Raw genomic sequence first — 72,089 nt, 5'->3', positions numbered from 1 at the left:
GCTACGGTTTCCTGCTTGGAACTTTTCCATGTCACTGCTCCTCCATTCAAGGTAAAGACCCATCCCGACTGCGAACGGTAGTTGTCCCTGTTGGTCTGAAAGCTGGCGTCACTATACCCTCGCACCTTCAAGTCATCACTCCCTCCGAGGACTAAAAACCATTCCTTCGTCCTCCGAAGGTACTTAAGGATATTCTTCACCGCAATCTAATGGGCTCTGCCAGGATTCCCTTGATATCTGCTAACCATGCTCAAAGCAAAGGCTACATCAGGGCGAGTACAAGTCATAGCGTACATGATTGAGCCAACTGCGGAAGCGTATGGTACTCGGCTCATTTATGCTATTTCAGCTTCGGTACTCGGACTTTGAGTCTTACTCAACTTGGCTTTACTTTGTATCGGTAATTCTCCTTTCTTCGAGTCTTCCATACTAAAATGTTTTAGTACCTTCTTTAAGTAAGTGTTCTGACTAAGTCCTATTAATCTCTTACTTCTTTCTCTTACTATCCTTATTCCCAAAATGTAAGAAGCCTCTCCGAGGTCCTTCATAGCGAAGCACTTCCCGAGCCAGGACTTAACTTCCTGCAAAGTCGGGATGTCGTTTCCTATGAGTAATATGTCATCGACATATAGAACGAGGAAGCTAACTATACTCCCACTGGCTTTGACATATACACATGATTCATCTTCGCTTCATACAAATCCAAACTCTTTGACTTTCTCATCGAAGAAAAGATTCCATCTGCGAGACGCTTGCTTAAGTCCATAAATGGACTTCTCTAGCTTACACACTCTATTCGGATGCTTCGGATCCACAAACCCCTCTGGCTGAGCCATGTAAACATCCTCAGCCAACTTTCCGTTAAGGAAAGCGGTCTTGACATCCATTTGCCAAATCTCATAATCATGAAATGCGGCCATCGCTAGCATCACTCTAATAGATTTTATCTTTGCAACTGGTGAGAAGGTCTCATCATAGTCAACTCCAGGAGTTTGAGTAAAGCCCTTCGCAACCAATCGCGCTTTATATGTGTGTACGTTTCCATCCACATCGGTCTTCTTCTTGAAGATCCATTTGCACCCAACGGTCTTACGTCCGGGCACATTATCAACCAAATTCCAAACTTGGTTATCATACATGGATTGGATCTTGCTATCCATTGCCTCTTTCCATTTCGCAGACTCCGGGCCTGCCATGGCTTCCTTATAGCTATTAGGTTCATCAAGGTTTATTAGTGTACCGTCACTAATATACGTGTCCCCTTCTGTAGAAATATGAAAACCATAAAACTGGGTTTGAACTCTAACTCTATCGGAACGTCTAAGAGGTAAGGACTCGTCAATCGGTTCAACCGGAGTTTCCTCCTCGGGTTGAGTGCCAACGGTAGAGGTTCCTTCATCTATCGACTCTTGAATCTCTTCAAGCTCGATTTGCCTCCCACTGTCTCCTTGGCCTATGAGTTCTCGCTCTCGGAAAACTCCTCTCCTCGCAACAAAGACAACATTGTCCTTCGGTCTATAGAAGAGATATCCAAAGGATTTCTGCAGGTAGCCGATGAAAATACATCGCTCACTTCGAGGTTCAATCTTGTCGTGAGTATCCCGTCTTACGAAAGCCTCGCAATCCCAAACCTTGATATGTGCCAACGAGGGAGCTTTCCCTGTCCACATTTTGTGAGGTGTTTTGTTAACCTTCTTAGTAGGGACTCGGTTAAGGATATGGGCGACAGTCTCTAAGGCATACCCCCAAAAAGAGATAGGTAGTGAAGCACGACTCATCATAGAGCGAACCATATCCAATAGAGTTCGATTACGCCTTTCTGCCACAACATTCAATTGTGGTGTCGTAGTGGCGTCAATTGTGAAACTATTCCACACTCCTTGAGATAATCGTGGAATTCAAGACTTAGGTACTCTCCTCCTCGATCGGATCGAAGCATCTTGATTTTCCTGCCCAATTGATTCTCCACTTCATTCTTGAACTCTTTGAATTTTTCAAAAGTTTCTGACTTTTGCTTGATTAAATAGATATACCCATATCTACTATAATCATCGGTAAAAGTCACGTAGAAGTGGTTCCCATCCTTCGTGGTTGATCTAAACGGTCCACACACATCGTTATGTATTAGGTCCAATAGACCCTCACTCCTTTCACACGTACTCGTGAAGGGTGATTTAGTCATCTTTCCAAGCAAACAAGACTCGCATGTGTCATCTTCCCTAAGGTAGAATGACTCCAACACTCCATCCTTTTGGAGTTGGGCTTTGCGTTTCTTGTTGACATGTCCAAAACGACAATGCCACAAGGATGCTCTATCCATACTATTGGAAGAATCTATGTTTAAAACATCATTTCCTAAGTTATCAACAATCATAACAGTTTCATAAATTCCATTACATGGTATAGCTTCAAAATAAAAGACACCATTTAGATAAGCCAAAATAGAACCATTCTCATTATTAAAAGAAAATCTAAAACCTTGTATAAATAAACCATGAAATGAAATGATGTTTCTAGCCATTTCTGGCGAATAGCAACAATTGTTCAAATCTAAACATAAATTATTCCTAAGCACTAAAGAATACACTCCAATCTTGGTCATAGGCGACGATCTTCTGTTCCCCATGATTAGATTGATCCTTCCTTGCTCCACATCCCTACTTCTTCTTAGTCCCTGCACATTAGAACAAATGTGATAACCACAACCGGTATCAAGAACCCAAGAAATAGCATGATTAGAATCGTTAGATTTAATTGTGTATATACCTGCGAAAGACGGCTTGATCTTTCCTTCCTTGATGGCTTGCAGGTACTCAGGGCAGCTTCTCTTCCAATGTCCTATCTTGTGGCAGTGGTGACATTCTGCCTCCTTAGGGTTAGGGAAGGGCTTAGCAGGATCAACTTTGGTCCCACTAGAAGAGGCACCATCTCGGGCTTTAACCTTGCGATAGTTCTTAGATGAAGCCTTCCTCTTCTTTCCCTTTCCTTGACCAATAGCCAAGACAGGAGCAGCGGGTGGATTGGGAGTTGGTGCAACAGACTTGTCTTTGAAGTTACTCTCAGCGACCCTTAAGAGACCTTGGAGTTTGCTTAGGGTGACCTCCTCTTTGTTCATGTGATAGGTCATCCTAAATTGATTGTAGCTCAGAGGCAAAGAGTGAAGCACCATGTCGATCACCAAGTCTTCCCCAAAGTCAACATTTAACTTGCGAAGGCGGTCGACATACCTTTGCATCTTTTGTAGGTGCACGGTAAGAGATTCTCCATGACCCATCTTAGCGGAAATCATGTTAGTGAAAATCTCATAACGCTCTTGTCTCGCATTTTGGTGGTATCTCTCCAATAAGTCTTGATGCATTTCGTACGGGTACATGTCCTCATAGGACTTTTGGAATTTGGAGTTCATGGTGGCTATCATGATGCAATGTACCTTCGTTGCATCGCGCTCATGAGTTTCAAAAGCGGTCATTTCAGCCGGAGTAGCGATTTCAGGGTTGATTTTCTCGAGCTTCTCATTTAGGACATACTCCTTATCCTCATAGCGAGCAATGGTGCGAATGTATCTTATCCATTCGCTAAAGTTCGTTCCATCGAAAGTGACCTTTTGGCAAAGGCTCATCAATGTGAAAGAACTAGCAGCAGCGTTGTTTGCGTTCGACATCTACAAATAGAAAGGACAAAGATAGATTAGAATATGAATCCCTAATTATCACCCAATAAGAAAAATTAGGGCTAGGATCCAACAACAATATTCACATATTAGAAAAGGGATGCCGTAATCCAACATGCAAATAATATGAAGGTAAGTGAATGACGATTCACTAATTCTCCACCATAAAAACATAACTTTAAGTCCTAAATGTATTGAGAATTCCTAGGTTCGGATGAGATTCATTGAAACTATTCAATGGCATGTTTAAATCTCGATATGCCCCTCTTGTTTGTGACTGGGATACCGAGGATCACAAAGCGCGTGTGAATTACCATGCAAATTCACATGGTGCCTTCATTGTAACGATCACCTATTCGATGTGCCGGTAAACCACACACGCTCCATCGAACTATGATAAACAATGAATCACCCTTTGCCACCTTTGCTTAGAACCAATTAGTGTGCCGGTAAACCACACACACTCCAACAACTTCTTAGCAAGGGTGCAAAGTGTAATTTCATGGGATTGCATCAATTCACTTTTTCCTAAAGTAACTAAGATTGGGAAATTTTAAAATATGTGTAGTTACTTTGTATTTCATATTATACTTTTAATGAGAGGATGAGGTTGCCCTATCCTACCCGTTCGGCTACCGACCCTCCACCGATCAAGCAAGCGGTGGGTGTGAGTGTACACCCATTAAGCGCCATTTTATAGGCCGCAACCTTATACCCACCTTATAGATCGGCTTCGTGAATGATGCCTACTAACGGTAAGACTAGCATTTTAGTTATACATATACATATATATATATATATATATATATATATATATATTAACCTTGTAATATTATATTAGTATAGGGTTGTATTTTTAAACTTTTAAAATCTAGGGTTTGAAATTTAAATTGTCTAAATAAAACTTTTAATTACAAAATATAAATTTCAAAACTTGAGGACAAGTTTTAAACATTTAAAACATGGAGGATCAAATAACAAATAATTTTAATTAACAATTAATTTCCTAATTATCTATATTTGATTTATTCAAGATTTCATGCAAGATAATTACCAAATTAATCAAAATAATTAATTAATTATCATATAAGGAAATTAATATTTTATTATTTGATAAATATCTTTAATTAGATCAAGATTATATTCATATATATCAAAAAATCGGATTAGGGTTGATCTAATATGATTAAGGTAAGTTTCCATAAGATAATCATGAAAAAATCCCGAATCTGGCCATTCCTGACGCTTGGACTCGCCGAGTGCACCAAGGGACTCGCTGAGTCAGGCCAACTCGCCGAGTCCACTATGGGACTCACCGAGTCCATGACTCAAAAACACAAAAATCGAATTTTGCAGTTAAGTTTCAAACAAACAAGCAACAATTTAATAGAAACCAAGCTAGGCTCTGATACCACTGATGGGTTTTAGCCATAAGAACTTTCCTATGTGCGCATGCAAAACCCTATTGCTTGGATCTAGGCTTTCTAATTAACCATGCTTTGAATCCAAGACTTCTAATGACTAATTAGGTATAAGAACAATACAAAATCAGATCTAGAAGCATACCTTTGAATCTCTTGTTTGATCTTGTTGTCTTGGAGCTCTAGAGTCACAATTGTCACTCCTCTAATGGCTTACAAACACCAAATAGCAAAGAGGATGATTTGAGAGAGAGAGGCTAGGAGGAAATCGTCCAGGGGTTCTCTATTCTTGATGAGATGTCGATTTCCCTAAGCCATGGGTTCTATTTATACTTATAGACTCCTTAAGGGTTACAACTTAAACCCTAGTTGGATAATCTTCTCTTAAAGCAATCCATATCCTTACCATAGATAGCCTTGGACGATTTTGAGTTATCCTTAGCTCTAGAATTCATCCAACCCCTATCCAATAAGGATTTACAGTCTAAAGTTTAACTATCAAACAATTGACAGTTTATACCCTCTTATTTAATTAATCTCTTTAAGTCACCAAATTAATACTAATTAATTTATGACTTATATTAATCAAATAACAATATTATTATTCCTTATATTATTCTAATAATATATTAATAATATTTATTCTCTCTTAATAAATCATCCTATCAAGTTGCTATAGTGAAGGCAACCCAAAAGGACCATGCACAATCGGGTCAAATACTTGCCTAATATAGTTGCAGCCTTAGACACTATTCCAACAAGTACAAGGACCCAGTCCTTAGTCCTTCATAGATACTTAAGAATGTTCTTAACTGCTATCCAGTGAGCTCTACCCGGGTTCCCTTGATATCGAATTACCATGCTCAACGCAAAAGCCACATCAGGGTGAGTACATGCCATAGTGTACATGATCGAGCCAACGGCAGAAGCATATGGGACTCGACTCATTTCCTCTATATTTGCATCGGTACTCGGACTCTAAGTCTTACTCAGTTTGGTATTGCTCTAGATAGGTAACTCCCATTTCTTGGAATTCTCCATGCTAAAACGTTTTATCAATTTATCCAAGTAAGTACTTCGACTAAGTCCAATTAGTCTTCTACTCCTATTTCTCAAAATCCTTATCCCCATAATATAAGCAGCTTCTCCTAGATCCTTCATAGCGAAATACTTCCCAAGCCAGGACTTAACCTCCTGCAAAGTTGGAACGTCATTTCCTATGAGTAGTATATCATCAACATACAATACTAGAAAGTTAACTGTACTCCCACTAGCTTTGACATATACACATGACTCATCCTCACTCCTAGAGAAACCAAACTCTTTGACTTTCTCATCAAAGAAAAGATTCCATCTGCGAGAAGCTTGCTTCAATCCATAAATGGATTTCTCAAGCTATCACACTCTATTGGGTTATTTAGCATCCACAAAACCTTCTGGCTGACACATGTAAGCATCTTCAGCCAGCTTCCCATTAAAGAAAGTGGTTTTGACATCCATCTGCCATATTTCATAATCATGAAACACAGCAATGGCTAACATAACCCTAATAGACTTGATTTTAGCCACTGGTGAAAAGTTCTCATCATAGTTAACCCCCAGGGTTTGAGTAAATCCCTTTGCAACCAGTCGTGCCTTGAACATGTGCACCTTTCCATCCATGTCGGTCTTCTTCTTGAAGATCCTTTTGCACCCAACTATCTTTCGACCTGGTATATTGTCAACCAAGTTCCAAACTTGATTGTCATACATGGATTGGATCTCGCTGTCCATTGCCTCTTTCCATTTGGTACACTCAGGGCCCGCCATGGCTTCCTTGTAATTATTAGGTTCATCTAAATGTATCAGTGTACTATCACTGATAAACGTATCACCTTCTGCAGTTATATGGAGACCATATAATATAGGTGGCACACTAACTCTACTAGAACGACTAATAGGTAACAACTCATCAACTGGTTCAATAGGAATCTCTTCCTCAGGTTGAGCGCTAGTGTTAGAGGTTCCTTCACCGCTTGATTCTTGAATCTCTTCAAGATCAATTGTCCTCCCACTGTCCTCTTGGCATATGAGTTCCCTCTTGCGGAAAATTCCTCTCCTAGCTACGAAGACCACATTAACACTACGTCTGTAGAATAGATATCCAAAGGAGTTTTCTGGGTAGCCGATGAAAATACATCGATCACTTCGACGTTCAAGCTTGTCGTGAGTCTCTCGTCTTACGAGAGCTTTACAACCCCAAACCTTTATGCGTGCCAACGAGGGAACCTTCCCTGTCCACATCTCGTGAGGTTTTTTGGAAACCTTCTTAGTTGGGACTAGATTAAGTATATGGGCGGCAGTCTCTAAGGCATACCCCCAGAATAATATTGGTAGCGAAACTCAACTCGTCATGGAACAAACCATGTCTAAGAAGGTCCGATTATGCCTCTCCGCCACAACCTTAAGTTGTGGTGCAATGTTAATAGTGAAACAATTTCACATTCCTTAAGATACTCACCACCTTTATCAGATCTAAGCATATCGATCTCCCTGCCCAATTGATTCTCCACTTCTTGCTTAAACTCTTTGAACTTTTTAAAGGTCTCTGACTTATGCTTAATTAAGTAGATATATCCATATTCGCTATAATCATCTGTAAAAGTCACATAGAAGCAATTTGCATCCTTTGTGGTGGATCTGAAGGGCCCACAGACATCTGTGTGTATGAGATCCAACAATCTCTCACCTCTTTCATAAGTACCAGTGAAATGTGATTTAGTCATCTTTCCAAGCAAACAAGACTCGCATGTTGTAACACTCGTGTTTCTAGCCTAGGCATTTATATTGAGTTGATAGTCTAGGTTAACCTTTGTAACTCATTTTGAAGAAATGAAAAGGAGTTATGTGAATATTATGTGAATTATGTGTTTTATGCTTAATTATTAGGGCTTAATTAATTAAGAATAAAAATAAGCGTCAAAATTAAAGTGTGAGATAAGCCCGATGTCTTTACATAAAGTTTTAGTGGTTGAAACAAGGATTTCGGGGATATAAAGAATACCAAAATCCGAGTTATAACGAAGAAGTTATGACCTGTCGAAGTTTCGCGACAAAACCGGCACGGTGCTGAATGTCGTAAAAAGTGAGTTTTTGATAAACTACTTTTTAGCCTTAGTAATCTAAACAAAAGTTGTAGTATTCATTAAACCGAGAAGTTCGATAAAAAGAACGCCCAAATCTGACTTCGTATGAGGAAGTTATGATTTTTCGAAGTTTCAACGTAGCAGTAGACAGCTAAAAACTCGAATTTTAGATCGAGCAATTTTTAGCCGACACAACCTAAACGAGAATTGAAGGTCTCGTCATTAGGAGCACAACGGTAAAAAGTCTGACGAAAACGGACGTCGGATGAAGTTATGAATTTTTAACGGATTTCCTGTCCCGGTCTGTTAAAAATAATAATATAAAATTTAAAGTCAAAATTAGCCGATGAAGTCTAAACAGAAGTTGTAGATCGTAATTTTAGCTACGCGTGCATATAAAGAACGTCAAAAACGAAGCTCGTATGCGAAAGTTATGAATTTTAGAAGATTTTGGCACAAAATTTGAGAAATTTCGCATAAATAGGCTTCACCCGGAAGTGCCACGTGTCCTCGCTTCGCATGTGCCACGTATCCGGAACCTGCTGAGTCACGAAGCCACCTGGCGAGGCGTGTCATTTCCTTCCGAGTCCGAACTGTGGTCCAATCCGCTGACTACACGTAGAAGCCTCGGTGGCGAGGCTCGCATCCGACGCGTGTGTAGTGACTCATGAGTCCGAACCCTCGCAGGCGCCACGAACCCCCTACTTCGGACCCTAGACCTCGGTCCAATCACAAGCCGCCAGAGAGCCCTTCGCACGCGCAGCCCTCATGCGAGCCTCCCCCTCTGCGAGCCTTCTCAGCCATCGGATCAGAAGACTCCTGACCGTCCGATCAGAAGCTTCCCCCTATAAATAGGAGGGTGCGAGACCTCCCGGGTATTTTTGGAATTTTGCCATATTTAGCCCCTAAACCCATATTTTCTTCATATTAACATCCCGCAAAGCCCCGGTATCGATTGTAAAGCCCGGAATACCCCACGAAGTGCCCGAGAAGCCCGGAAAAATTATCTTTTCGATTTCGAAGCCCGACTTTTACAAAGCCCGGTTTCTCAATAAAACTCCCGGTTTTATTAGAAACGATCGTTTTAGGAAACGAATTGCTGCCCGATTATCATCAAATCATGTGAATGTATAGTCACTTTCATTTTACACATAGATATGAAGTATTTACCTTATAATACGTGCTATGTGTAAATATATTAATTATTTATTTGAGGTGATTGTTGTGTTGATGTTTTATACAAGTTTTAAACTGTATAAGTATTTTTATCTACAAATATGTTGGGTAGAACATGGGTAGATTGTGATGTGTGATAAAATAAAATTGATGAGAGGCCTCGATGTGTTTTGAGATCCAGTCATCTAGCGGAGTTTGGATGACGACCACGGACTTTCTAGACAGTCCAGTGGGAAACATTAGCAGGTCCGCAACCTGTAGGTGTTAATGAACTAAGAGTGTTCATTCTCTGTACTCCATCCCCCTCATGGTTGCCTTTAGGACATGTATGGCTGAGGAAACCCCTTAGCAGTAGTGTCCATCCCGATGATATTCTTTAGGCTAGGTCCCTTGTGACAAGTGTTTAGGGACATAAAGTGAGGATAACGGGAATGGGTAATCAGGGTTATTGTTGATTGATGAACTTAGTAAGTTTATTATTATTGTGGGTTGAAAACCCTATATGCTCACCAGGCTCCCAAGCCTGACCCACTCAGCTTTTTATGTTACAGGTAGTGGACCTCGAGCATAGTCGGAGGACAACGAGAGATTTTTGGATTATAGGTCAGTAGTTGTAAATAACTGTTGAAAGGCTTATAATGTCTTGTTTATGCTTTTGGATCTGTATCGGAACATGACATCCCGAGGTTTTGATATATATATATGGAAAAAATATACCTTCTTAATGAAGGGTTTTGATAAACTTTTATCATATTTTGTTTGGGGACCAATTTCGCAACATCTTTTAAAAAGATTTCTCTGATTTTATTTTAAAAAACATAAATTAAATCGGTCTTTTATGGCCGAGAAATTAGGGGATGTCACACATGTGTCATCTGACTTAAGGTCAAATGACTCCAACACTCCATCCTTTTGGAGTTGGGCAATACGCTTCTTGTTGACATGTCCAAGATGACAATGGCACAAGCATGCCTTGTCTAAACCATTAGACGAATCAATATGCAATACATTATTTCCTAAGTTATCAACAACCATCACAGTTTCATATACCATTACAAGGCAATGCTTCAAAAATAAAAAAATACCATTATAATAAACATTTATAGAACCACTTTCATTATTAAATGAATATCTAAAGCCTTGTCTATACAACCATGAAAATAAATAATATTCCTCGTCATTCAGACGAGTAGCAACAATCATTCAAATCTAAACCTAACCCACTACTAAGCACTAAAGAGTAAACTCCGATCTTGGTAACAAGAGACGACTTCCTATTGCCCATTATCAGGTTGATCTTCCCATGCTCCACGTCCTTACTTCTTCTTAGTCCCTGCAAGTCAGAACAAATATGAAAACCACATCCTGTATCAAGGACCCAAGAACTAACATGTCATGAGTTTTTAGATAGAATTGTATAAATACCTGCAAAGGTGGGCTTTATCTTCCCATCCTCGATGTCCTGCAAGTACTTCAGGGTAGCTTCGTTTCCGATGCCCTTTTCATGGAAGTAAAAGCATGTTGCTTCTTTTCGATCAGATGAGAGACGGGCAGAACTGGTTTTACCTTTGGATCCACTAGAAGAAGATCCATCATGAGACTTTTCATTCCAGTTCTTTGAGGGATCTCTCCTCTTTTTCCCTTTCCATGTCCAATAGCCAGGACTGGGGTAGCAGCAGGATTGGATTCAACACTTTTTCCTTTTAATCCACTTTTAGTAGTTCTTAACAAACCTTAAAGTTTGCTCAAGGTGACTTCCTCCTTGCACAGATGATAAGTCATCTTAAACTGATCATAGCAGGGAGGAAAAGAGTGCAAGACTATGTCTATAGCCAGATCTTCATCAAATTTGACATTCAACTTGAGCAAACGATCCACATACCTCTGAATCCTTTGCAGGTGGGTTGTGATGCACTCTTCTCCTTCATCTTGGTTGTTATGAACGAGGTGACTATTTCATACCTCTATTGACGTTGTCTTTAATGGTACTTTTCCATCAAGTCTTGGCACATCTCGTAAGGCCAAAAGTCCTCATAGAACCGTTGCACCTCAGGAGTCATAGTGACCGCCATAATGCACGGCACTTTGGTCGCTTCCTTGCATTTGGCCTTATACTCAGCCATTTCTTCGGGAGTAGCAGTGGCTTCATCTATCTCGACCAGCTCTTTGTCTAGAATATGTTCCTTATCCTCATATCGTAAGGCCATTCTGATGTTTCAGATCCAATCACTAAAATTGGATCCATCAAAAGTGACCCTCCCACAAATGTTCGGGAGCGAGAGTGGGTTCGAGGAGTTGTTGTTGTTGGAGTTTGAGCCAGAAGCGTTGTTCGGGCCATACATCTGTAAAAGAAGAAAGACAAGTTTTTGATTAGATAGGAAATCCTTAATATAACACCCAAATGAAATATTAAGGCTAGGACCCAACACAATACTTCACAATTTAGAAAAGGAATGTCGTAATCCAATTATAAATTATTTGAAGGTAGGTAGATGACGATTTACCAATTCCACCATGAAAAATGAAATTTAAATAACTTAGGTTTTATTAAATGAAATTCCTAGATCTTTTTTAGATTCATTGAACTATTCAAAGACATGTTTAATATCGATTATGCCCTTCAAGTTTGTGACTGGGATACCGAGGATCACAAACAAGATGTGAATAACCATGCAAATTAGTTTGGTACTCTCGATGTCATTTACCACCTAATCAATGTGTCGATTAACCACACACGCTCTATTAATCACTGATAATTTACGAGCTACCCATTGCCACCCTTTGTTAGTCCAAGTTAGTGTGCCAGTTAACCACAAATGCTCCACTAACGACTTGGCAAAGTGCAATGTGCAATTTCATGGATAAGAATCAAATTCACATTTTCCTAAAGTAACTAAGATTAGGGATTTATAAAAGCATTTAGTTACTTTATATAGATCATTATACTTATTAATGAGAGTTTAATGTCCTATCTTACCCGTTCGGATAACGAACCTCCACCAATCAAGGAAGCAGTGGGTGAGAGTGGACACCCATTCAACCGCCATTTTATAGGCAGTTTCCTTATACCCCCCTTATAGATCGGCTTCGTGAATGAGACCTGCTAAGGGTATGACTGACTCATCTTATACATATATATAAATTAAACTTTCAATATTATAATAGTATAAGGGTGTATTTTAAACTTTTAAAACACTAGGGCTTTAGAAATTAATATTTCAAAATTAATCTTTTAATTAAATTTTAAATTTCAATTAATTGAATTAACCTAATAATTTTGTCATTATCTTAAAATTTGACCAAATCCATCTTATTTGATAAGGAAATCATATTACCATTCAGAAAATTCAATTTAAGGTGATAAAAACGAATTATGGTAATCATCCTAATCCAAACAAGATCTGAAAAACAAAAAATCAGCTAACTGACGAGTCAACTCGTCGAGTTCATCATAGAACTCATCGAGTTTATTATACAGAATGCGAATTTTGTTTTGCATTCGTTATGGACAGATCACTATTGCATTAAATATAACTGAAAAACATCCTAGGCTCTAATAACACTGATGGGTTTAGAGCATATCTATATTCCTATGTGATCATGCAACCCTAATTGCTTTGGATCTAAGTTTATCACTATTTATACATGCAAATATAAATTCCAAAGCAACAACCCTAATTCTAGCATACAATTTCGAAATCTATATGAAAACTAGGGTTAGAAGATTACCTTGCTTTCTATCTAGTAATAACAAGAATTCCTTGGATGATCTTGACTCTTGAAAGCTTAGTGCCTCAAGTGTTGTTGTAACGACCCAAATTTTCAAATAAAATTTTCATTTTTGATTAACCAAATTACTTTCCGAAAACCATGAAATCCCAAATACAATTGTTTTCGAAATTCATATCCAGTACAAGTTTTATTTAAAATTATCAGAGTGTCCAACAAAATGCCATAAAGAGAGTACACGCTGTGCCATGAAGCCTTGCCCTTGCAATTGGGCTCAGATGTACCTGAAACAAATCCACAAACTGTAAGCTAATGCTTAGTGAGTCCCCCAGATCATACCTCACATATAATCCACGTAACACATATCATATTAGCTATAAAGCTACACATACCACATAAGCCATGCATATAGACATATATGGATGCCATGGAAACCTTCCAAGGCCTTACACCAAGTGCCACGGGAAACCACCACGTGGTCTTTACTAGCCGCCAATGGAACCCCCACGTGGTCTTGGCTAATTGTCTTGCGAACCCCCACACGGTCTACACTAATCATGAAAATATCATACAAGCTAAACTAGTAAACATACTAAGAATCCATGGAAACCCTCCAAGGACTTATACTAAATGTCATGGGAACATCCTCATAGTCTTAATATGCTGCCATGGGAACCTCTCGGGGTCTTTCATACAAATATCCTAGTGACATATCACATAAGCAACTATTAACCCATATAACATTAAATGGGCCAGCCATGGTTCCTTAGATCCATTGGTATGGTGAGAAGACTCACCTTTCGAATATTGAACTGAAAAGCTAAGATCGGATAAATTCCCACGCACTACTCTAACTCAACCGCCTCAAGATGATGGCTAATACAAAGTAGATGTCGGATCTACTGCACCTCTCCTTGCTCCTTCTTCTTCAAGCTCTAAAATCCTTCACCAAGGCACAAGTTTCACTCTCTAAGGCTCACACACACTCAAGGAAGCTCAACTATGCGGCTAGGGTTTCTTTCTAGGTTACAAAGATGACGAGGGAGGATACAAATGAGCCATAAGTCCTTAAAATAAGGTGCAAACCCCTGAAAATTAGGGTTTCTCTCTACAGCACCTACTCGTCGAGTCGGGGCCTTCCGAATCATCGAGTAACATCCAAATCCTGCGTCCTCATAATAGTCTCTACTCGATGAGTTGGAGCACCCCAACTCATCGAGTCCATCCAAATCCCCTACTTGAACTAGACTTCGTCCTCGAAGTCGGCTGACCCAAATAAGTCTGGGTAGTGATCTCACATCTCATCCTCCGGCTCCCATGTTCATTCGAAGCTCCTTCGGTGCTGCCAATGCACCTTCACTAGCTTCACCTCCTTGTTCTAAAGAACCTTGGTCATCCTATCTAGAATTGCAAGAGACCTCTCAATGTAGTTCAGGCTCTCATCCACCTGAATGTCATCCAAAGATATGACCGTAACCTCGTCTATGACACACTTCCGAAGCTAGGACACATGGAAGGTGTTGTGAATCTAGCTAAGCTCATCTAGTATATCCAAGCTATAGGCCACCTTGACTACCCCGGCCGAAATCTTGAATGGTCCAATATATTGAGACCCTAACTTTCCCCTCTTTCGAAACCTGATGACTCCCTTCCATGGCGACATCTTTAGTAGCACAAAGTCCCCCGTGTGGAACTTGAGATCCGATCGACGCCGGTCAACATAGCTCTTCTGACGGCTCTGTGCGACCCGCAGCCGGTCGCGCACCTATTAATTAGCTCGGTAGTCTTGAGCACCACCTCATTGCTCCCCATGATCTGGTGTCCAGCGTTACCCCAACAAACCAGGGACCTACACCTCCTACCATACAACATCTGAAGTGGGGGTCGGTCGATACTGGCATGGTAATTTTTGTTGTATGAAAACTCTGCCAATGCGAGGTATGTATCTCAGCTCCCTCCAAAATCTAACATGCATTCCCGAAGCATATTCTCAAGTGTCTAGATCGTCCTCTCACTCTGGCCATCTGTCTAGGGCTGGTATGCCGTGCTAAAATGCAACCGAGTGCCCAGTTCCTCGTGGAACTTCTTCCATAACCTAGATGTAAAACATCTCTGTTAGAGACTACTAACACTGGCACCCCGTGTCTAGCCACCACCTCTCGCACATAAATATTCACCAACTTTTCAGCGGATATACTCTTAAATATCAGAATAAAGTGGGCACTCTTCGTCAATCTATCCACAATCACCCATATGACATCCACACCTCTCACCATCCTCGGTAACTTCGGGATGAAGTCCATAGTGATCTCCTCCCACTTCCACATGGGAATGGGTAGCGGCTGAACCTTTCCATGAGGCAGTTGATGCTCGACCTTGACCTTCCTGCAGTTCAAGCACCGTTCCACAAACCAGGTGATCTCCCGCTTCATGTAGGGCCACCAGTAACTCAGCCTCAAATCTCTATACATTTTCTTAGCCCTGGATGTATAAAGAACTTTGACTTCTGTGCATCCTCCAATATCTTGTGTCTCACTCCTCCAGTCACCAATACCCACACTCGACCATACTGTGTCAGAAGACCTTGGCTATCCTTAACAAACAAAGGATATTGTCCCCGAATCCGCTCTATCTTCGAATTCTCCTTCTTCACCCCCTCGACCTGAGCCTCCTTGATCATGTCCAGCAAGAGAGAGATCACCGTCATCCACAAACAAACATTCCCAATCGGGGAAACTACCGCCTTGCGGCTCAAAGCATCGGCCACCACGTTGGCCTTCCCTGGATGGTACAAGATCTCACAGCCATAATCTTTCAGCACATCCAACCACATCCTTTGCCACATGTTGAGGTTCTCATGATCCATCAAATGCTTCAAACTCTTGTGATTGGTATAAATAGTGCATCGTACCCCATACAGATAGTGCCTCCAAATCTTGAGGGCAAACACCACTCCCCCCCCCCCCCAATTCCAGGTCACGAGTGGGGTAATTCGCCTCATGAGGCTTCAACTGCCTCGAGGCGTAAGCTATCACATGCCCCCTCTACATCAGTACCACGCCCAACCCTAAGATCGATGCATCACAGTATACTACCAAATCATCTAACCCCTCCTTAAGTACTAGAATCGGAGCCTCGCATAACCTCCGTCTCAGGGTCTCAAAAGCCAACTGCTGATCCATGTCCCATCGGAATGCCATATTATTCTTGGTCAAGCGGGTCAATGGCACATCAATCTTAGAAAAATCCTGGATGAACCTCCGATAATAGCCTGCTAAACCCAAAAAGATATGGATCTCGGATGCGTTCTTTGGTACTTCCCACCGCATCATTGCCTCAACCTTGGTTGGATTAACCAAAATGCCCTCCTGGTTGATGATGTGCCCCAAAAATTGTACCTCTCGCAGCCAGAAATCACACTTGCAGAACTTGGCATAAAGCCTCTCCGCTCTTAGTGTCTCCAATACTTCCCTCAGATGTTGTTCATGTTGCTCCTTGGTCTTAGAATAGACCAGGATATCATCAATAAAAATGATAACCGAACGATCCAGCATCGGTCTGCACACTCTGTTCATGAGGCCCATGAACGTTGTTGGGGCATTGGTGAGCCCGAATGGCATCACCACAAACTCATAGTGCCCATACCGAGTCTTGAAAGCTGTCTTCGGTATATCATCATCCCGAATCCTCATCTGATGGTATCTCGACAAAAGATTAATCTTGTAAAACCAAGACGTGCCCTGTAGCTGATCGGACGAATCATCGATCCTCGGTAACGGATAACGGTTCTTCACTGTTAGTTTGTTCAGTTCCCGATAATCAATGCACATCCTGTATAATCCATCCTTCTTCTTCACGAACAGAATCGGAGCTCCCCACGGGAAACTGCTCGGGCGGATAAACCCTCGGTCTAGTAGCTCCTGGAGCTGCGTAGATAGCTCCTGCATCTCGAGCGGTGCTAGCCGGTATGGTGCCTTCGCTATCAGAGCGACATCTAGCACCAAATCAATATGAAACTCCACATGCCTCTTCGGAGGCACTCCCGGTAACTCTTCGGGAAAGACATCCCATAACTCCCGAACAACTGGCACACTGTCCACATTCGTCATGGTCTCAATCCTTGTATCCGAGATATATGCAAGAAATCCTGTACAACCCTGCTGCAGAAATCTCCTAGCTCTCATGGTTGAATAAAGGGTTGGCCCCTGCGAGGCCCTCTCTCCATGAATAACCAATTCTCCCCCACTTGGGGTTCGAACCCTCACCAACTGGCGCTCACAATAGATCGTAGCCCCATTGGCCCCAGCCAGTACATCCCAACAATCGCCTTCAGCCCTCGCAACGGTATCAGGACTAGATCAACATGAAATCTCTCCCCAAGTACATTCGGTACACAGTCCTGATACACCCTCGCACCACTTACGGTGCTGTCGTCCGTAATCTCCACCTCAAGCGGGGAATTCAAAGTTCCCGGCACATCCCGAAACTTCTTGCTAAGCGCAAGAGACACGAATGATCGGGTAGCTCCCGAATCAAACAAGACGTGAGCATACATACCATTGACCAAAAAGGTCCTTATGCATAAGCACAATATATACATAAGAAGTAAAATAAAAATCTAGAGAAGGGAGATAAAATATGTACCATCCATAATGTTCGGCTCTGCCCGAGCCTCCTCGGTAGTCAGCTGGAATGCACGGCTCTTCACCGTTGGAGTCTCCACCTTAACAGGGCAGCCATCAGTGATCCTCATGGTGGTAGGCACAAGCGCCACCACTACTCCTCCTCCTCCCTGCAACCTCGGACAATCGGCCTTTTATGGCCAACTTGGTTGCAGTGAAAACATATCAAGCCCTTCTTGGGACAATCCCTGCTCGTGTGCCCCGGCTGACCACAAGTATAGCATATCGGGCCCAGCCCCCAACAGCCTCCACTGTGTGGTTTCCTGCACTTGGCACACCGATCATGGCTCTGTTGGCCTGTGCCCAAAGAATCAAAGGTCTTAGGCTTTTTAGCTTGACCCCCAGCTGCCCAAACCTGCTCCGGCTTCCGTTTGGTGCAGAAATCCAACTCCATCTCCCGTTCACGGGCCTTCTCCACCATCTCATTTAGGGTTTTGCACCCTGTGAAGCTCACAAACTCCCAGATATCATCCCTCGGCATGGAATGATACCTCGACCTCCTCATGTCCTCATCGGTAGCATATTGTGGCATCAACAACGCTCGTTCCCGAAACTTGGCGGTGATCTTCGCCATAGTCTCAATGGTCTGCTGTAGGTCATGAAACTCCCTCACTAGCCATTGCACCTCAATAGGTGGTGCAAACTCCAAATCAAATCGTCGAACAAACTTGGCCCATGTCATCTCAGCCACACCGGCTGCTCCCACCTGACTAGCCACCTCACCCCACCAGTCTCGGGCTCTGTCTCTCAACATACATGAAGAAAAATCCACCTTTGTTGTATCAGGGCAAGAACTCATGCACTGGGTCTTCTCTATATCTGCCACCCAACGTCGGCTGACAATAGGGTCCCTGACCCCAAAAAACTATGGCGCCCTACACGCCTTGAACTCTCGGAACGAGGGAGTTTGGGCCCCGACCTGGCCCACAACGTGGGCTCAGTACCAAGTGCCACGGGAAACCCCTATGTGGTCTTTACTACCAGCAATGGAACCGCAACGTGGTCTTGGCTAGTTGTCGTGCGAACCCCCACACGGTCTACACTAATCATAAAAATATCATACATGCTAAAAAAGTAAACATACTAAGAATCTGTGGAAACCCTCCAAGGACTTATACTAAATGCCATGGGAACCTCCTCATGGTCTTAATATACTGCCAAGGGAACCTCCCGGGGTCTTCCATACAAATATCCTAGCAACATATCACATAAGCAACTATCAACCCATATAACATTAAATGGGCCGGCCTGATAGGTTTAATACAAACAATCCTATGTGTGCATGCAACCCTAGTTGGATCTATGTTTTCACTATAAGACATACAACTTTATGAACACAAAATAAACCCTGGCATGCTTCTATAATTTTCGAAAATTACATAGAAGTGTAGTAGACATACCTTTGTTGTTATATAGCAATAACAACTAGTTTCCTTGATCTCTTGAACTCTCTTGAACTCTTGAAAGCAAGCACCACAATTGTAGTGCCTCTAATGGCTCACAAACACCTTGAAGCAAGAAGGCAACTAAGAGAGAGAAGGGAATGATGCTAATTTCGGCCCTAGGGTTCCCTTGGAATCAAGTGGCCTCAAATTGAAGCATAGGGCATGTATTTATACTATAGGGTGCTAGGGTTTTAGTCTAAACCCTAATGGACAGCTTAGCCACCAAGCAGCCCAAGGAACCTTATGGAATGAGGCCTTGGACGAAAATATGATGATCCTTCATCATAATTTCGTTCCCCCTTAGTCCATTAGGTTTCCTAGCCCAAAACTCAACTATCACACATTTGACAGTTTATACCCCTTTATTTAATTAATCTCTTTTAGTCACCAAATTAATTCCTAATTAATTTATGACTAATACTAATTAAATAAATATGATTTCTCCTTTAATATATTATTCTTATAATATATTAATAAATCATAATATCTCCTCTCTCATATCAAATTACCTTGTCAAGTTGCTTTGGTGAAGGCAACCCAAAAGGACCATGCACACTCGGGTCAAGTATATACCAAATATGGTTACTGACTTAGACATTAATCCAACAGTCTCCCACTTGGATAAGTCTAGTAACTATATCTCACGTATTACTTCCGTACCCGATAGCAATCGTAGCTTTCAATAGCCGCTGTCAACCCTGACCAATAATTTGTCCTTTAGATAAGGGATCGTATAATCCTCTGTTCTAGATATCATGCTAACAATACTTATTGTCTAGCATTTTATTTCTTGATCTCTGATTTGTTCGACATAGAACTCAGTTGAACACATCAACTTTATCTTGACCGGGCCCGGCACATAAGTCAAACCAAATCATCAAGTGGCCGAGATATCGCTTTTATCCTCATAGAATAAAAGGAACAGAAAAACGTCGACTAATATGCCTTTATCATTTACTAGTTAAACCACACACAATAATATGTTTTATAACATCAAGTTACTGATGCGTTTTCGCATTATCAATGTATAATCAACCAGCAAACAATAACCATATCTCTAGGTTTAAAGATTATATGATATTATCATCTTGCGATCACTTGTGATAACATTCATGAAGTAATACCAGCAAGTGTGGGTCTATTTCAATGCTCAATACAAATTTCATAAGGACTCATAAACTTTGCAGCAAACCTTTGCTATGTCTAAAACTTTTCAGACAATCTACAAACAAATTTATGACAATCTTCCTTCATATCTACTTCCAACATATGAGCGATTGTGAATTGTTTGAATAATCTTATTATTCAGGAAGTCAAAACATGCAAAATCGACACAATAGATAAATAATCAACATAAGATAGAAACTTTCTTATAAATAACAGACCTTTATTTAATCATCATTAGTTGAATATGACATTATCTATTACAAGTTTCCTACCTATCTAATCTAAACTAATATCGTCCTTCAGCCCAACGCTCCTAGCGTGCTGCAAATGCTTGACCCTACTCAGTCCCTTCGTAAGGGGATCTGTTGGGTTATCTTCTGACGATACCCTCTTCACAACGAGGAGTCCCTCTTCTACCCGATGTCTAATAAAGTGGTATTTCCTGTCGATATGTCGAGATCTGCCATGATCCCTTGGTTCCTTGGTTAAGGCAACCGCTCCTTCATTATCACAGAAAATTTCCACGGGCTCCTTTATGGATGGCACAACTCCAAGGTCTCCAATGAAGTTCTTCAACCATATAGCCTCCTTTGACGCTTCGCTCGCCGCAATATACTCTGATTCGCACGTTGAATCAGCTACGGTCTCTTGCTTGGAACTTTTCCAAGTCACTGCTCCTCCATTTAGGGTAAAGACCCAGCCCGACTGCGATTGGAAGTTATCCCGATCCGTCTGAAAACTAGCATCACTGTACCCTCGTACCCTTAAGTCATCACTCCCACCGAGGATTAGAAACCATTCCTTGGTCCTCCGAAGGTACTTAAGAATATTCTTAACTGCAATCCAATGTGCTCTACCAGGATTCCCCTGATATCTGTTGACCATGCTTAAAGCGAAGGCCACATCAGGGCGAGTACAAGTCATAGCGTACATGATAGAGCCTACTGCGGAAGCGTAAGGTACTCGGCTCATATCAGCTATCTCTGTCTCTGTACTCGGGCTCTGAGTCTTACTCAGCTTGGTATTGCTTTGGATTGGCAACTCCCCTTTCTTGGAATTTTCCATACTAAAACGCTTTAGTACCTTTTCCAAGTATGTATCCTGACTGAGTCCTATCAGTCTCTTTTCCCTGTTTCTTACTATTCTTATTCCCAGAATATAAGCGGCTTCTCCGAGGTCCTTCATAGCGAAACATTTCCCAAGCCAGGACTTGACCTCCTGCAAGGTTGGGACATCGTTTCCTATGAGTAGTATGTCGTCGACATACAATACGAGGAAGCTTATTATACTCCCACTGGCTTTGACATACACACAAGATTCATCTTCGCTTCGCAGAAAGCCAAACTCTTTAACCTTCTCATCAAAACAAAGATTCCATCTGCGAGATGCTTGTTTCAATCCATAAATAGATTTCTCAAGCTTGCATACTCTATTCGGATGCTTCACATCGACAAAACCCTCTGGCTGATTCATGTAGACATCCTCAGCCAACTTTCCATTAAGGAAAGCGGTCTTCACGTCCATCTGCCATATTTCAAAATCATGAAACGCAGCTATGGCAAGCATCACCCTAATAGACTTTATCTTCGCAACTGGTGAGAAGGTCTCATCATAGTCAACTCCGGGAGTTTGAGTAAAGCCCTTCGCAACCAATCGCACTTTATAAGTATGCACTTTCCCATCCATGTCTGTCTTCTTCTTGAAGATCCACTTGCACCCGACTGTCTTACGACCCGGTACATTATCAACCAAATTCCAAACTTGGTTGTCGTACATGGACTGAATCTCGCTGTCCATAGCCTCTTTCCATTTTGCAGACTCTGGGCCTGCCATGGCTTCCTTATAGCTGCTAGGTTCATCCAAATTTACTAGTGTACTATCACTAATAAATGTATCCACTTCAGTAGTAATATGAAAACCATAAAAATGGGGTGGAACACTAGCCCTAGAGGAACGTCGAAGAGGTAAGGACACGTCAACAGGTTCAACAGGAGTTTCCTCCTCAAGTTGAGTGTCAGTGTCAGAGGTTCCTTCATCGCTTTGATCTTGAATTTCTTCAAGTTCAATTTGCCTCCCACTGTCTTCTTGGCCTATCAATTCCTTTTCTCGGAAAACTCCTCTTCTAGCAACGAAGACAACATTGTCACTCGGTCTATAGAAAAGGTAGCCAAAAGACTTCTGCGGATAGCCGATGAAATAACACTTCTCACTACGAGGTTCTAGTTTGTCGTGAGTCTCTCGTCTTACGAAAGCCTCACAACCCCAAACCTTGATATGTGCCAACGAGGGAGCCTTCCCTGTCCACATCTCGTGAGGAGTCTTGGAAACCTTCTTAGTGGGAACTAAGTTAAGTATACGGGCGGCAGTCTCTAAGGCATACCCCCAGAAAGCTATTGGTAACGAAGTCCGACTCATCATAGAACGAACCATGTCCAACAAGGTCCGATTACGTCTCTCAGCCACACCATTCAATTGTGGCGTTCTCGGAGGCGTCAATTGTGAAACGATTCCACATTCTTTTAGATAGTCGTGAAACTCAAGACTTAGGTACTCTCCTCCTCGGTCTGACCGAATCATCTTGATTTTCCTGCCCAGCTGATTCTCCACTTCATTCTTAAACTCTTTGAACTTTTCAAAGGTTTCCGACTTTTGCTTGATCAAGTAGATATATCCATATCTGCTATAATCATCTGTAAAAGTCACGTAGAAGCGGCAAGCATCCCTTGTGGTGGATCTAAAGGGCCCACACACATCGGTGTGTATGAGATCCAATAAACCCTCACCCCTTTCACAAGTGCCAGTAAAGGGTGACTTGGTCATCTTCCCAAGTAAACAAGACTCACACGTGTCATCGTCCCTAAGGTCGAATGACTCCAACACTCCATCCTTTTGGAGTTGGGCTATGCGTTTCTTGTTGACATGGACACGGCGACAATGCCACAAGCATGCTTTGTCTAGACTAGTAGACGAATCTATATTCAAAACATTATTTCCAAAATTATCAACAATCATCACTGATTCATAAATCCCATTACAAGGTAATGCATTGAAATAAAAGACACCATTCAAATAAACATTAATAGAACCATTACTATTATCAAAAGAGTATCTGAAACCTTGTCTAAACAACCCGTGAAAAGAAATAATGTTTCTTGCCATATCTGGTGAATAACAATAATTCTCTAAATCTATTCCTAACCCATTACTTAACACTAAAGAATAATCACCGACTTTGGTCACAGGCGACGATCTTCTGTTTCCCATAATCAGGTTCATCTTCCCATGCTCCATCTCCCTACTTCTTTTTAGGCCCTGCAAATCAGAACAAATGTGGTAACCACATCCTGTATCAAGAACCCATGAAGTAGCAAATGATGAGTTATTAGATTTAATAGAATACATACCTGCAAATGTGGGCTTGATCTTCCCATCTCTTATGTCCTGCAGATATTGTGGGCAGCTTCGCTTCCAGTGGCCCTTTTGGTGGCAATAGAAGCACTCTGCTTCTTTAGGATCGGAAGAGGGTTTAACGGGGCCTGTTTTGGTCCCACTTGATGACGAACCATCACGGGGTTTCCCCTTATGGTGGCTCTTACATGGAGTCTTCCTCTTTTTACCCTTTCCTTGACCTATCGCCATCACAGGAGCGGCCACAGCAGGTGACGGTGCAACGGATTTGTCTTTGAGGTTGCTCTCAGCAGTCCTCAAGAGTCCTTGGAGCTTGCTCAAGGAGACCTCCTCTTTGTTCATATGGTAGGTCATCCTAAACTGATTGTAGCAGGAGGGCAAGGAGTGGAGGATTATGTCGATAGCCAAATCCTCATCAAACTTAACATTAAGTTTGAGAAGACGATCAACATACCTCTGCATTTTCTGCAAATGAGAGGTTAGGGATTCTCCACTCCCCATCTTAGCGGTGATCATGCTAGTAATGATCTCATAGCGCTCTTGCCTCGCGCTCTGGTGATACCTGTCCAGCAAATCCTGATGCATTTCATATGGATACATGTCCTCATAGGACTTTTGGAGTTCGAGGTTCATGGTGGCCAGCATGATGCAGTGAACTTTCGTGGCATCACGCTCGTGGGCCTCAAAGGCGGCCAATTCCTCAGGAGTAGCAACATCTGGGATGATCTTCTCAAGCTTTTCATTGAGGACATATTCTTTGTCCTCGTAGCGTGTGATCATGCGGATATACCTCATCCACTCGTTGAAGTTTGAACCATCAAATGTCACTTTCTGACACAAGTTCATCAACGAGAATGACCCAGAAGCGTTGTTGTTGTTGTTGTTTGCAGACATCTGAAAAGGAAAGGAACAGAGTTTGATTAGAAATGAATCCCTAATTAAACACCCAAATGAGTAATTAGGGCTAGGATCCAACAACATTATTTACAACTTAGAAAGGGATGCCGTACTCTAAAAGTAAATAATTTGAAGGTAAGTGAATGACGATTCACTAATTCTCACCATGAAAAACGAAAAAGCAATTTAGGTTTTAAATGTATTGAAAACTCCTAGATCTTTGAGATTCATTGAACTTTTCAATGGCATGTTTAAATCTCGACATGCATTTCAAATTTGCGACTGGGATGCCGAGGATCGCAAACAAATTTGTGAATAACCATGCGAATCAACGTGGTGCACTCAATGTCTTTATCACCTAATCAATGTGCCGGTGAACCACACACGCTCCATTGATCTATGACAACCATCGAGTCACCCTTCGCTACCAATGTCATCCCCAAATTGATGTGCCGGTTAACCGCACGCGCTCCAGCAATGTTTGACAAGGGTACGAAGTGTAATTCCATGGATTAGCATCATTTTCACATTTTACCCTAAAGTAACTAAGAGTGGGAATTTGTAAAACAATGTAGTTACTTTAATATTTCCATTATACTTTTAATGAGGAATTAAGTGTCCTATCCTATCCGTTCGGCTAACGACCCTCCACCAGTCAAGCAAGCGGTAGATGTGAGTGTACATCCATTAAGCGCCATTTTATAGGCAGCAACCTTATACCCACCTTATAGACCGGCTTCGTGAATGAGGCCTACTAGCGATAAGACTAGCTTATTCTTATACATATATAATAATTAATCTTATAATATCATAATTGTATAAGGGTGTATTTTAAAGCATTTCAAAATACTAGTATCTTAATGTGTATTAAAATTTTCGAAAATTAAGGTTATTTAATTTAAAATTTTAAACACCAAAAAAAAACTTTGATTTAATAATTATCAAAATCAAACAATTAATTTGAACTATTAAATCTTTAAGGTTTATCATAAAATCAAACTATTAATTTATTTAATCCTTTTATCCCCTAGATTTTTTAAATATATGGAAAGGATAATACAAGATCTTCAATTATCTAGTTTAAACAATTAAATTGATAATCACAAAGATAGCAATATCCAAATCCCTAAAATCTTGGGATCTTATCTTGGGGGGCAAGGGATTTTCGAAATCCCTAGGGTTTCTTAACCCTAATTTCGAAATTTGGAGGCTAGGCAAAAAGGTTTTAAGAACCCTATCAAAAATCGCCAACTAGGGTTTTGCAACCCTAATTTGCGAAAATCACCAAGCCTTAGGGTTTACTTGCCATAAACCCTAATTTATCAAATTCATAATATGTATCAAATCCAATTGAAAACAAAAAACCAATGGCCCTGATACCACTGATAGGTTTAATACAAACAATCCTATGTGTGCATGCAACCCTAGTTGGATCTATGTTTTCACTATAAGACATACAACTTTATGAACACAAAATAAACCCTGGCATGCTTCTATAATTTTCGAAAATTACATAGAAGTGTAGTAGACATACCTTTGTTTTTATATAGCAATAACAACTAGTTTCCTTGATCTCTTGAACTCTCTTGAACTCTTGAAAGCAAGCACCACAATTGTAGTGCCTCTAATGGCTCACAAACACCTTGAAGCAAGAAGGCAACTAAGAGAGAGAAGGGAATGATGCTAATTTCGGCCCTAGGGTTCCCTTGGAATCAAGTGGCCTCAAATTGAAGCATAGGGCATGTATTTATACTATAGGGTGCTAGGGTTTTAGTCTAAACCTTAATGGACAGCTTAGCCACCAAGCAGCCCAAGGAACCTTATGGAATGAGGCCTTAGACGAAAATATGATGATCCTTCATCATAATTTCATTCCCCCTTACTCCATTAGGTTTCCTAGCCCAAAACTCAACTATCACACATTTGACAGTTTATACCCCTTTATTTAATTAATTTCTTTTAGTCACCAAATTAATTCCTAATTAATTTATGACTAATACTAATTAAATAAATATGATTTCTCCTTTAATATATTATTCTTATAATATATTAATAAATCATAATATCTCCTCTCTCATATCAAATTACCTTGTCAAGTTGCGTTGGTGAAGGCAACCCAAAAGGACCATGCACACTCGGGTCAAGTATATACCAAATATGGTTACTGACTTAGACATTAATCCAACACGGCCTTGGTGCCAGAGACCCATTAGTATGGTGAGAAGACTCACCTCTCGAATGTTGAACTGATAAGCTAAGATCGGATAAATCCCATGCACTGCTCCAACTCAATCGCCTCAAGATGATGGCCAATACAAAGTAGATGTTGGATCTACTGATCCTCTCCTTCCCCATTCCTCTTCAAGCTCTAAACTCCTTCACCAAGGCACAAGTGTCACTCTCTAAGGCTCACACACACTCAAGGAAGCTCAACTATGTGGCTAGGGTTTCTTTCTGGGTTGCAAGGACGATGAGGGAGGCTACAAATGAGCCATAAGTCCTTTAAATATGGTGAAAACCCCTGAAAATTAGGGTTTCTCTCTACAGCGCCTACTCGTCGAGTTGGGGCCTTCTAACTCGTCGAGTAGCATCCAAATCCCGTGTCCTCATAATAGTCTCTACTCAATGAGTTGGAGCACCCCAACTCGTAGAGTCCATGCATGACACCCTAAAATTAGATAAATTAAATAAAATTTGGAACAGGTGTTACAGTTGCACCTCTAATGGAGTCACAAACACCAATAGAAAAGGATGAATAAAAGAGGAGGTAAACACTATGAAAATAGGCAGGGTTTTCCAAGAAGGCATAAGGCCGAATATCATATATTAGGGGGTCTTTATATAGCTGAGGTTGTTGGGGTTTTTAGGTGGAAATCCTAATTTCCTTGCTTAGGCCTTAAGCAGTCCATAGACCTCCACAATAGAAGCCTTGGACAAAATTCTATAGGGCCTCCTATAGATTTCATCCACTCCCTTCTAAAGGAGTCTATCAGCATAACTCTGCAACTATCATTGATTTGCAAAACCAGTCCTCGTTCTTTCAATCATTTCCTTTCATCCCAAAATTAATATCAAGTTAATTTTTGATTAAATACTAATTAAATAATATGATTTCTAATTAATATATTACTCTTATAATATATTAATAAATCATTTATTAACCTCTTTCTCCAAAAGTCATCCTGTCAAGTTGTTATGGTGAAGGCAACCCAAAAGGACCATGCTACCATCAAATCAAGTATATACCAATCATAGTTATGGGCTTAGACACATATTCCAACAGTCTCCCACTTGGATAAGTCTAATAACTAAAATTGCAAGTATGACTTCATAATCTGATTAGCAATCGTAGCTTTCAAAAGTTGTTGTCGAACTCTGGCCTAGTCATTGACGCATCCTTTAGATAAGGGATCATACAATCCTCCATTCTACAAGATATCATGTGGATAAAGACATGGAATATAATCATTCTCAATGTCCAACAGTTTGTTTCCTGATTTCATATTTGTTTGACAACAAACTTAATTGAACACATCAGTTCAGTCCTGACCGGGCCCGACACATAAGTCAACATAAAATCATTGAGGGTCCCAAGATATCGCTTTTACCCGCTTTGGATAAAAGGAACAGATAAACGTTGACTTTTATGCTTGTACTATTTACTCATCAAATCATACACAAAAATACGTTTTATAACATCAAGTTACTGATGCGTTTACGCATTATCAATGCACAACAAACTCATATATATATATATATATATATATATATATATATATATCGGTTTAAAGACTATATAATATTATCGTCTCATAATTACTCATGATAAATTCCATGAAGTAATTCAAATAAGTGTGGGATTAATACAATACTCAAATCCTATTTCAGGAGTACTCATGAACCTTGCAACAAACTTTTTCTATGTCTAAGCAGTTAAACAATCTACAAGCCAATCCATGATAGTCTTAATTCACTACTTACTTCCAAAGTATGATCGATTGTGGATAATTTGAACAATCCAATTATTCAGCAAGTAAAACATGTAAAAGTTAGCATATCGATGGTTGAGTATCAACCATGCATGAGTATATGTCCTTTTGGTGAGAGTTGGATGCTGAATCTAAGGTTTGAGTCCATTTGAGTCATACAAAGGCACTAAGTTAGTGACTTTATGGATTAAGACGTTCCTTATGGTCTGGATCTGAAATATGGACGTTTGGTCTTAAGCATTAAGTGCTTAATGGGAAAAATGGCTTAACGGGGGCGTACGCAAGCGTACCATGTGTGTACCCATTTGAATCCCCAATCATGCATAGCAAGCAAGTACATCGGGCGTACTAGTGGTACGCTTAGCGTACTAAAGTTGTACTTGGGCTTTTGACTTTTGGGCCGCTTAAAAACCCGACCTGACCCAACACCTGCAGTCGCCACGGCTACGGAGGCTGCAGCAGAAGTCGTCTCACCAATGGTTGCATAGCGATCATCAAAGAACTTCATCATCACGGTCTTGATAGACCCGAACATCTCTAGAATCTGACCCCGTACAATAGCAACCACCTCCTCACGGATGATCTGTCCCCGGTCCTGACCTGGATCCAGTCTCGAATCTTCTAGTAACCACCATACTGAAAATACACCAAGAAGATATCAGATAGTCCACATACATAACAGGGAACCAACTCCCATCGAAGCCCTAGGGGTTGTGACTTCCTTGCTATGCATACGGGTCATGTGCTTTTAGTAGCATGGGCCCATCATAATAGGGAACCAACTCCCATCGAAGCCCTAGGGGTTGTGACTTCCTTGCTACACATACTGGTCATGTGCTTTTAGTAGCATGGGCCCATACTAATGGGTTTTGAGCACTATAACAATCCAATGGTGTGCATACAACCCTAATGCTTTGGATCTAAGTTTTCTCAAGTGATACATGCAATTTTCATCTTATCCAAAGCATGAACCCTAACTAGCATACAATTTTGAGATTTACAACATAAAACAAGTTAGATGAATACTTCTTCTTTGTAGCCTATAGAACTTGGCTTTCAAGAGCTTAGTACCTCAAGTGTGAGACCTCTAACAAGTCACAAACACCAAGAACAATGGAGGATTATAAGAGAGAGGCTAGGAGGCACCAACATCAGCTATGTTTTCTTCTTGGAAGTCTTGGCCAATTTTAGGAGTGTTAGGGGTTACATTTATAGTGTGGAATTCCTTGGGTTTCAACTTGTAAACCCTAATTTATTCACTTAGGCCTTTAATCAAATAACCCATTTGATAGACTTTTGGACGAACTCTTCATGTACTCTCACATAGATTTAGTCCATCACTATTCAACATGGATCATTAGCCCAAACTATATGTATCACTGATTTACGTAATCAGTCCCCGTTAATTTAAACAGTCTCTTTTGATCACTAAATTGCTTCCAAATTAAATCCTGATCAATACCAATTAAATAATATGATTTCTCAATTAATATATTATTCTTATAATATATTAATAAATCACAAATAACCTCTTTCTCAAATATCCATCCTATCAAATTGCTCCGGTGAAGGCAACCTAAAAGGACCATGCTACTATCGGGTCAAGTACGTACCAATTATAGTTATGAACCTAGACGCTTAATCCAACAGTCTCCCACTTGGATAAGTCTAATAACTATAACTACCAATGTAACTTTCAAATCCAATTAACAATTGTAGCTCTCAAAAGCCGCTTTCCAACTCTGAGTTAATCAATGACTTGTCCTTTAGATAAGGGTTCATATATTCCTCTGTTCTTCAAGATACTGTGTGGAGAAAAGCATTGAATAAATTCATACTCATTGTCGAGCAGTTTGTTTCCCGATTTCTGATTTGTTTGACATAGAACTCATTCCAACACATCAATTGAGTCATGACCGAGCCTGACACATAAGTCAAAATAAAATCATCGAGGGGCCCATGATATCGCTTTTAATCCTCTCACGATAAAAGGAACAGATAAACTTTGACTTATATGCTTTTACTAATTACTTGTTAAATTATACACAACAACACATTTTATAACATCAGGTTACTGATGTGTTTCCATACTATCAATGCACAACCAGCTCATAATCAACAACTCATATATCTTGGTTTGAAGACTATACGATATTATCGTCTCACAATCACTCGTGATGAATGAGCGTGGGTTTAATCCAACACTCAAATCTTATTTCAGGAGCACTCATGAACGTTGAAGCAAAATTTGCTATGTCTAAACACTTTATACAATCTACAAGCCAATTCATGACAGTCTAACTTCATAACCTACTTCCAAAGTATGATCGACTGTGGATAGTTCGAATAATCATATTATTCTGGAAGTCAAAACATGAAAAAGGTGAAACATAAAATAAAAAAATGACAACGATAGTAAACTTTACTTATAAATAAAACCCTTATTATTTAATCATCAAATGTCAATTACATTTATTTATTACAAGTTTCTAATTGCCTATCTAATCACTAAAACTAATATCGTCTCTTAGGCCAATGCTCTTAGCATGCTGCAAATGCTTAACCCTACTCAGTCCCTTCGTAAGGGGATTTGCTAGGTTATCCTCTAACGATACCCTAATACAAGGTGTCCCTCTTCTACTCGATGTCTTATGAAGTGATATTTTCTGTCGATGTGCCTGGATCTGCCATGATCCCTGGGTTCCTTGGTTAAGGCGACTGCACCCTCGTTGTCACAAAAAAATTTACATAGGCTCCTTTACAGCTGGTACAACTCCAAGGTCTCCGATGAAGTTCTTTAGCCATATTGCCTCCTTCGACGTTTCGCTTGCTGCTATGTACTCTGATTCGCATGTTGAATTAGCTACAATCTCCTGTTTGGAACTTTCCATATTACTGCTCCTCCATTTAGGGTAAATTCCCAGCCCGACTAAGAGCAGAAATTATTTCGGTCGGTCTGAAAGCTGGTGTCACTATACCCTGTCACTCTCAAGTCATCACTCCCACCGAGGGTAAGGACCTTGTCCTTAGTCCTCCGTAGGTAATTAATAATTTTCTTTACTGCTATCCAGTAAGTTCTACCAGGATTCCCTTGATATGGACTAGCCATGCTCAAAGAAAAAGTCGCATCATGGCAAGTACATGTCATAGGATACATGATCGAGCCAATAGCAAAAGCATATGGTACTCGACTCATTTCTGCTATTTCGGCAACGGTACTCGGACTCTGAATCATACTCAGTTTGGTATTGCTCTAGATAGGCAATTCTCCTTTCTTGGAATTCTCCATGTTGAAACGTTTCAAGATCTTGTCCAAGTAGGTACTTTGACTAAGTCCTATTAGTCTTTTACTTCTATTTCTCAATATCCTTATCCCTAGAATGTAAGCAGTTTCCCCAGGTCCTTCATAGCAAAACATTTCCCAAGCCAGGACTTAACTTCCTGCAAGGTTGGAACGTCGTTTCCTATGAGTAAACAATCATCCACATACAATACCAGAAAGCTAACTATACTCCCACTAGCTTTGACATATATGCAGGACTCATCCTCACTTCTCAAAAAACCAAACTCTTTGACTTTCTCATCGAAACAAAGATTCCATCTGCGAGATTCTTGCTTTAATCCATAAATAGATTTCTCAAGCTTACACACTCTATTAGGGTACTTCGCATCTATAAAACCCTCTGGCTGACACATGTAAACATCCTCAGAGAACTTCCCATTAAGGAAAGCAGTTTTGACATCCATCTGCCATATTTCATAATCATGAAACGCAGATATGGCTAGCATAACCCTTATAGATTTGATCTTCACTACTATTGAGAAGGTCTCGTCATATTCAACTCTAGGAGTTTGAGTAAAGCCCTTCGCAACAAATCGCGCCTTATATGTGTGTACTTTCCCATCCATGTCGGTCTTCTTCTTGAAGATCCATTTGCACCCGACCGTCTTACGACTTGGTATATTTTCAACCAAGTTCCAAACTTGATTTCCATACATAGACTGAATCTCGTTTTCCATCGCCTCTTTCTACTTTGCGGACTCTTGGCCCGCCATGGCTTCCTTGTAGTTGTTAGGTTCATCCAAATTTATCAATGTACTATCACTTATAAACGTATCACCTTCAGTTGTTACATGAAAACCATACAACATGTGGAACACTAACTCTAGTGGAACCTCTTAGAGGTAAGGACTCGTCAACTGGTTCAACAGGAGTCTCATCCTCAGGTTAAGCACTAGTTTTAGAGGTTCCTTCATCGCTTAACTCCTGTAGCTCTTCAAGGTCAATCTGCCTCCCACTGTCCTCTTGGCGTATGAGCTCTCTCTCGCGAAAGACTCATTTCCTCGCAATGAAGATAACATTGTCACTCGGTCTATAGAAGATATATCCAAAGGACTTCTGTGGATAGCCGATGAAAATACAACGCTCACTACAAGGTTCGAGCTTGTCATGAGTCTCTCGTCTTATGAAATCCTCGCAACCCCAAACCTTGATATGTGCTAACGAAGAAACCTTCCATGTCCGCATTTCGTGGGGTGTTTTGGCAACCTTCTTAGTTGGGACTAGATTAAGGATATGGGCGGCAGTCTCTAAGGCATACCCCCATAATGAGATAGGTAACGAAGTTCGACTCATCATAGAACGAACCATGTCCAACAAGGTTCGATTGTGCCTCTCAGCCACACCATTAAGCTGCGATGTCCTAGGTGGCGTCAATTGTGAAACAATTCCACATTCTTTAAGATAGTCGTGGAACTCGATACTAAGATACTCACCACATCGATCCGATCAGAGCATCTTTATTTTCCTGCCCAATTGATTCTCCACTTCTTTCGTAAACTCTTTGAACTTTTCAAAGGTTTCCGACTTGTGCTTTATTAAGTAGATATATCCATATCTGCTATAATCGTCGATAAAGGTTACATAGAAGCGGTTAGCATCCCTTGTGGCAGATCTAAAGGTTCCAAACACATTGGTGTATGAGATCCAACAAACCTTCACCTCTTTCACAAGTACCAGTGAAAGGTGACTTGGTCGTCTTTCCAAGCAAACAAGATTTGCACGTGTCATCCGACTTTAAGTCAAATGTCTCCAACACTCCATCCTTTTGGATTTGGGCTATGCGCTTCTTGTTGACATGTCCAAGACGACAATGCCACAAGCATGCCTTGTCCAAACCATTGAAAGAATCAATATGCAATACATTATTTCCTAAGTTGTCTACAATCATCACAGTTTCATATATACCATTACAAGGCAATGCTTCCAAATAAAATTTACCATTATAAAAAGCATTAATAGAACCAATTTCACTGTTAAGTGAAAATCAAAAACCTTTTTTATACAAACCATGAAAATAAATAATGTTTCTCGCCATATCTGACGAGTAGCAACAATTATTCAACTCTAAACCTAACCCACTACTAAACATTAAAGAATAAACTCCAATCTTGGTGACAGGCGACACTTTCCTATTCCCCATGATCAAGTTCATCTTCCCATGCTCCACATCCCTACTTCTTCCTAGACCCTACAAATCAGAACAAATGTGAAAACCACATCCTGTATCAAGGATCCAAGAACTACCATGTGATGAGTTGCTAGATTGAATAGTGTAAATACCTGCAAAGGTGGGTTTTATCTTCTCATCCTTAATGTCTTGCAAGTATTTAGGGCAGCTTCGTTTCCAATGCCCATTTTCATGACAATGGAAGCACTCTGCTTCCTTTGGATTGGATGAGGGAGCAGCAGAACCACCTTTGGACCAACTAGAAGAGGATCCATCATGATACTTCCCCTTGTGATTCTTTGAGGAAGCTTTACTCTTCTTTCCCGTCCCATGTCCAATTGCCAGGACTGGGGCAGCAGCAGTAGGAGTGGATACAGCATAATTTCCTTTTAAACTACTTTTAGCAGTTCTCAGTAGGCCTTGAAGCTTGCTTAGAGTGACTTCCTCCTTGTTCATATGATAAGTCATTCTGAACTGATCATAACAAGGAGGCAAAGAGTGTAGGATAATATCAATAGCCAACTATTCTTCGAAATTGACATTCAACTTTAGCAAGCAGTCCATATATCTTTGCATCTTTTGCAAGTGGGCCGTGATGGACTCTCTATCCTTCATTTTTGTTGTTATCATGAAGGCAATGATTTCATACCTTTCTTGTTGAGCACTCTGATGGTACCTTTCCATCAAGTCTTAGTGCATCCCGAAAGGCCAGAAGTCCTCGTAGGACTTCTGAAGCTCAAAAGTCATAGTGGCTAGCATGATGCACGACACCTTTTTTCGTGTCCTTCTCATGAGCCATATACTCAGCCAGTTGCTCAGGAGTAGCAGTTTCTTCATCAATCTCCTTTAGCTCTTTGTCGAGGACATATTCCTTTTCCTCGTAGTGAATGGCCATGCAAATGTTTCGAATCTAGTCGTTGAAATTCGACCCATCGAAAATGACCCTCCCACATAAGTACATGGGGGAGAAAGAGCCGGAAGAGTTTGAGTTTGAAGCATTTTTTGAGGTATACATCTGAAAAAGAAAGACAAAGTTTTATTAGATAGAAATTCCTTAATATAACACCCAAATGAAATATTAAGGCTAGGACCCAAACACAATAATTCACAACTTAGAAAAGGGATGTCGTAATCTAATTGCAAATTATTTGAAGGGAGGTAAATGACGATTTACCAATTTTCACCACCCAAAACCAAAATTTAAAAGAGTTAAGTTTTATGAAAATCCTAGATCTTTGAGATTCATTGAACCTTTCAATGGCATCTTTAATCTCGATTATGCCCTTCAAGTTTGTGACTGGGATACTGAGGTTCACAAATAAGATGTGAATAACCATGAAAATATGCATGGTACTCTTGATGTCATTTATCACCTAATCAATGTACCGGTGAACCTCACACACTCCGTTGATCTATGACAAACATTGAGCTACCCTTTTCCACCCTTTTTAGTCCAAATTAGTGTGTCGGTAAACCACACACGACCCACTAACGACTTGGCAAGGTGCAAAGTGCAATTTCATGGAATAGCACCATTTTCACATTTTTCCTAAAGTAACTAAGATTGGGAATTTAGAAAAACATTTAGTTACTTTTTGTAATTATCATTATACTTTTTAATGAGAATTAATGTCCTATCCTACTCATTCGACTAATGACCCTCCACTAGTCAAGGAAGCGGTAGGTGAGAGTGAACACTCATTCAATCGCCATTTTATAGGCAATTTCCTTATACCCCCTTTATAGACCAGCTTAGTGAATGTGGCCTACTAACGGTAAGACTGACTGTCTTATACATATACATAAGTATTAAGTTATTAATATTATAATAGTATAAGGGTTGAATTTTAAACTTTTAAAGCTCTAGGGTTTAGAATTTAAATATTTCAAAATCAAAACTTTTTAATCAATTTTTAAATTTCCAAAACTTGAGGGCAAGTTTTGAAACTTTTCAAAACCTCTTAGATCAAATTTGAAAACAATTAAATCAATCATATAATTTATCTATATCACAAAATTTGACCTAATCTAATTTCATATAGAAAGATAATTCACATCAAATTCTTCAAACAATTAATTTATCACATAAACAAGTAATTATCTCAAAATTTGACAATTATCGTTCAATTGGATGAGGATAATTATTACCTTATCATAAAAAATGATTTTTATCAGTCAAAACAGTTTTTGGTAATAATCCTAATCCAATTATGGCCAAAAAAACCTGAAAATCTGCAAACAGCTGATCCAACTCGTCAAGTCAGACAATGGACTCGTCGAGTTGGCTCGACTCGTCGAGTCCACCTGTCGGAGAGCATATTTCAATTTGCTTCAACTTTGAACAATGAACCAATGCATCAATATAACAGAAAACACCCTAGGCTCTGTACCACTGATGGGTTTTGAGCATTATAACAATCCTATGGTGCACATACAACCCTAATGCTTTGGATCTAAGTATTCTGAAGTTATACATGCAATTTTCATATTATCCAAATCATGAACCCTAACTAGCATACAATTTTGAGATTTACAACATTAAACAAGTTAGATGAATACCTCTTTGTTGTAGCTTGTAGAACTTGGCCTTTCAAGAGCTTGGTACCTCAAGTGTGAGACCTCTGACAAGTCACAAACACCAAGAACAATGGAGGATTATCATAGAGAGGCTAGGAGGCACCAAAATCGACTAGGTATTCTTCATGGAAGTCTTGGCCAATTTTAGGAGTGTTAGGGGTTACATTTATAGTGTGGAATTCCCAGGGTTTCAACTTGTAAACCCTAATTCATTCACTAAGGCCTTTAATCCAATAACCCATTCGATAGCCTTTTGGACTAACTCTTCATGGACTCTCACATAGATTTAGTCCATCCCTAATCAACATGGATCATTAGCCCAAACTATATGTATCATTGATTTACATAATCAGTCCCCTTTAATTTAATCAGTCTCTTTTGATCACTAAATTAATTCCTGATCAATACCAATTAAATAATATGATTTCTCAATTAATATATTATTCTTATAATATATTAATAAATCACAAATAACCTCTTTCTCAAATATCCATCCTATCAAATTGCTCCGGTGAAGGCAACCCAAAAGGACCATGCTACTATCGGGTCAAGTACATACCAATTATAGTTATGAGCTTAAACACCTAATCCAACACATACTACCTTCCAAACCTACCCATGTTTGTCTCGAGGATCATCACTACACCCTAACAATACTCATAAGCATAAACGAATGTGCAGTCCTTACTCCTAGAGGAAACTGAACATCTCACGACTGGTCGGCTAACCTCACACAACTCAGACATGAAATTTCCACCAATCCTGCAGCATTCGTGTATGATAGCCATACATAACAATGGACCCTATAGACATTCAAATATTTGATCCTACCCTACGCCCTTCATCTAACAAGAACAGGAAATAAGGCCAAACCAAACATTCTCAGGCTATAAGATCTTATTTATATATAATCGTGATGCATACACTAAGCAACTACAGTAATGATGTCAATTTCATAAAGAAAAGATCCTAGGCTATCAGGCATCATATAATCAAGCAATTCTATCATGCAATCCCTGAAGATCCCTATCCTATCACTAGCATGTTGTTCTAACATATCATAGTATCGAGTAATAACATGGTATTTTGGTGTCTACTTACTGGCTCCAGCTGATCGTACACATCGCATCCTCCTTTAGTATTTTTGTAAACCATTTGAAAATCATTTTGAAAATATTTTCCTTAGTTTGAGATTGGGTTCACACGAGTGTTCCTCCAATTTACTCAAACCAAGGCTCTGATACCAATTTGTAACACTCATAAAAATTCGTGAAAAATTTAAAATTTTAAAACATTCCAAAATCATCATTGTTTACAAACTATTTTCAAAATAAGATTCATGTCAAAGAAAACCCAAAATCGTGAAACAAAACATGAGGAGGTGCACGATCACGCCTTCGCCTTTCCGCGATCCTCTGAGTTACCTGAAACATAATCCAACAGCTGTAAGCCCAAAGCTTAGTGAGTTTCCCCAAAATACCACTACACATATAAGAAACGCAACATGCATAAATGAGCCTTCAGCCTGACTGGTCTGCCTCACAGGGCCTACAGCATATCTGGATGCTCCCGTGCCTTCGTCATGATTGGACCGCGTCACAGGGCCTATAGCCTATCCGGACCGCTCGCTGGGCCTTCGGCCTAACTAGACCGCCTTGCAGGGCCTTCAGTCTATCCGGACCGCCTTGGGTTTGTTGGCATTTAGCACAAAGCAGGACCTCCTCAACCCGACCACACAACACACATTTCGACGTATACATAACTTATAAACACATAATCAATTAACAGGCAAGCGCAGATCATACAGATCAATAAGCATAGCATCATCCTATCTACCATGATATCGATCTAATAGATTACTACCGCAACAAGCATACGAGAAACCAGGATAACAATCTAACAGGGTCAACATTGGTGCCTTCGACCCATAAGTACAGTGAGGAAGACTCACCTCTCAAGTAGTGCTGAACCGGTAAAATCCAACTCCAAAAATCAGCTCTGGACTCAATAGCCTACAACCACCATATAACCATTCTATCAAAACCTCGAAATACCCAAAAACGCCCTCAAAGTCAAACTTGGTCAACCATAGCCACAGTTAAGGTCAACAGTCTATGTTGACCCAACTCGTCGAGTGCACATGCCAACTCATCAAGTTTCCTCAGTACTCAGAGAAACAGGAAAAGTCTGAGCCAACTTGCCGAGTCCTACGGGCGACTCGTTGAGTTCCTACAGTTTTCCTGAAAGCGGGAAAACCACGATCCAACTCGTCGAGTTGCCAGAACAACTCGTCGAGTTTTACCAGCTTAACTCATTCAACCCTTTTCATCCATTCTAACGCCCAAGAATGTAGATCTGGTACCCAATAGCTGGAAAACCATGTAAAGATGCTAACTTTACATCCATGCATGACACCAAGATGCTAAACTACTAAAAATGACTTAACAAAGGACTTAGAACATGAAGGAAGCCTAGATCTATGAAAAGCTTGAGACTTTAAGCCCAAAGAGGCCACAAAATGTGTAACGATCCAAATTCTATCCGTTAGTGAAGCTAGTCTTATGTTGTGTAGGATTATATGTTTAAGATAAAAGAGAATGAACAAAAGAATATTAATTAGGATTTTTTAAGATTTAATTGAGATTTATATGATTTATAGGATTTTTAAATTATAATTAAAATCGATAAAACCATTTAATTAATATGTGATTTATTTGGAATAGAATAAAATAAAATAAAATAAAATATAAAATAATCAAATTGGGGATTTTAAAAAACAAGTAATAACAAAGTCTTGGGGCTGAAGTTGTATGTTGGAGACTTTATTAGAAAGGAATTTAGAATTTAGGGTACAGGGTGCACGAGATCAGAATCTTAGGGACCAAAGTTATAAAATGTTTTTAATATCCCCCATGCGATCAGGAAACGATCGCTCCTTCTCTTCTATCCTTCGTTCCGTTACCTCGACGGCTCATGTGCCGTCCCTCCACCCTAATAACGTACCGGCCACCTTTCTTCTTGAAGGTGGGCTGCCTATGCGATGCAAGAGAGAGACGTAGGAGAGATCGTGAGAGAGAGAGAGAGAGAGAGAGAAGAGGAGACCGGTACAGCTAGGGCTGCAGTGGTTTTGTGTGACCTTGGATCGAACTAGTAAACAAAGACTACTGGGTAAGTTTTCATCCTCCTACTCCATATGTAATTGAGTCCCAACAAGCTTTTGTGAATACCTTGCTGCCGTTTTGAACATACACCCTACGCATAGCTTCCATTCTGTTGCTTTTGTTTCATGAACGTGCTGCTGATTCACTCTATATTATCAAATGAAAGATCATAAATGAAGGTAGCCATGAAACCTTGTATCTTCAAATTAAGTTGTCACTAGTTAGCCATGGAAAAACCCCATACATTATTCTAATTTTCAGGTCACAGTTTATGCTTTTCTTTTTCTGTTCAACCCCGAAGCAGGCCCGATCAAACCTTAATCCACTACAAGAATAAGCATCTATAGAGACGCAACCTATAGGGACAACAAATGTCGTTGCTATAGTGCACCTATAGGGACGACATGTCGTCTCTATAGAGTTGAGCAAATTTTCTTGAGCAGTTAATTTATAGAGGCAACTTCTCGTCTCAATAGGTTATGCGGGAACTTTGGCGGGTTTGTGAAAACCTATAGAGACGACATTCCGTCTCCATAGATTTAAAAGATTTTTTTTTCTTTTTATCTTCTGCTATTCACAACAACAATTACAGAAGCCAATTTGTTTTCTCTTTCGGATATTGCAAGTAAGTTAGGGCTTAAGGAATTGAAGCACGTCGATCTTCAATTTGGCTCATTCAATATCGGAATCGGAAGTTGTATTCTCTTACTACGATTTTGTTCATTACGAATTTGCTCATTTACCATCGAAAGCAAGTTCTACTTGATCGTCACACCTAATAAAGCTGAGTGGGATGTCTAAGAAGGCTTACATTAGATATTTCAATGTGATTTAGAACGGAATTGGCGTCAAGTATGTTCTTCATCTCTTTTGTTTTCCATATCATCATCGTGCTTTTTATGCAATTGATATGTATCATGTATCAGATCAAACATTGAATAATCAATTTTGTGATGAGTTGTAGGAATCGATTAGATATTAGTGATTTAGCTATTCAATTTGGATGTGCTACTATATTAGAGCTACCTGCCAAAGTAGTTCTATTAAATTTACTCAAAGAAGATGATTTAGAGAAGATCCTGATTAATCAACCATTAAATAATGTTCACATCAAGAACCGAATGGTAAATATCTTCATTTTCGTATATATCTCAAATAGTTTCAGAATGCTTTTGTTGATTTTAAAGGTGGAAGATCGGAGATAAATTAGTTCATCATTCCAATACTGAACTGGTCAATCTTCTCATATGCTAATTCACTTGCAGGCATCCTGTACATAATTTTCTTTCACAGAGCATTAGGTTTGATGTGACCCAAAGAAATTGATTTTAATCTCTTTGAAATTACATATGTAAGTAGCATCTACATCCTTTACATCCTTAATTGATACATATGTCATCTCAATTTATTACTTCATACATGATGGTATAATGTTGCATCCTAGGATCCATATTACATTATTACTTAATGTTAGAAACTTGTTTTTTAGGTGCAATGTGGTATAAGGTTTACTTGCGTGCTAAACTGCATAAGGTATGACTTAATGGTTTAAGCGTTTCTTTTTTCATCCTTTTGATATTAATTTTTTAACTTTTACAACTCAAAGTTGATTGAACTTTCTATCACGTACAGATATAGGTTTTTGTTGAAACAGGGGAAAGATGAGCTAATAACTTTTATGATCTGTAAGTGTAACTTTATACTTTTATGTGTGTATAATTCCTTCAATCATATTTTCATCTATTTTGTTGAAGCTTTTATGATTTTGATGTGTAAATTGCTTTCTAGATTGCAAGAACTTATGTCATTCCATATGTAAAACATCAAATTGGATGTTAAATTTCTCCTGAAAAAAATATAAATAATGCTTATTGTTAATCTGACTTGATTTGTTATTGGCTTTTACAGCATATGAAAATCTATAAAGATCTTCACATGAAGATGAAAAAAGATGCTTTTCTCTTTGTTCATTTATTCTGCCATAAAACATATGCTTACCACTTTGAGGTAGGCATACTAAACTTGTTTTTTTTTAATGATGAGTGTGAGGGCATTAACGTCTTTTACACAGCGAGTCTTTGTCATTTTTTGTTTCACCTTTTTCTCCAGTTGATATCGATACCAATGTTGTGTTTCTTTTTTATACTAAATTAATGAGACTAAATGACCATTTTACCCTTACATTCCAAATAAACAAATTTCACAGGATGTGAGTGATGATGATTGGATGACTAGGTACTTTTTCAGTGGAGGTACAATGCCTTCAGCAAATCTTCTCCTTTACTTTCAGGTTATCTCTCAAAATCCATTCTTTTCTTTCTTAGTAAAATACCCAAATACCCTTGTTAAGACAATAATATTTAAATACACAAGGCTTCACAGATGTTTAATTATGTGTGTAGGATGACGTTTTTGTAGTTGACCACTGGCTTGTGAATGGAAAACATTATGCACAACAAGGTACACAAAGAATGTGCCTATTTTCTTTCACTTAAGCCCGCATTAGTTTCAAATCTTACATTTTAGTCCCTTTAGTTTGTGAGATGGTTTTGTTTATGATATTAGTGAAGAGTGGCTAAAGAGAATGGATAAAAACATGGCATCAAATGGATAGTTTATTGGAGAACATTCTTCATTTCAGTTGCTGAATTATTTTTTTCAGGTTAATTTCAGTTGCTTCTGATCTTTTTAAATCATATGCTTCTTACATGAAGTCTACTTTTTGGATGATTGGCTTTGTCATGCTACTCATTTAGTTAGGGTAAAGGGTAAATACAAAAGATATCATATCTAAATTTTTATCAATTTGTGTGGTTTTGGAGGTATAAAACAAGCATCAGGTGACAAGATTGCGCTTGTATGGGATGCCGGTATTTTTATGTTTGATTTTGTTAATTAGTTTCTAATTATTTGTCAATTCTAGGATTTTTTTTCTTTTTTTCCTTGTTATAGTTCCTTAATTTATAAAACATCAGTTTATTGTTGGTTTTATGTTATGCTTCAAAATTTTGGTTTTATGTTATAATGGTGTTTTTTCAATTGCAGATGGAAAAAAGGGTGTGAGAAAATGGGAAATTTTCAAAAGTTTATGGTTTCAGCTCTTAATGTTTTTGCAGTTAAATTTACTCCTTTAGTTATATTGTGATTGTGAAAATTTGAAATTATAGAGAAAGAAGAGCAAGCTGTATAACTTGTGGGCGTAGCTATAGAGACGACACGTCGTCTCTATAGATGCATCTATAGAGAAGACAAGTCGTTCCTACAGATGCATCTATGGAAACGACATGTCGTTCTATATATAACATTATCTATCGAGACCGGAAACGTATAGCGACGAACCAACACGGACGACTTGTCGTCTCTAAAGGTAACCTATTGTGACGATATCCATAGCGACGACATAAACGATCTATTGCGACGGGGCTATGGAGACGAGAGCTATAGGGACGACATGTTGCCCCGGATACCTATAGGGACGACATTTTAACCTTTAGAGACGACAATTGTCGTCCCTACAAGTCCTGTTTCTTGTAGTGATCCTTCGGTTTCTCATGGTGTCATGACATGTTATTTTTCTTTGAAAATGAAATTGGAATCATTTCTCATTATTTGGAAAAAGACTATCTGTACAAATATATACAAGAGAGAGTACCAGCTAACCACTCTCTAACTAATCACTAACTACACCAACTAACTATAGTTACATATCTAACGGTAATAAAAGTCAACTAGAGTCAAACTGGTTATTACACCAATATAACAGCCGTAATTACCTTTCTTAGATGAACTATATTGCAGATTAAATAGCCATGAATGCTTTCTTCATGTACAACAATTATGATTACCAAGAGTATGGCTTATTTCAAGCTAGTTAAAACCCATTTTGAATGCTTGAAGTCATGCTCACGTATGGAACACACCCGATGAACATCACCTGGAACGATGACGAACTTAGGAGAACCACCATCGATGACGATTTGAATTCAGGGGCATAACAAGAGTGTTTTCCTCTTATCCCCCGGAGACCTATCTACAAACACCACCATTAACGTCGTTTGGTTGTAGTATCAACAAAAATCCAGATTTGTTTGTGGTTAGTGGTTTTCATTTCCTGCAAACATAACCCAAATTTATTGCTTCTTCTTCCCTGGGGAAAGGTAGAATACCAGATCAGAATCCACACAACCCAAATAGATTACATCCGATTTCAAACCCAAATACATTGCTTCTTCTTCTGTCAGTTCCATCAGCTATCAATTTATGTATGTTTATGTTAGCAGTTATTCCTAAAAACCATAAATCGTTTTTTGTGTGTTTATGTTAATCATGTGTGTGTTCTGTGAGAGTTTAATTTGCAGGTGTTGAAGAAGGAGAGAGAGAGAGAGAGAGAGAGAGAGAGAGAGAGAGAGAGTATCGGTAGTGGTGGGTGTGGACCCAATTCTTTCATTTTTAATTTTTAGTTAATAAATTATTAAAAAAAGAAATAAGAAGGGCAAAACAGTCTTTTCAAGTCCTCCATGGACTAAAATGAAAGGAAATTCTTGATTTTGGACCTGCTATGAAAGTTGAAAACTTTTTGGACCCTATCCAAAGTTTTTTGAATACCACAGGGACCAATTGTACAGTTTTGTCTTATTAAAATTATGATTTTGAACTTGGGATCCACTTAATAATATAGTGATATATGTGCTAATAAGTGAGGCTTTGAAAACTTCAAGTAAGTTCAAGACTTGAAATAAAAGGAAGATTTTACCAAGGCTAAAGGTGAGTTCATAGTTTTAACTCACTAAGGTTGTATGTTTGAAACGTGCAATCTGTAGATGGTGATTTGATTCACTTTAGGATGACCATGTCCAGCGCCGGCCCTAAGGATTCAAATGCCCGGGACGAGCCGCAAAAAAAGGCCCGTAAACCCTAAGGTGTGATGAATTAAATTATATAAACTGAAGTTTTTTAAAACGACGATAAGTTTCATAAATATACTTTTCTCATGTGAAAGTGTGAATCATTAGTTTTTAAGAGAAGCTTATCTTCAAATCGTAGAAGGATATTTTGTCAAATACTTTGCGAACAACAAGAAGATACAACTTCTAGTCAGAGTGAAAGGGCACAAGTTTCACAAATATGCTTTTCTCATGTGTTTCATATTGTATCTAGACCAAGTTTTAAATTTACTTTATCGAATTTCATCAACATCAACCTTAAGGAAGGTAAGATGGGGCATCTTCTGTCAAGATAAAACCATTTCATTAATAACCGATTCAATCACCAATCTGTAAAGTCTAATCAATTGATTTTACGAGTAAAGCCAAGTTACCAACTTTCATCAAGTGTAGCTATTGAACAAACTCAAAAGGATAAACCCAACACTACCGAAATCAAAGTCGATTAAAAAATAAAGTCAGATATAGGCATATAGTAGGATACTTGTTCATTCAAAAAGGATATCAAAGGGAAATCAAGGAACTAACCTGCATTTAGTTTTTCTTTGCATGTTTATGTTTTTTTTTGTATAATCTCATATATTATACACATTATAATAATCTTGCATTTCATAATGATCTATATATAGTAGTATCAGGGCCTAATATGCAAATGTTTGTAAAAAAAGTGAGAATCAATGGTGCTCATATGCTTTTAGTACACTGAAATCTAGCATTATTGTAGTCACTAAACCCAAATCGGATATATTTTTACTTGAAGAAGAAAATTTGTATCATTTCAATTTGTCGAACAAACTAACCAAATTTCTAATAAATAACATATTTGTCTCTCTTTTCATAACATCAATTGATTGTTATCATTGTATCAGGTTAGTGATCTGCTAAGTATAAAAAATTAAGTTTGTAATAGAGTTTGTGTTTGGCATGCAAACTTTTCTTGTTATTTTAATACTATTACACATTAGACACCATCTCCTACGAGCCAGGTTCTTAACAAATGCATTTTTTAAGTGTTTTTAAACACTACCAAAATCAAAGTCAATAAAAAAACTCAGAATCAAATGCATAATCCTTATCAGAAAACTAAAAAAACAATTTCTAAGAAGCAAAAGATAAGAAGGAAGTAATGCTTACGAATTTCTTAGAATTGGTGTTCAAGCTTGCTTTACTTTAAAGAAATTAGGAGTTTGATAAGATTTTGTTGATGAATCGAATCGTGTTTGAACACTGAGATGTAATTGGGTTACAGGAGTAATCTGATTCCTGGGTTTGGAACTGGTTTTCTTCTGGAAGTTATGATTGTTGGTTTAGATTCAGATGTGGTTGAGGGTATAATGGTGGTAATCGGAGACTACTGATTGTGGTCTGTTCGAAACATGAGATCTTGAGGCGCAAAAGGGTGAAGAAAGAGGCTGAAGGAGGAAGATTGATTGAAGCGCCTAAGTAAAAAAAATTAGGGCCCCTAAAATTTTTGGGCCCTGTTCCATTTCCCAGTTTGCCCTTGCCCTACACCGGCCATGACGATGTCATTACATGTGTTTGATGATGATATGATATTTGTGATGCTGATATATGCTTTGTGATAATGTCATGTTATGACCTAATTACTATGTTGCTTACACTTTGATGAACTTGATGTATATATTATGCTAGCTTAAGTTGCTTGAAATATGATGTATGGTTGTATTTTGATGTGTTGGTTATGAGTACATTGCATGTTTAATATACATTTATATGGTATGCATTACATGCGTTACTTAATGTATAAATGACATTGCGGGGTGTAATGGTCACGTGGGTAGAACCTTGCAAGTCTAATAGGTTGAAAGAGCTTAAGCCTTATCGGTTGTTAGTTGCATGAACTTTCTAGATGGTCGTGTGACACGTGGTTCGTGTACACCTCGGTGTATGGGAACTGGAGTAGTGTTGGCTTTATGGTGTGGCCGGCTCAAACATCACGTGGGAATCGGGAGGTGTATCAGCAAAATTGACACCGTTTGTATCGATCCTGAACCACACTACAGGGTACTTGTACTTTGCAGAGTCAGAGTAGTGGAAGTGAAGTCATGGGATTGGTGTTTCAGGTGGAAGTCATGAGCCACTTAGAGCCTTCGGTTGGCCGTGTACACAAGTAGTGAACGGGGTGTTTCTCTTGAGTTAGGTAGCACTAAGGGACACTTTTCTATCAGTCAGTTGGATAGATATAATAAGAGGTTGAATAAATAACAAAAGGTTGGTTACATATTAAAAGGTTAAATACATAACAAAATGTTGGTTGTATATTAAAAGGTTGAATATGTAACAAGAGGTTGGTTATTAATAAAAGGTTGAACAATTAAAGGTTACCTATATATGAAATGTGATTGTTTACATGCTACTCAGTTGTTTATATGGTATTTGGTTGATCATATATGTTATGTGGTAGAATTGTGGTTGAACATTTATGCATGTATGCAGTGGAATATATGACTGGTTAACAATATTATGCGGTTGTTTGCTATCTTTTACTTATCTATCATTTTTATGCTTCATCGTAAAATGAATGATTGACCCATTTGGGGTTTGTATGTTTTATGTGCAACTTTATAAACTCACTCAGCAGTGGTTGACACTTGTATCTTTTCTCTTTTGTGCCTTATGATTGGTGTAGGCAGTTTAGAAGAATGGCATTGTGAGAGGGGTTCTTATGGGTACTAGATTTATACTAACAATACCACTCTTGGACATATTTTTTATTATTTACTTTAAAGTACTTTTGTTTACATTTTAAATGGTTTGGAATTATGTTTGAATTTTTGAAGTAACATTGTGGTTTTGAAAATGTTTTGAATTAAAAAACTAAGTCTTCCGCTAATATATTCTGTTAAATAAATGTTTTAAAAAGAAAAAAATTATGGTGAAAATCATGACATTACAAAATGCCCAGATCTGAAGTGGCAACTTCCTGAAATGATCAAACCTAAGAATGACTCCAAAATGGACCCAAAATGACAATAAACTTCCAAGGAGTAGATCTAAGCAATAAATGGTCAAGGTTTCAACTTTATACCTCTAAATGGTTGCAACAACAGAGAAGATCCCGGATCTACAGCCTTCCTCTCAATCAAGCTTCTTCAAACTTAAAACTCCTTAATAAGAACACCAAGAAACACTCCTCAAGCTCACACACACACACAAATAAGAGAAAATGTACAAACTAGGGTTTCCTGGACAGAGGGGGCAGATAAGGAGGTCAAGCAAAGGCCATAAGGCCTTTAAATAGGGTGCAACACCCTAAAAATTAGGGTTTCATAATCAGCCACCAACTTGTCTAGTTGAGACCTTCAACTCGACGAGTTCAAAAAGAAAAATTACCTTTTAAGCCATAAATCTCATACCTGGGAATCGAGATGTTACACAACTAAACCATTTCATATTCGTCTTACTTCATAATTGCTCCCACAATCATGACCGACTATGAACCTTTAGAATAATAAGATTATTTATGGATTAAAAATGTTAATATAGAACAGAACAAGTATTAATATAATGATCATATCCCAGTATATCTAAACATTATTTAATAATTGTTGTTATAATGTTCCAATATCCAAATACTAAATTCAAATCAAAATCCCTTTACTGGAATAATAAAAGTCTTATGGCTGAAGTGTGACCACTCATACTTAGCTTAAAAAGAAAGATTTTATTAATGGGTTCGACTAAATTTAATTTGTGTGAATTCTGCGAATACAATCATCTCCATATTTGCCATTACTCTAAGTATAGTTAAATATTTTGGAGAATATAATTGGTGCTCTTATGTGACATAGAGTTCCATAGCTTCATTAAGTACACTCTATTACTCACAAAAGATTTCTAGGTTATCCCTTAATGGAAGGATTCAACCTAATTTTTCAATGGTCTAGTTCATCCGATTATATTTGATTTCAACTTCTGAAAAGTAATGTATTCTTATTTAGTAGATTGTGTTATTTTGTATTGCTTGGATCTTATTCCAACTAAACTTAATCTTCATTCCAAAATCAAGTCATAATCCAGTTATAATTCATAATTATATATATTTATTTAGAAATCAAAATCCCGTGTAGCTCTTTACTTTAAGATTTTTTTCTAAACTACTCATATACATTCTCTTAGCTCTTCTTAAGTACTTTTAGAATGTTCTCACAGTCATCTAGTGACTTAACCTTGTATTCAATTTTGTATATCATGATATGACATAAATGATGGATTCATTTGCCAAGCAAATAGAATATAACTCATTTCATCTAGCTCAACCTATGTGCTAGGTCGTTTGAGACATACTTAAAAGGTGTCATGTAACAATGCAAAGACTCATCCAAAGGAATCCTGTATCTTGACCTCTTTCAAGATATTGTCATTTCATGAAAAAAAAAAAAAGAATTTTAAAACCTTTAACATTCATCTTTATCTATCTCTTATAGATTTTACATTCCAAGAATGTATCTTGTCATTCCTAAGTCTTTTATTTTAGAAATACTTTTCGAGTCAAAGTGAAAACCACCTTTCATAGTCGGAACGTCATTTCAAATGATTAAGTATGTCTCTTTCATACAAGATTAGGAATATCACTAACCTCCACTAGTTCTTAGTAAACACACACACGTTCTTTTTCATTTTGATATAAAAGCATACCTTGTATCATTATATTAAAATGAGTATTCCAACCGTGAGATGTTTGCTTTATATCCACAAGTGGATCTTAAGCCTTACACATTTGGTTATGATAACATGAATTAAGAAAACCTCCAGGCTAAACTATATATATATATATATATATATATATATATATATATATATATATATCTTCTAGTAGATGTCTATTAAGAAAAGCGGTCTTTCTTGAAATCTATTTGCTATATCTCATATTAAGAATATGAAGTTATAGGAAATAATATCCTTGTTGATCTAATCATAGCTACTTGTGAAAATTTTTGATCATAGTCAATGTCATGAGTATGATAAGGACCATAGTCAATGGCATGAGTATAAGAAAATCCTTATATAACAAGTATTACTAAATGTATATATATATATATATATATATATATATATATATATATATATATATATTCTTTCTAGAAGAATCTCTTACTCCTTCTAGCTTTGCTATAGAGAGAAATATTAATCAAGATCATACTTGATTATTAAGCATGGATTACATCTCAATGTTCACGACTCTAAGTCATTTGTCTGATCCAAGATCTGATATAACATTTTGATAGTTGATGGTTTAACTAGAAACCATCAAGAACTCATCAATAAGAGATTCCACATTTCTCAAGTCATAGATGTTTTCTACCATTATTGTGAACAATTTGTGTTTATGAATAGCTATTATTCATGTTTAACAATTTCTTGTTAAAACGAGTGCCAACAATTGTTACATACGACTATGGTTCTTGAGCTGCTTCAATTTTCATGTGCCTCCCACTTGCTTTGTCATTAGAAGCTTGCTTTCTGCTAACTCAGCTTTCATAGGAATAAATGAACTTATTTTTGGTGGGTTTGTATATAATAATCTTAATGCCCTTTTAGAATATTCTAGAATTATGTAATTAGTTGGTGTTTGTATTCTAGATACAATTAATAGTGATTGAAGTACAATCCCAAAAAGGTTAAAAAGGAGGAAATTTCTACCGATTAGAAAGTAAACTATATCAAGTAAGGTTTAATTCACCCTTTATCATCACGAAGGCCTTAGATGGTACTACTGGGTTGTATCTTGTGCTTAATCACAGACATTCATCAGAAAGGAAGTCATACACCAAAGTGTATAGTTCCTTAATAATTATTTTTCTCTACACTTTAGTGAAAATATTATTAGGAATCTTTTATATATAAATAAGATTCACATATGTCAAATAAACTACATTATTTGCCTTCAAAGATCCATTTCTTGAAGTTGGAATATGTGGATTTCATTTATACAATAAAGATAACAATGTCATAGATAAGTTGAAACAAGTTTAAGTCAACAGTTCTTACATATAGAACTTAATTTTATTTATAGAATGTTGATATTTACTTTGTAATTCTATTAAGAGATCTAGTCTCACAAATAGAAGTCAATCATTTCAGAATATGAGTATTATCGTTATGAAAAACGATCTAGTAAATAATCAAACATTTAAATAAATAACTGAGACATAAATATTTAGACATGCTAAATTTAAAACATACATTGTTCCAAAACAAACATTGTTTTATATTACAAGCAATTTATGTTCTAAGCATAAATAATAAACTAAACTTCGAGAGTGTAGTTCCAACTTGCTTGTGCTCAGCTAGTTACTCTTCTATAAATATTTGCAATCAAGTTACAAATACTATATTAACATTTAAGTACCAAGTACTTGAGTGTTACTCGAAAAGTATGAGTTCTATCCGATAGATACCTAAAGTACTAGTCTCTTCTAGACTTTCTTTCTAGATAAGAGGAGCAGTTCCTCTACCAGTGTCCAGTTTCTTCACAAAAGAAACAAGATCCATCTATGTGGGCCTTATTGGATTTCTTGGGCTTAAAGGTGTTTATTCCATAAAACATGGGCCTTCTAGATCACACAAGGTGACTCTTTCATCGTTGCACTATTCCAGCAAAATATCATTATATTTATTGGAATATTGCTTAACCTGTTATATTATCATATATATATATATATATATATATATATATATATATATATATATATATATATATATATATATAAACTATCCAAAACTTCCTAGAAGTCATGAATTGTTCCTAGTATGATGTTAGAAGCATCTTGAGCATCATAATTATGCATTTACTAGGTAACATATTTTGGTCTATTGCTCAAAGTAACTTGTTTACGATTAGGACCTTTAAGTGTATACAATTTCACATCTCTCATGAGATTGTCTCTTAAGACATGAACTCATTCATTAAAGTTGTATCTATTGAATGTTATTGTTTCATTAAGTCATTTAAAGAGAAATGACATTTCATGGTTACGAGAGTGGATTATATATCTACAAAATTTTAACAAAATTCATTTAGTATTTTCAATATTTAATCTTTAATAATTAATACCCTTTTAGTTTCTAAAAATTAATTATTAAAGTCTAGGATCCAAGTTGCAAAACAAATAAATGGTTAGTTATTATTTATCTCATTCATCCGAATTTAACCCGATAGATATCGATTATCAATTATATACTACTATATATAATTCCTAGATTTATGGGATCGCTAATAACAAATTTAATTAGACATGTTTGATTTTATCTATGCCTCAGAACTCTCTTGCTTAGGTATCCTTTATCATAAGAGATTTCCGATCAAATCGTCCAATTTGAAAAACTTGTGTAATCGGCCTATAACTTGGTTAAAGAAATCGCGAAAACACCTCGGTCATCAAAAGATAACACCAAGTGGTTAGGTATCATTTATCCCACCAGTGCATACAAGAGACGTGCGAGTGTTCTTTAAAAAGGATTGCATTGATTTGAGGTTTGTAAGGGGTCTTTGATGTTTTTATAATTTTAGTTTAAAAAACATGTCATATCATGGTTATTGCATGCATTCAATAAATCATGGTATACTTTAAAAACTTATTTCATGTTAAAATCACATTTTTAACAATGTTCTATATATAATATATAAAACCCGGTTTTATATAATTGACACGATCAAAGTTTTAAATTAATAACTAGTATTAAGTTATATCGTTTGAGAACTTTAGAGCATTTGGAAACCTTTTAATAAAACTTCCTTTTATAAAAATAAGGGTTGGAGTTTGATAAGTTTATAAATCTCTATTTTAAACTTATACAATTTTAATCCCGAAATTTTACAAGTTACTAGTTTTAACGATAAAGTTTGTTTTATTGTAAAACTATTTTTAGCATCTTATGTTAAAAGGTAAATTTCATTAAAACCAAACTCATTGTGATGTTTATTTATGTTCAAATATTATTTTGCATTTAAAAAATTAATTTATCAACCATAACATAATAATAATAATAATAATAATAACATAAACATAAAACAACACAAGATTGCATAACAATTATAACATATGTGCATAAACTAAGCCATTAACTAGTAATAATTTTGTGAGCCATCATAAAATTATCAAGTCCATTCCTAAAGGTTCATAAGGGACATTTATCTTGTAAAATCTTCATGTGTTCCCACTTGCTTCAACACCTTGTAGCAAGTTTATAAAAATAATTTTATAAAGTTTGAGAAACTTTAATAAAATTAACTTTATAAACTTTTGATCTTCAAAATGGTCACCATCTTTATTTTTGTTATATTTTTTTTTATAAAAATAAACTATTTCTAAAACTAATCTATTACTTACAAAAATGAACAAAAGAAAACTATATATTTAATTATTACATACCATATCAATAAATAAATAGTTACAACCATTTTAAATAAATCAACACATGCAACAATACAAAGGTCCATGGCTAGTTTATGCACATCATATATATATATATATATATATATATATATATATATATATATATATATATATATATATATATACTCAAAAATATATAGAACAACTTTTTGTTTTTCTAAAACAACTTTTATGACCAGAAAGATGCATGTAAACTTTTGGTCAAAAAATAGCAATTATAAACATTTTAAAGTTGTCATAGAAAATCTGTATGGATTTTTCTTGCAAAGAGAAAACCATCCATGTTTTCCAAAAACAAAGATTTCATCAACTAAATAAATAATCTAATTAATCTTGCAAAAATGTCTCTGATACCAATTGTTGGGTTTTTATTCAAAAATCTGGTTTCACAACCGGTAAAAATGACAACGAAAGCTTTAAAAATGTTGAATACAACTAAAACTATTTTACACACCAAGGATCATTTTGCAAGAGTTAGAAAGATTAAAACAACCATAGAAGGGAAAACATAACCTTTGAAGAATTTGATCCTCATGGAAGGTTGGAATTTGATGAAGTGTGGCATGAAACTCTAAAGCAAGAGTTTTCTACAAGTATCCACCAAGCAAGAGTAGAACCATCAAAACATACTAGTATTCACTTGTAATTTGTTGTTCACAAGCCTTGAAATATATATCAAATATATGTTCAAAGGTGAAGCAACAAAGGAGCTTTGTCTGGCATCAAAATGCAACTAGCTTATTTTATATAAACTATACTCCCTCCGTCCTAAAAATTATTGTCCACGTTTGATTTTTAAAGTCTTTCTATGTCAACTTTGACCATAAACTTTATTTGTGTTATATAATTTTTGATGAAACTTATAACAATGAAAATACATTTAAAAAAACAATCTCTTTATATATCTTGCATATATATATATATATATATATATATATATATATATATATATATATATATAACAAAAAGTATATTATTTGAGGTCAAAGTTGAACAAAAGAAACTTAAAAAGTCAAATGTGGACAATAATTTTGGGACAGGGGAGTATTTTATATAAATTGAACTAGTTTATTAAGATATAAATATAACTTATAAATAATCATACTTTATGATATATTTCATAAGTTGTTATTTATCCAACAAATATTATTTCCACAAATAATAAATTCTCAATTAATAAAACATTAATTCCATGAAATAATAATTTTCCAATTAAATACAAGTATTGATATATTTATTAATAATCAAATTATACTAATAAATAATCAATTGACGGTAACTTGCTAGATGGTGTGACCCTCTAGGATCATATATTATTAGCAATATCATTCTCTAATGACTCTTAGGCATACTAGATCTTTCAAGAACACATCAAGCGGGAATCAATGATGAGTTGAAGAGAACATGTCGTGTATATACATAACATGCGCCGCATAGGAGAATTATAGTTGTACGAAGACATTTGCACTTACGCACCACGTTCTACATTGGCAGAAAAACTATAAATATACCTTTGTCTTTGAACTAAAGAGGATACACACTAGAGATACAACATAGAGGAGTCATTTTCAAAGTCCAAAAACTGATTTCAAGGCTGAAAAGCTGACTAGGAGTAGGAATCTAAAGGATCAAGAGCATAATCATTAGGGATGTGTTTGGTTTGCTTTATTGTCTATATTTAGCAAGCTATTATGATTTCCTTATGTTCGTTGTTTCAGATTTTGGGCTAATTACCCTTTCTTTTTGTTTTGATGTAAATAAACCCTCAAATTCATGGTTTGATTTCTATTTGGATACTATTAGTTGTTCAATTTATTGATTGTTTAATCAAAAACCCTTATGTGTTAAAGTTTGTATCTTTATTGTCTGTTGCTGGGTTAATATAATCTAGACGAGCAATTTGACTGTGTTTGATTGAATCATAGTTGTTTTATGACCATTAAGACAATTATGACTAGAGATGGACCAAATCCTAAAGTTAGGCTATAAAGTAATTAACTTTAATGTGTGTGAATTTACCATCCTGTGCACCAATTGATTCTCATGACCATTGAGATCAATTCAAATTAAATCTTGCATTATACGAACTAAAATTTGATAATAGGGATTAATTAACATCATGAGCATTGAGTTCATATCCTTACCATCATTAAGGTTAGAATCAGACCAAAAGGCTTAACCACACTAGGAATCGGTGAACAATATCTAATATTTAATTGCACTTTGTAATCAACCATAACTGAATGAGGTTCGAGTCAAATAAAATTACATTTATTTATATGTTTGCAAATCAGATTTTTTTGTTTTTTGTTTTTAGTTTCTTAGTTAAACAAATTTCCTCTTTTACTTCGATGTTTTTAGTTAACTGATAATTAGAGTTTGTGAACTAAATGATATTAATTCCCCTAGAGTTCGACGACTCGGTCTTACAAAAACTATATTGTCATACGATTAGGTATATTTGTCTAGCTGTGTAATAATCCATAAAATTGGTAGGTCAGTATATAAATTTAAGACTAGATTTTACACCGTGTTTCCATATCAAACACTGGTATTTCCACATCAATCATCGCCAGAACCACAAATTTATTATATTGATCCAACAAATTAATAGAATTTAGGTGATGTTGATAATATTACATCTAACCATGATGAAAATGATGATATACATGGTAATGAACGTGGTAATGATGATTATATAGAAATTGAAGAGCCAAAAGATGAAATTGCTTTAAACTTATAGACACAAAAACGAATGATATTGAAGCTGAAATTGAATGGTCGATTGTAATAAACAATTACACACAAAAAATCATTACTTGATATGTTAGATGGCGTAGGTATATTCAGCCGTACAAAGACCATATGCCAAATATATCGGCTCCTGACCCGGTATATTTAGCAGGGCCATTGCAATGTCCTCATCGAAAAACAATTCTGAACCCACTACTTCTTTATCATCTAAAAAAGGTTACCTATTGTGATTTTAATAAGAAAGCAATTACGATATTTGTTAGCATAGGAAAAGACTTTAAAATTAATAATATAACTATTGAAAAAGCCTAATGGATGTCCAAGGTGGTAAAAGTCATGCACCTAACACATGAAATGAATAATTTTAGTTGGTTTGTCCACATGTAATAATTGTTTAGAATCCTATGAAATTAATCCGTAAAATGTTGGATACCATCATTAACCAAAATCAATTGTTATACTCAATGGACGATCGGTGATAATACTAGAAGTTTCAAATTCAAACACTAGTGTTCGCACTGATCTTCGAGGAAACAAAATGATTTTTAGTTTTTATATTGTGTTCTCTAAAGATATGTAGCATAAATTTAATATCTTTTTATAATTCTGGATTTATTAATAAATAGAGCAATCCGCACAAAATTACTATGTTCGAATTTTTTATTTATTACCGTTTAACATTGTATTTTATTTAGATCAATAAAAACATTTATTTTGTTAAACAAAATTCCACTATACAAACTATGATCACTTATTTACTTATTTAGAATTACCATGATTCTCTATTTACCAAGCATCATACTTTTTCTTTTTCAATATTACTTTTGTCAATTCAAAATTTATCAAGTGTTCACAATACTTTTACTTTATATTTATTTAATTAATATTTAAACATTGACATTTAATTTTCTTTTCTGAATTTTAATTAGTTTAAATTTTAATTCTTTCTTTTTTCTGATTTTTTACTTTGGATCTATTAATATTATATGATAATAGACATAAAATCCATTATATTTTTTGTGTTTTTATGTGTATATTTTATTTTCGGTCAACTAGAGACAATTTTTTCCCACTGTAAAAGGTAACATATATTCTATGAAATATCATCTTATTTTCTGAATTGGTTTTTTGTTTGTCATTTTAATACGGTGAATGAAAAACTATTTCAGAAAATTAAAATGACATTAATATTTTAGAAAATACATATATAGTTTAATGAAATGTCATATTAATTTTGACATATTTTATATCAAAAATAATAGTCACAACAATCGCAATAAAAAACTCTTTCAAAAATAAATGGTTTTATTAACCAAACTAAAATTTAACGGTTGAATCATAAAAAAGTTGTTATATTGCCATATATTAAATATTCAATCATTAACATTTAATTAATGTATATATATAGACTATAGTTGTCAAATAAAACGTTGGAAATACATAATCTACCAGAAAGCAGAACTACCACCATCGTCCTCTCGCCTCTTCTCCCCTTTCTCTCTCCCAGTGTCCACACACCCGCAAAGAAAGTCTACAGCAGAAGACATTTCTTGATCCAGTTTCATCTCTGTGTTTTTCGTTGTTTCTTTGAGAGACAAAAGCAATTTACTTCTACTTACAAACCGATCTCAAATTCATCCATTAATATGTGTGTGCACGACACAGACAAGGATAATCTAAGCCATTCAGCAGAAGATAGCAGCGCACAGCTTGCTTCCGATCAGATTACTCTTTCAAATTCTTTTCCGGTAACTACTTTATTCCTTTCTTCAACATATTGTTTGTCTACAACCCGTTCGATCATATGCTTTTCTTCGATTTTCAACCTTTTGAACCAAATTCCTTCGTGGGTTCTTCGTTGTTTTGATAATTCAAACTGGGTTTTGTTTATTTCGAGATTATCGTCAGCTTTTTAAATCTAATTAATGAAAGTGCTGACTTTTCAATTTTGGGCCAACTTGTAGTTGTCCTTGTAGGGCCAACTTTTTCTCGATCTGTCATGAAGTTCCTTCCCAATGTTTCTTTATTAGATCTTACTAATTTCTACATGTTTGATCCCTTTTTTTTGGAGAAACTTTGAATTTCCATGAGTTCAATTATGTTTTATCAGAAGTTAATTTGATTCGAATTCTGATTAATTCTAGGGTTTTACATGATTTTGTTCGTTTTCATCAGATGGATAGCATCGGTGAGAATGCAGTTGTTACACATGAAAAACAGGGTAATTTCATCCCTGTTCTTCGATCTGGAGACTGGTCTGATATCGGAAGTCGTTCATACATGGAGGATACACACATTTGCATTCCAAATCTAGCTCAAAATTTCGGTGATGAAGTCTCCCACAAAGAAATTGTCTCATTCTATGGCGTAAGTTCTTACTTTTTATCTATAAATTTAGCTTCTTTTCAAAGAACTTGAAGATCTTCAAGAGTAACGATCGTTTTTTTTTCTTTTTGGGGAAAAGGTGTTTGATGGGCATGGAGGAAAGGGGGCATCACATTTTGTTCGAGATCAATTACCAAGAATCATAATTGAAGATGCTAATTTTCCATTAGAGCTTGAGAAAGTTATCATGAGATCATTTATGGAAACAGATGCTGAATTTGCAAAGTCATGTTCTATTGAACGCTCTCTATCTTCTGGCACAACTGCTCTTACTGCTATGATCTTTGGGAGGTTAGTCAGTCATGTACTTTTATTTATTTTCTTTTTTGTTTTCTTAGACCATTAATTAGAAAATCTACATAACTATAGCAGTGATTTTATTTTATTTTATTTTTATTTTGTACTTGAATGAATTTGCTATAGTTAGGTAGATTTTTCAAAAAACCATGTTTTTGCAACGGGTAAAATTCAAGAAATAGCAATGTGGTTTCCATTTTTTATTCTTATTAGAGCATTATATTTTCAATTTTTCTTATTAAAACATTGTACATTCAAGTTATTTCTTATTAGACCATTGTACATTACAAAATATACTCATTATAACAATAAGTAACATGTTGATTTGAATTATGATGACATGACAAAAATTAACATGTTTCTTTACAATATCATCATCCACATAGGACGTACATGTGTGATATATCACTGAATTTTATAACTATAGCATCAAACTTTAATTTTATTAAGACATATTTTATCATTTCATGTTTACACAAGTAAAACATGTTTCTTAAAATGAGACAATAATTTCTATCATCCACCACATAGGACATACATGTGTAATGCTGATGAAAGTATGTTGCTATTTCTTGTCAGATCTCTACTTGTGGCCAACGCCGGAGATTGTAGGGCGGTTCTTTCCCGCCATGGATTAGCTTTGGAGATGTCAAGAGACCACCGTCCATGTTGTCACAAAGAAAGGACACGTGTCGAATCTTTAGGTGGCTTCATAGAAGATGGCTACTTAAATGGTCAATTAGGTGTGACTCGAGCTATAGGTAACTTTCACATAAAAGGTCTGAAAGGAATTGGTGACAATTGTGGCCCATTAAGTGCTGAACCGGAGGTTAAAATGGTCACTTTGACTCAAGAAGATGAGTTTTTGATAATTGGAAGTGATGGGATTTGGGATGTTTTTAGGAATCAAAATGCCGTGGATTTTGTTAGGAGAAGATTGCAAGAACATAATGATGTGAAGCGGTGTTGTAAGGAGATGGTGGAGGAGGCGTTGAAGAGAGGGGCGGTGGATAATTTGACGGTGGTGGTTGTGTGTTTTCAGGCGGAAGTGCTGCCGCAAGTGGTGGTGGAGAGAGGTAGGGTTAGGAGGAGTATTTCGGCGGAAGGGTTGCTTAATATTAAATTCCATCTTGACTCTTGAGGGGTAAAATGGTCTTTTTTTTCTCTTTTGTTTTTGTGTGTTGGGTAGGTTTTGTGAATATATTGATGTAGAGAAGAGAAACAATTTGTAAATGGATAATGATTTTGTTAATTTGAGATGAATAATGTCTTAATCACATGTGTTTTGTGCAATAGAAGTCGTATTATACATTCTATTAGGTCCAAGTAAATTCAATACTATATATATATGGCTAATAATTGGTTTTTAAAACGTACTTTTATCTGTTTGTTCAATTATAATAGTATGACACGTTAGTTTGTTCTTACTATTACAACACTGTATTTGGAAAAAAGTTTCATTATAACAACATTATCTTATTATAAAACACTTTTCACTGCAATATTTGTAGATTTTTCAAGACGCCCTAATAATATTTTTGAATAATACTATATATAACTAGTAAATCAATATTTTAAAACATTATTGTTTCACATGATATATTTATATCCGACATGATTCATATTACAATAAATGAATTTACACCCGATGAATAAGTTAAGAACCATCTTTCGATCATAAACAATACACAAATACTTATTCAATATCTATACGATGTATTACAATGTGTAGAAACTACTTGATCATATGGAACAACTCAGGAGCTGTCAGAAAGATAACAAACAACAACAAAACTAAGATTCTGATAGCAGTTTCGGATGTTCGATGTGCTCATCGAACATCTAAAACTGCTCCAAAAAACAAGTTTCAAATCACGAAACCCTTCATCATCATTTATTCGCACTTAACGGAAGCCATTTCCCTTCATTCATTTTACTTTTTATCTCACTTCCAACCCTCATCAACAACAAAACCGCTATACATGAAGACATTATAAGCATAAAAACATACTATTCCACCCTCTAGTCGATATATATACCCAGCCAAAAGTGGACCAAGGGATGCACCAATTAAACCTGTCCCAAATTGATTATATCACTTACTGTTGGGGGTCCTATGGTGGATCCAAACTATTACCTTAGTAGTCTAAAGATATCTCGAAGAGATATTAAACACTTGGTCCCATAAAAAAATGTTAAACTTAACAACGAAACGAATAACAAACTAGGATGTGGAAATACGATCACAATGTCTAACAATGAGAGCAACACATACCATGATATAACAAAAGTAAATGACAAACAAAAAAAATTACAATACACGAGCATTTAATGTGGTTTCACCGTCGGGTTGATGGTGTACATCGACAGGGAGAAATATATGGCTTATATTATTGATCAATAGTCAAGTTGGGGTTACACATAGTTCACCTTTTGATTATATATACATTGGAAAGCATATAAGGACATCTTAATCTCAATGATCCAATTGTGCATCACTACCGAATCCAAAGTTCTACATTGGTGGTTTACACATGCTAAAATCTTTATAAATGCATTTCCTCTTCATCATTCATCCTCCATTGGTGCACTCTCCATGTGAGGTTCATTCTTCACACTACCATATGATCCACCGTAACTGCCACATCTTGCTTCATTACAATGATGTTCACCATATACTATCCTTGCTTTCCTTGCTTTATTTTAACGTCGAGTCTCTTACCTTTCAAGAATTTCTTGCATTTTCCTAATCACTTTCTCATCTTGTTTAGCTATCATGTCTCAAGTGTCTTAATAAAAGTCTTGTTGTTTCCCACACAAAGAGTCGTGTTCAACAATCTGGTATCATAGCAAGGTTTCTTGATAGTGAGAATGAGTGATTCTCGTTGTATCGTGAGTAGTTTGTGACTCTACAAGTTTAGTTTCGAAACTAGCTTGTTTGGTATTACCGAGGTACTGCCAACACGATGGGTGATCTCCAAGTCGTCGGAGGAATCAAGAAACTCAACAACAACAACTACAAAACGTGGGAAACATGTATGAAGTCCTACTTACAAGGACAAGATCTATGGGAGGTCGTTGGTGGAAGCGAAACTACGCCACCAGAGGAAGACGTTAATGGTGTTTTACGTAAATGGAAAATCAAAGCAGGCAAAGCAATGTTTGCCTTGAAGACCACAATCGAAGAAGAGATGTTAGAGCATATTCGGGATGAGAACTCCCCGAAAGAAGCTTGGGACACGTTTACGACGCTTTTCTCAAAGAAGAATGATACGAGACTACAACTTTTGGAGAACGAGCTATTATCAATCTCACAACGTGACATGACGATTGCTCAATATTTCCACAAGGTCAAGTCAATATGTCGGGAGATTATTGAACTAGATCCGCAATCCGTCATTGTAGAAGCTCAAATGAAGAGGATCATTATCCATGGACTGAGGCCGGAATATAGAAGCTTTGTTACTGCTGTACAAGGATGGCCCATTCAACCATCACTTGTAGAGTTTAAGAATTTGTTGGCCAGCCAAGAAGCTATGGCCAAGCAAATAGGAGGCATCACACTGAAGAGTGAAGAAGAAACACTCTATACAAGTAAAAGTCTGAGGAATTTCAAGCCACCTTCTAAAGAAGGATACAAAAATGTTGACAAAGGGAAGAGTCAGTCAGGAACCTCACAACCATGGAGATCTTAAAGGACTGACAATAAGAGTTCTCGGGGGAGGAGGTTGGAAGGCAACTGCAACAATTGTGGAAAGGGGGGCCACATGTCCAAGGATTGTTGGTCAAAGAAAAAGTCTGTGGAAAGCAATGTCGTAACTTCCAAAAAGGAAATAGAGGATGAATGGGATGCTGAGGCATTATGTTCCATAGAAGAGAATGAGTGGGCACTCATGGCAATGATGGGAAAGTGTATCAACTATGAGAATGACTGGATCATTGATTCAGGATGCTCCAATCACATGATCGGCGATCAGAACAAACTACAAGACGTGAAGGAGTACAAAGGGAGTCGCATGGTACTCACAGCCAACAATGCACGACTTCCAATTGCTCAGATTGGAAAAACAACGATCATGCCTGGTAATAAATATGACATGGTGTCACTACATAATGTTTATCACGTGCCAGGTATGAAGAAGAACTTGTTGTCGGTATCGCAACTAACATCGTCAGGCAACTACGTCTTGTTTGGCCCACAAGATGTGAAGGTCTATCGAGATCTGAAAATATCAGAAAAGCCAACAATGGAAGGACGGAGAGTGGAGTCCGTCTATGTGCTCTCAGCGGAGTCTGCATATGTAGACAAGACTCGAAAGAATGAGACATCTAATCTATGGCCTGCACGATTGGGACATTTTGGCTATCACAAGTTGAAGGTAATAATGGAGAAATCCATGCTTAAAGGCTTACCTCAACTTGAAGTCAAAACAGATATTGTTTGTGTTGGATGCCAGTATGGTAAAGCTCATCAATTACCATACAAGGGGTCAAATTTTAGAGCAAAGAAATCACTAGAGTTAATTCACTCGGATGTGTTCGGTCCAGTCAAGCAAACATCAATTAGCGGGATGCGGTACATGGTGACGTTCATTGATGATTATTCGAGATATGTGTGGGTTTTCTTCATGAAAGAAAAATCTGAAACATTCTCAAAGTTTCCAGAATTCAAGACAACGGTCGAAGGAGAAGTGAGAAAGAAGATTCGGTGTCTACACTCAGACAATGGAGGAGAATACACCTCGGAAGAATTCAATCGCTATCTGAAAGAATGTGGTATACGTCATCAATTCACATGTGCTAACACACATCAACAAAATGGTGTAGCTGAGAGAAAGAATCGACATCTTGCAGAAATTTGTCGAAGCATGCTACACGCGAAGAATGTCCCAGGAAGATTTTGGGCTGAAGCAATGTGAATTGCTGCCCATGTGATCAATAAACTTCCCCAACCAAGGTTAGGTTTCATCTCACCCTTTGAGACACTATGGAACATGAAACCTACTGTTAGCTACTTTCAAGTATTTGGCTGCGTTTGCTACGTATTTGTGCCTAGTCATTTATGTAGCAAGTTTGACAAGAAAGCACTCAGATGTATATTTGTTGGATATGACAATCAAAGAAAAGGATGGAGGTGTTGTGATCCAACAAGTGGAAGATACTACACTTCAAGAGATGTAATGTTCGATGAAGCATCTTCATGGTGGTCATCAGAGAAGAAAGTATTACCAGACTCGGAAATTATTGAAGAAATTCTAAAACAAAAGAGGGGGGGAGCAAACTGCACACACTTGGCCAAGTGTTGACACACCTGAAGATCCAAGTGACATTGATGTCACTGAGCAAGAAGTAACTCAAACAAGTAACGCTGATGAAAGGGAGACGTCACCTCCACAACTTCGAAGGACAGAAAGAATCTGAAAGCCTAATCCCAAATATGCTAATGCGGTCATTTTAGAAGATGGTGTTAAAGAGCCGGAGACGTATGAAGAAGCGTTTAAGAATAAAGCTTCGTAGAAGGCAATGGAAGAAGAAGTTACAGCTTTAGAGCAGAATCAAACTTGGGAACTAGTACCAAGACCAAGAGATATAAAACCCATTTCCTGCAAGTGGGTTTATAAAATAAAGCGTCGCCCAAATGGATCAATTGAGAGATACAAGGCTCGTCTGGTGGCTCGAGGGTTCTCACAACAATATGGATTGGACTATGATGAAATATTTAGTCCAGTGGCGAAGATAACTACTGTACGGGTGCTGCTAGCTCTTGCAGCTAGTAAACACTGGAAATTATGGCAGATGGATGTGAATAATGCTTTCTTGCATGGAGAATTAGACGGGGAGATCTACATGAACCAACCAAAGGGATTTGAGGATAAAGTTAATCCCAATCATGTGTGAAAGCTGAGAAAAGCTCTTTACGGACTAAAGCAGGCACCAAGAGCCTGGTATGGTAAGATTGCTGAATTTCTTACCCGAAGTGGTTATTCAGTTGCACATGCAGACTCAAGACTGTTCATCAAAGAAAAAGAAGGGAAGTTGGCTATTGTGTTGGTTTATGTGGATGACTTGATCATCATCGGGGATGACGAAAGAAAAATCCATCAAACAAGAGAAAATCTATCAGTACGATTCCAAATGAAAGAGCTGGGGGAGCTTAAACACTTCTTGGGGCTAGAAGTTGATCGTACAAAGGAAGGTTGTTCCTCTGCCAACAAAAAGTATACAAGAGATATACTTCAAAAGTTTGGCATGTTGGAGTGTAAGCCAGTATCAACACCAATAGAGCAAAATGCTAAGATATGTGCTCATGAAGGAAAAGAGTTGGACGATGGAACGATGTATCGACAACTAGTAGGTAGTCTTATCTACCTAACTTTATCTCAGCCTGACATTGCTTATGCAGTTGGAGTTATGAGTCGATACATGCAAAGTCCAAAGAAACCTCATTTGGATGTTGCCCGACGGATCTTGAGATATGTCAAAGGTACAATTGACTATGGTCTCTTGTATAAAAAAGGAGAAGACTAAGTTGGTTGGATATTGTGATGCTGACTATGCAGGAGACCATGATACCTGAAGATCAACCATTGGGTATGTGTTCAAGCTTGGGGCGGGGCCAATATCATGGTGTAGTAAAAGACAACCAACCGTATCATTGTCAACCACAGAAGCCGAGTACAAAGCAGCGGCCGTAGCAGCTCAAGAAAGTACATGGTTGGTATTCCTAATGGATGACTTACATCAAAAGGTTGACTATGCAGTACCACTTCACTGCGATAACCAATCTACAATTCGGCTGGCAGAAAATCCAGTATTTCATGCTAGAACAAAGCATGTGGAAGTGCATTATCACTTTATCAGAGAGAAAGTCTTGACGGAAGAAATTGAGATGCGACAGATCAAGACCGATGACCAAATAGCATACTTGTTCACCAAACGACTGAGTATTGGAAAATGTGAAGGTTTTCGTTGTCAGCTTAACATGGTACGAAGAATGAGAGCTAGTGCTGAGGGGGAGTGTTAAAGATTATCACTAGCCTAATAGAACAAATATTATCTAGAAGACTTTAGCTTGTTTTAGAACGCTCCAGAAGATTCTAGAACATTATGGAAGACTATGGAAGACTCCAAAATATACCGGGAGAGTCTAGAATACTCTAGAACGACATGGAAGACCCTGGAAGGTTATGGATCATTCTAGAAGACACTGGAGCAACCTAGACCTCTCCAGAACATGGTAGAATATTCTAGAAACATATGGAAGCATATACAGTATGTTAGATAGTTCTAGAGTTATCTGGTACGTAGTAAGTATATACTAGTATCTAGAACCTTCCTAAGATGCCTATAAATAGGTGTGGAGCTCATTTGCTCCAAACCATCCAAGAAAGCCTCAAAGAGAGCAAAGTGTGTAGTAGTCTCAAAGTGTAAAATCTTCTTAAGTGTCTTAATAAAAGTATTGTTGTTTCCCATATAAAAGAGTCGTGTTCAACAATGTCAATCATGAATGTGTGGATCGTATCCACCAAGGTTGGTTCAAATTTAATTTCCATATTTTTCCACTTTATTTTCCTCCACTGTCGGAGCACAACTTCTTGCATTCACCATTTTGAGTCATTTTCATGTTAGCTCTAATATAATAATTAAGCATTTATAGTCATATACACATAAACTCTTACTTTCTTTTTCTAAGGTCATCTATCCTTAAATGCCATACATCACTACAGCACTTATAGTTTAAGTCTAAGCACTAATTCTAGTACTTATAGTTCACTTAAACTCATGTTGTATACCAATTGAAACATCCCTCGCCAAGGTAGTTTTAAAATAACATTTTCAAAACATTGTTTTTAAGTTAAGTTTAAGGAAAAACAATGGTCCCAAATACCAAAGTTAAAGATAGAGTTTTAGAAAGAGTGTGGTTGTAACAATCTAATATCATAATAGAGTGCTAAAGTCTATCAATACACATTGTGTTCTTCTAATTGTCCAAGCTCTCTTCTAATTCTGTAAGGTTTTCAATCTAAGCACATATCAAAATATGGTTATACAAAGGAATTCCTAGTGACAATACTCAAGGTTGTCTCATTTAGAGAAATGGTAGAAATCATAGTACCTGAGACAAACCCCGACAATCAGTTAAAAACATGTAAGCATATTACACCAATAATATAGGGTTTTTATGACACAAAACCAAATATAAAAATGGTATTGTATCCTATGTTCACTAAAAACCAACATTAAGAACAAAGCTAACAATGGTTAGCCAAAATAGAATCCAAGTTTTAAAGCTTATATAAACACTTTGGGATAATTCAACATCAAACAACAATGATTATTCATTTTGCATCTATCCCTGTTGGAAGATAGTGCCCATAGTCATAACAATTAGTAATATTATTATTAATAGTAGGGTCCTTTTGGGTTACATGCAAGGACAAAAATAAGCAACTAATGACACGAGAATATTATTTGGTGTTTAGTTTGTTAAGTAATTAAAGGTTTGATTAGGTAATAAGAAACTTGTAGACTTAAGGATTTTTAATTGAAATTATTTGAAAGTCAAATATTTTTGGATAATTACTTAGTGACCAAGTAATTATCCCTAAGAGTTCAAAAAACCATAGTTCATTGGGCGGATTTGATGACGAGTTTTTCATTAGACAAACCATAAAAATCAACAACCTCTTCTCATTCTCACAACCCAAAAAATTCTTCGGACGCGCATTGTGTTGGTGTGGCACGTCCTGTCGACGGAATGGTTCCTTTGTTTGGCGTTCAAGGTGTTCGCTAATTGGGTTGGTGTCAGATGTTGTTGATGTAATTTTTAAGATTTATCTTCATTTATCTTATACAAATATATTTATTTTTACGAAAAAAAACATGATGTGTTATTATAAAACTACGTTATTATAGAAATAATAGTATATTGGTATTTTATTTTAAATATATATGTGGTTTTGAGTTAAAGATAAAAATATATTTCGGTTTTGATTTTATAATATAAAGACACTAAATTTTATATTGAACGGAGCTTCGATATACAATTTTGATATTTAATTTTAAAAAATTATTTAGTTTTTATCGATTTTTGAATATATTCCATAATAAGACGCAAGCTTCTCAACGCAAAAAAAAAAAAAAAAAGTTTGTCGACTAGCAAGTATGTTACTACAAACAAATGCTAAGATAATTAACCATATGAATAATATGACATTAATTTCGTTTAATTCATTTTATTTAATAGAAAATAAAAATACTTTATATATTTATATAAAATGAGTTGAACAGAATTAATGTCAAATTAAACGGAACTAAATGAAAATAATATAACATTAATTTCATTAAACAAATATTTTCCATTAAATAAAATGAATTAAACGGAATATAATTTCATATTATTCATATGATTAATTATTTTAGCATGTGTAGCAACGAAGTTAACTATTAGCTAACAAATATTTTTTTAATTTTGCTTTGAAAAGTGTAACGGCTCAATCTTCACGACTAAAAATTTTTCGTTTTAACATTACTAAAACCACATTTATAAAACCGTATCATAAGTCATAACATAATTTCATAGAATTAATTTCAAACATAAACTTATTATCAGAGTAAAACATCCCATGCTGACTAGCTATGGTGTGTGCACTGCAATCTTCTCGAGCTCCTCTTTTGAAAACTGAGTACCTGAAACCAAAACTGAAAACTGTAAGCACGAAGCTTAGTGAGCTCCCCCAATCTACCACATACCATACAATAACATATAAAACACATACTGGGCGTTGCCCACTGCATCAGACCAAAATCCGGAAACTGCATCGGCCGAAACCCAGACTAACTAGGGCCGTGCCCCCTGCATCGGATCGAAGTCCGGAAACTGCATCAGGCCAAAACCCGGACTAACTGGGACCTTGTCCCCTGCATCGGACCGAAGTCCGGAAACTGCATCGGGCCGAAGCCCGGACTAACTGGGACCTTGTCCCCTGCATCGGACCGAAGTCCAGAACTGACTGATCATAGCATAACATAAACACATATCAATTAGCATAAACACATATACTGCATACTGCATCGGACTGAAGTCCGGAACACATAACACATAAACATGCTTGAATCACAGAGACACCAAGCATACTGAACGACTGCATCAGACCGAAGTTCGGAACTACTGCTAACTAAACGGGTCGGCATTGTGGCCGTAGACCCGTTCCTACTGGAAGGAAACTCACCTGCACTGCTGAAGTTCTTGTTGATACCCTTCTGACTGCTATCTGACAACTCCCGCACTGCTACTCCAATGACTCCCCGATCTACTAATACCAAATATAACACTTAGTCCCAACTGCCCTTCAACAGTCAAACTAAGTCAACTCTAATCAAAGTCAAAGTCCTGGTCAAAGTTAACCTTCTAGGTTAACCCTACTCGCCGAGTCTGCCTACTGACTCGCCGAGTTCATACCCTCAGGATCCTTTCATTCGCGACTCAACTCGCCGAGTCAGCTCCTGACTCGCCGAGTCTACCGATTTCCGAGTTCTGCCTTGTCCTACTCACTGAGTCCCCACTCCACTCACTGATTCGAGTCTTAACTCGAAGGGTTTGGGGTTTCGCGACTTGACTTGCCAAGTCCAAGAACAGACTTGCCGAGTCCCAGGCAATCTTCAACAGACTCGCCAAGTTGTTCTTCCAACTCGTCGAGTTCCTGACTATCTTCATCCAACTCACCGAGTCTACCCATGTGACTCGTCGAGTTACTACGCAACTCAAGCTTGATATCTAGCCCGACTCGCCGAGTTATCTCCCATACTCGTCGAGTCCATACATGCATTTCCATAATTTCGAGTCACAGAGCTTCTCCTTTGCTCCAAACAATAAATCTGGGTTCCTAGAGTCCATTAGCAACATAAAGTTGCTAACTTTACGTGCTTCTTATCTCATAATACCAAAAACCAAGCTAGAGAGGAACTCAACTCATGGGGAAAGGCTTTTGCATAGCAACTAACATGGCTTTCAGCATTTTCGATCCAAATAGAGCTCAGATCTGGAGTTTCAATTCCAGATCTAACTTGTGCACCAACTTCTCATCACATACTCTCAAAGAAACCCTAAAACTCCATGAAAGATGGATCTAAAAAGGAGAAAACCAAGGATAACCATTCATTACCTCCAAATGCTCTAAAAAGTTCCACCAACTCTGGATCCAAGGCCTCCTCTTGCACCACTATGAATCTCCTCTCTTCCAAGCTTCAAATTACTTCACCAAGGGTAGATCTTGCTCCAAAAACGGTTATGGTGGCTAGGGTTTGGGGTTCTGGACTATAGGGGCTACAAGGAACCCTAATTGAGAGAATAAGATGCATAAATAGTGCCCAAAGTCCCGGATTTAGGGTTTTCCCTCTTCAGACCGGACTCGCCGAGTCCTTGAGGCCGAATCGCCGAGTTGGTCACTTACCCGATCCCCTGGTTCCCGCTCCGACTCGTCGAGTTCCTCCTTGGACTCGACGAGTTGACCCATTTGACTTACGGTTTTCTTTCCTTTCTTGGTCTTTCTGATTCTGGGTGTTACAAAAAGTTTATGTATTATTAAGGAATATATTCAAAATTTGATAAACTAAATATTTTTTTAATTAAATATCAAAATTTTATATCGAAGCAATATAGAATTTACTGTACTTATATTATGAACTCACAACTGAAACTTATTTTTATCTTTAACTCAAAACCACATATTTATATTTTTAAAATAAAATAGCAACATACTATTATTTCTATAATAACATATTTTTTATAATAGCATATCATGTTTTTTTCATAAAAATAAATATATTGGTATAAGATAAATAATGATAAATCTTAAAAATTACATAATATAAAAATTAAAAAGTAATAAAAAGATGTTTTTAGGCTTCAAATATTTTTAGATAAAAAATAGAAAACGAAAATTTTTAATTATGTATTGTAATTTAAATATTATAGATAAAATCTAGACAACAAAAATTATTTATATATTTAAAAATATATATAAGAAAAAAGTTGTGAAAAAAATGGGCCGAAATGTTAAAAAGAAAAAATAAGAGACTAAAAGTGTAATATTTTAAATGGTCCCTTTGTAAAATTTGACAAATGGTAAGTTTCAATAGCATAAATAGTTTTTATCCAAAATTCTTTCAACTTAACATATTATTCTAACGTACATTAATGGTAACGACCATTTGTGTGCAAGGTTTGTTCCGTAGGAGACCATCTTAGGGAAAAAGTTTTGTAAAGAGCATTTCAGAGAAAAACCGTAAGACTAAAAGATCATTCGTGTAATTTACTCTACTATGTCAAACAATATTACAAAAAAAAGAAAAAAAAAAAGAAAAAAGAAAGAAAGAAATTGCTTTGGTTGTATAAAAGATTTAACTTTGGATGCCGTGATAGGTCTTATGGTCCTTGGGCTGCTCTTTTCTTTTGAACGACACTAACCTTAAAATTAAAATTGGGGCCATATTTCTATGTTTTATGTAGGTGTAGCATGTGTTTACGTTGTTTTGCTAGTTAGGGATAGAACAGTCCATATGTAATTTATCTTTTTCTCCTCACCTATAATGTTGCCAAACTTTTGTTGGTTCTCTTTTTTTTCTTTTTTCTATGTAGTTATTGACGTTCATAAAAAACCATTAGCATTTTTAGTTGGTACAAGTATTCAATTTAAAAGAACAGATAATAATAAAAAAAATAATGTAATATTGTGAAATAGAAGTAATTTGTACTTACACTATATATATATATATATATATATATATATATATATATATATATATATATATATATATATATATATATATATATATATATATATAATCTAAGATAAGCATTAAAACTAGGGGCATAATTAAGTTTGTAAGCCCAGGGAATGAAAAATCTATGGACCTGCCAACCTACTATAACTCGAGCTATAGGTAAACTTTCACATCAAAGGTCCGAAAGGAAATGTTGAAAATTTTAGCCCATTAAGTGCCGAAACCGAGGTTAAAATGGTCACTTTAACTCAAAAAGATGAGTTTTTGATTATTGGAAATGATGGGATTTGGGATGTTTTTAGGAATCAAAATGCGGAGGATTTTGTTAGGAGAATATTGGAAGAACATAATGATGTGAAGCGATGTTGTAAGGAGATGGTGGAGGAGGTGTTACTATAACTCGAGCTATAGGTAAACTTTCACATCAAAGGTCCGAAAGGAAATGTTGAAAATTTTAGCCCATTAAGTGCCGAAACCGAGGTTAAAATGGTCACTTTAACTCAAAAAGATGAGTTTTTGATTATTGGAAATGATGGGATTTGGGATG

At 37.0% G+C, this 72,089-nt stretch overlaps 3 protein-coding genes across 4 annotated transcripts; all 3 read left to right on the top strand.

The window, feature by feature from the left end:
• The first annotated feature begins 40,295 nt into the window (after positions 1-40,295).
• Positions 40,296-43,493, top strand: LOC145051454 ((S)-coclaurine N-methyltransferase-like). 2 transcript variants are annotated; one of them, XR_013683630.1, is made up of 8 exons: positions 40,296-40,809; positions 40,922-41,081; positions 41,223-41,308; positions 41,447-41,490; positions 41,590-41,642; positions 41,866-42,247; positions 42,360-42,417; positions 42,523-43,493. XR_013683630.1 is itself a non-coding variant. In XM_078999429.1 (8 exons), the coding sequence occupies exons 5-8, from the start codon at positions 41,869-41,871 to the stop codon at positions 42,534-42,536; spliced, it is 252 nt and encodes an 83-aa protein (XP_078855555.1). In that variant the 5' UTR covers positions 40,296-41,081; positions 41,223-41,308; positions 41,447-41,490; positions 41,590-41,642; positions 41,866-41,868; the 3' UTR covers positions 42,537-43,493. The 2 variants fall into 2 exon arrangements, 1 of the variants encoding a protein (XP_078855555.1); XM_078999429.1 differs by having other exon boundaries at positions 40,296-41,081; positions 41,866-41,964; positions 42,164-42,247.
• Positions 43,494-57,489: 13,996 nt separating this feature from the next.
• Positions 57,490-60,035, top strand: LOC145053628 (putative protein phosphatase 2C 27). The gene is made up of 4 exons (XM_079001702.1): positions 57,490-57,822; positions 58,250-58,441; positions 58,539-58,750; positions 59,336-60,035. The coding sequence occupies exons 1-4, from the start codon at positions 57,721-57,723 to the stop codon at positions 59,895-59,897; spliced, it is 1,068 nt and encodes a 355-aa protein (XP_078857828.1). The 5' UTR covers positions 57,490-57,720; the 3' UTR covers positions 59,898-60,035.
• Positions 60,036-61,722: 1,687 nt separating this feature from the next.
• On the top strand, positions 61,723-62,451 carry LOC145050185 (uncharacterized). The gene has a single exon (XM_078998476.1). The coding sequence runs from the start codon at positions 61,723-61,725 to the stop codon at positions 62,449-62,451; it is 729 nt and encodes a 242-aa protein (XP_078854602.1).
• Positions 62,452-72,089: the final 9,638 nt, after the last annotated feature.

This window comes from Lactuca serriola, chromosome 5 (genome assembly GCF_051521515.1).
Source record: "Lactuca serriola cultivar US96UC23 chromosome 5, Lser_US96UC23_V15, whole genome shotgun sequence".
NCBI classification, from domain to species: Eukaryota; Viridiplantae; Streptophyta; class Magnoliopsida; order Asterales; family Asteraceae; genus Lactuca; species Lactuca serriola.
This window is presented reverse-complemented; position numbering and strand designations above follow the sequence as displayed.

Coding starts and splice junctions, on each gene's coding strand:
- LOC145051454 (XM_078999429.1), top strand. CDS start 41,869: ATGAAAATCTATAAAGATCTTCACATGAAGATGAAAAAAGATGCTTTT. Junction 41,965..42,163: donor CATATGCTTACCACTTTGAG/GTAGGCATACTA, acceptor CAAATTTCACAG/GATGTGAGTGATGATGATTG. Junction 42,248..42,359: donor ATCTTCTCCTTTACTTTCAG/GTTATCTCTCAA, acceptor TTATGTGTGTAG/GATGACGTTTTTGTAGTTGA.
- LOC145053628 (XM_079001702.1), top strand. CDS start 57,721: ATGTGTGTGCACGACACAGACAAGGATAATCTAAGCCATTCAGCAGAA. Junction 57,823..58,249: donor CTCTTTCAAATTCTTTTCCG/GTAACTACTTTA, acceptor CGTTTTCATCAG/ATGGATAGCATCGGTGAGAA. Junction 58,442..58,538: donor AAATTGTCTCATTCTATGGC/GTAAGTTCTTAC, acceptor TTTGGGGAAAAG/GTGTTTGATGGGCATGGAGG.
- LOC145050185 (XM_078998476.1), top strand. CDS start 61,723: ATGGGTGATCTCCAAGTCGTCGGAGGAATCAAGAAACTCAACAACAAC.